The following is a 62,549-nucleotide window of genomic DNA, read 5'->3' as shown; positions in this document are numbered from 1 at the left end:
GGATACCCTACATTATCCGAGATAAAATGTAGCCTTTGTGCTATATATATATATATATATATATATATATATATACATATATATATATATATATATACACAATAGTCCATTTCATCCACATCTGATGTGATTGGGTTACAAATTTTCATTTAAACTTTCACATTTATAATATCATCATCATCATCATATCAACCCATTACCGGCCCACTACGGGTCTTCTCCCAAAATGAGAAGGGTTGAGACCCGTAGTCCTCCACGCTGGCTAATCTGTACCACGCTGGTAATATTATAAAACAAAAATCCGCTATGATTGGTGGTTCATAATATCAGTATAAATTCATATAATTGCTGCTATACACCATATAAGATTAATTTCAAATTCTTAGACATAAAATACGATATAAATGAATATATAACAAATGTTGGCATTCAGACGGTTATCAACTTGACAACAGGCAGGGTTCACTCAGTTAGCTATATTCTTTATTACAGTAACAAAACAGGGTACTATTGCGCCCTTATCTATTGATAAGGGTCGTAAATAGGTCTCGATGGAAGCTGAACAAAGCCGTGTTTGATTTGAATCAGATACGAGGACCAATTGTAACTCTGTTAGCTGATTCGAATTGGAGTTTGGGAATTGGTGTCCTAAATACACTTTTGCATCTAATTTTTAATTAATCGATTCTTATATTTATTTAGGAGATCGCTTAGAGCGATAAGACTTTTTTGCGTTTGCCTTCGCTCATATTTTATGTCAAGTTTTTGTAAACGCCATATTTTATTTATGACGTTAGGAAAGACGTAGGAACGGGCTGGTGCAGCAATTTAAGTTTGAAATATATATATTATATATATAATATTTAAATATATATCTATAGATATAAAAAAGTATTATAATAAACTACTTTTTGCTTAGGTGTTCGCTTAAATTTTTGAAACTCGCGATACCTTCTTAATGAAATGTCTGTTTGAATATATAATACTAGCTGACCCCAGCGCCATCTCTCGGGCTGATTTGTGAATCTAAACCATCCAGGGTGTTGGGTGGCACGCATACCGAAAAATTAATTCAAATCGGTCCAGCCGTTTAGGAGGAGTTCAGTGACATACACACGCACACAAGAAATATATATATATATAAAGATATATTTGAATAAGATAGAATATTGCGATACTAATGTAGCCCACTTTTATTTCTACCGGCTACCTAATAAAATTTAAGAACACAAAAGCTGCTCACTATGAGTTAATATTAAGTCGCATTAGCAGCTTTTATTTTCTAAAATATTCCCTCGCAGACTTTTTTGTAGGTAACAATGAGTACTTTATTCATGTTATGAAATCTTTCCTCTTTATAATACTATTTATAGCTTATGTGCAATAAATACTATCTTTCAATAATGATATAAATAATTCGGTCTCGCCGCGCTAATAACCTGAATTACTTAGTAGTTTTTATGTTATTCGTTTCACTCAAATAACATAAAATAAAAAAAAAATATTATTAAGTATATGGTTGTGCTATTTGTCTGGTTACTGCAGATAAGTTTATTGGGCTTGGATTGGAAAAAAATAGCTCGAACAATGTTAACATCTCAACCAAATATGCAGCAAAAAATAAACTAAACAAACCGAAATCGAACGGCGGTCCCGACATGAAAACTCCCTCATATATTTATCTGCAAATGTAGCAAAATCTCAGAACTAAAGTTATCCTGGAAAACGCTAGGAAGTAAAAGAACGCACTATCTCTCTCAACGGGTGAAATATACAGGTTTATTTTTGTGATACATCGCAAGAAACTTTACGGCGCCGTGTAAATATATAGATGAAGTGTTTATGTGAAGGTTCATGAAATATGTATTACCTTATTCAGCGCGAGGGATCACCAGCGCTTTCCGTCAATTTACCTTGTAGTGGAGATATGGAAGACAATATATTTTTGTGTTATCTATGGAAAAAACCCCTTAAGGTCGCTCTATCATAATAAAGTCGCTCTATAAGCAATTAATAAAAAAGCTTTGATTTAATATAATAAACATAACAAAATCATCAAATCACCTCAAACTTTTTCAGTAGTAGGATAATTATGTGTTTTCTTGTGATTACTTAATTTTTAAAAAAGAGAAAACTGATTATTATTTTCATAGTATAAGTTCCAAGATTTTGCAATTGCAAATGTTTTTTTTGTATGAAATCCTTAAAAGGGCCCTCGGACCCCATCTTCCCCTAACCATGCGAATTCTTTCTTTTTTATTCTCTACTATGCGAGGCACCATTACAGGAAACCGTTGTTTTAGCGTTCAATTAGTCGATCTGGACAATCTGAGATTGCACTGCGACCACAGAAAGGGACAAAAAAGAAATTATATGACTCTATCGCATTTGATGTTCAAACACATATATACACCACATATATATAGACTACACTTCCAGATATATTATCCTGTATCGGAGCTAGGGCATGCAGGATATCAAAATTGATCGAATATCCAGCTTATTTAATATCTGGATATCATTGATATTACTAACTATTTTGATTTTTACAAATAATACGGATTAATCGTTTTATTAATTCACGTTATTTAAGGCAGGCATGAAATAGGTAGTAGGTAATATTTATCCGGGTAGAAATCTGGAAGTATCCGTAGTAATTTTATAGTAATTATCCAAATTTGTTCTTTAACCATCCTAATTAATGCTCTAGTGATAGGCAAAGGCCTACTGTAAAGAGGCGAAGAAACGGTAAAACTCTTACCCACCGGTTTACTCCTTAAATTTATCTGTTTTATTAGTGGTCGAGCTCTTTGTGACAGAGCTCATCCGGTAAAGTACTGCCGCCTAAGAACTCCAGGTTGCGCTGAAGGGCGTGGCCTTTTTTTTTATTCCACGACAAGCTAGCCCTTGACTGCAATCTCACCTGGTGGTACATGATGATGTAGTCTAAAATGGCAGCGGGCTTACCTATTACAGAGTATGATAGTCATACCCCTAATCGGTTTCGACGCAACTTCGCAGCGGAGCACTAAATCGCTTAGCGACACGTCTTTGTCGGTAGAGTTTTAACTAGCCACGGCCAAAGCCTCAGACCAGAGAAAATTCTGAAATTATAAATTCCTAAATCGCCCTGGACCACCTACTTAATTTCCTAGGGAAGTCGTCATAACGATGTTATTCTTAGTTTTAGATTTTTATTATATTCCACTTTTTTACAGTTATAATTGACAAAACAAGCAGATGCCCCACCTGATGGAAAGTTGACAACTATCGCCTATTAACAGAGTAACACTTCGCAGGGTATGCAAAGAACACGTCCTGAGTCAACCTGAGTCGTAAATGTTAAGCCTGTAATTACACCGGCAACCACGCCCTTCAGATCGGAACACAGCAGCGGTACTTGACGGCAAAAAGAATATGTAGATGACTATGTTGATATTATTTATTAAAGTCCATCAAACTTCATGGGTAGTAAATTCTCTAAAACTGCTATGGCTGTGCCGTAGCGTGTAGACGCTAATACTCTGAGGGTGATTTTATGAAACATGAAAATAAAATAAAAAGCACTCTTAGTTTTCTGTGTTCCTCGTCGCCTTTGTTCCACCGATGCATTCGCGCAGGGTGAAACTGTCGACGCGAGTTTTCCGGACGTATTTCCTGTATCGCAACGTAAATTAATAAGAGTGCAGACTGAACTCAATTACAACTCACGGATGGGTGGATGTGGGTTTATTTCCTCCGATCTATTGTCATTCACGAAACTTTTACAGTGTAACTACTAATACTTCTGTAAAACGTTGTTTTATTCCTAATTAAGTAATACAGTGAAATCTATTAGTATGTTTAATATATTCACGCCTGGAGAAATCCTTGAAGGGAAAATTACCGGGAAAAGAGCACCTGGGAGACCGAGGAAGAAGTGGTTCGACGATATAAAAGAGTGGACCGGACATACCTATTCGGTATTGAAGAAGATGGCAGCATCGTTCGATTTTCCACCGGCTGACCTCCGAACTTCAATATGAAGATAGCACCTAAAGATGATGATTCCTAATTAAAATTTATTGATATGGTTAATATATTCACTCGTGGGGAAGCTTAAACGCAGAATAAATAGATCCTGGGAGCTGAAGATAAAAAAGACCGTCCAGGGTGCTGAGGGGTTAATATAGAGCTGCGAGAGCTTGCTTAAGGGAAGGACTGTTAACGTGTATGTGTAGCATTAAAAGGAACTTTGATTATTTCAGATAAACGTATATTCACTCACGGACGAATTTAATTAACCCTCCCTAGAACAAAAGCCATTACAAAGATTTTTTGTAGGTAATTTATGAGCCTACTTTCTGAGTCCAAGGCCGTGGGTTCGATTCCCACAACTGGAAAATGATTGTTTGATGAACATGAATGTTTTCCGGTGTCTGGGTGTTTATCTGTATATTATATATATTTATAAGCTATCTTAGTACCCATAACACAAGTTACGCTTTCTTAAGGGGCTAGATGGCGATGTGTGTATTGTCGTAGAATATTTATATTATAGAAATCATTGGCTTTGGATAACACACAAAACATCTACTATTTTTTCTAATGTCTAAAGTCTTTAAATAAACGCTGTTTATTTTCAAATAAAAACTGGTAGTAAGACGCCATATTAGTTTAACTCTATAAACTTTAACATCATTTCCTATTCTTGGAAAACGAAAAGTTCGAATGTATTATGGAGTGACTGCAAGCAATTTTCAGAAGTTCCACCTTACAAATGAAAAAAGTTTCAAGGAGTAGTCATGTGTAATTTGAAAGATTTCATCTCAAGTTTCGTAGATATCATTTTCTTTATCTTTCCTACATTTAAAGCCAACCGATACGAACATCCCTTAAAGTAGTTTTCTTTAAATATCGTATTGACGCTTTTTTTTTAAGAATATTAATATTTATTTTATGTATGCCATATAAAACTGTTATCTTAAAATAATACTGATTTAAATGGAAACTGAAGTGGGGCTTAAAGTTTAGCTTAAAGCAGTACCTATTATTGTAAGATGGTAGTGGTTTTTTTACAGACTTTGACGTAAATAAGGATTACAATTCAAAAAGAAACGTCAACAATATTATAATAAAAAATAATGGTAAACTGTGGTAGTAAGGAGGCTAAAGAAGGTAACGATGTAACAGCCTCGCAATATTTGTCAATTCATAATCAAGGGTTCGATTCCTATGCTTGTGTCTATAGCTCCGTACTATCGAGTATACATAAAGCCTTCGATCTCGGTTATTATAGCTAACAAGAGGTTATAATCAAATAAATCAACGTAGCGGGTCCAAGCTCTTATAATACTTTTCTCTTAATTCTTAGAGAGGAGGCCAGGCATTGGGATGATGACTAAACTGTAGGTAAGACTACGATATCGTTACGAGTCAAATCAGACGTACGGACGCGTTCGGTGCATTCTTTAGTAATCACAAGCCGATATGAAGATGTCAATATTATGAAAGATAATCTGAAAACCATTATACCAACGAAATGGCGAATGAAATAAGGCAAAGCGAAAATAATTTGTTGTGCAATGAAAATCTAAATTACGAGGGATCTTGTACGTTCGTTGCGGCTGCATTTAGCGGAAAATGAAATGCTGAAAGATAGTTATGCGGAGACGGCCGCGGCGGGGCACAGGGTGTAGACTAGACGGCTTGGCGCAGTTCGGTCTGATGAACGCCGTGGCCTAGGCGCTCGTTGCTACAGGCTTAAGTTGGAATGCAGCTTGTATAAAGCATACTTTATAGATTTTGTATTCGAAAACGAACCTGAAACAGGAGTTTTTAATTTGCTCCGTAATAGCCGGTTACAAAAGTCCTCAAAGCTTTAGATTTACTACTATAAATGTGAATAAATGTGTGTCATGTTTTTGTTTAATAAACAAATGGCATTCATTTATTATATTACTATGTTATCTTAGATCTTGGAATAATGCACAGAAAAACCTTCCATCCTCCATTTTGTTAACTTTCTTTCATGCATCAACTTGCGCATTTACCTAAAGTATTTTAGCGGATGCCCGCGAGTTCTTTTGCGTAGACTTTCTGATTTCCCGTGAGATTAACAAATGTTTTTTTTAAAGAGTAACAATCACACCATACATTATGTAAACTTAATTGCGACGGTTTATGTAGCACGTACACAAACATACCTCTCAGATGGCACAATTATTGTACTTTATACTTTTTGTTATAATATTTTGATTTATTACAATTATTTTTAGCCAATGGGTTATTCGTTCTATAAGCATTGGGTATAAGTGTACGGTTATATCAAATTATATAGGTATCATCATCATTATCATCATAACATCAACCCATTAACGGCGCACTACGGGACACGGGTATCCCCCCATAATAAGAAGGGGTTAAGGCAGTAGTAAAACACGCTGGCCCCCTTGCAGATTGATGCATTCCACCACATCCTTGAGAAAATTATGGAGAACTCTCAGGCATGTAGGTTTCCTCGAGATGTTTTTCTTCACCGTTGAAGCAAGTGATATTAAAATTGCTTAAAGCTCACATAACTTAGAAGGTTATTGCTAAACTTAGAGGTGGGTGCTGAGATTCGAACTCGGCCCTTTGAAAGTAAAGTCCAAGTCCTACCCACTGGGCTATCACCGCTTATAAAAATTATATAGGAATAGAGATAGAAAATAATTATTAGAAAAACTCAGTACAATAAATCTTTGGAATCCTGACTCCTAAACTGGTAAATCCCGTATCTTGGGGGCCAGTGCTTTCCCAAACGTAGATTGAATCATTGAGATAATATTTAGTACACTTTAACAAACGAAACTTTACAAAGGTGTGTTGAGTTCTCTAACGGTTAAGTGATGATGTGTTTATGTGTGTGTGTGTGCGTGTGTTGTGTGGTGTGTGCACAAACTTCTGGTTATAAGGTTATATGATGTTAGAAACTAGATATATATTTATATTTTTCTCTGTTTCCTCGTAGTAATATGTTATGAAGATATATAATATCCATTAATTAGTTTTTTCGTGAACGAGTAACAAACTTCCGTTCATCTTCATAAACTTTCACATTTAGAACATCAGTCAGATAGTAGGAAGTAGGATAGTAGGGATATAGCACACGCAAGTGAAGAATAAAAATAGTCGCAAAATGCACAACAAGTAGGAACTAACCATTAATAAAATGACCCCATCACAAACGAGACAGGTGGTGCATAAAAAATTAAAGCACCGACGCCTCTTGACCCCTGTTCCCTAGGTAAAAGCTTAAAGTGCAAAATATTAAAAATAGAAGTTTAAAGTGCACAAGAAATGTGGGAGCTAAATATCTTGATAGCTCAGCGTTTGCCGGCGATGCATTTATAACTAGAACCGACCCCTCCACTTGACCTCGGCTCAATGTGAGCAGCTCTTCAGTAACACGTCATTATTTCATAAATTTAATAAGCTTTAAACCTTACACAATCAAAAAAACTTTAAAACGAATGTAAATAGAAATATACATACATGTCTATGCGCTTGTAGGAAGCGTCGGTGTTCCGGTTCCTAAGACGATCTCCATCATTCTAGAAATATTCTTTTATTTGCTATCAATTCCACAGTAACGAATACTATTTTACTCTTGAAACTGAAAGCTCCTAGCATATACTTTCTACAATAGTCTTGATATTTCAAGCGTTCTGCAAATATATATCGATCTAAAGCCATAAACTATAACTGTATCTATTTATATTGACAGTAAATTTTAATATCGCAATCATTAAAATCAATATAAACATTTCTGAATGATGAAAACTGAAAAGTGTAACCCCTGAAAATAAGTATCCAATTTTGCATGCATTTGTAACAGGGTTGCCAACAATAATGTCTCAGGGAATAAACATCAACCCTTAGAAAATTCTGGCAGCTAACATGCAAGCCTTTCATATGTGTTCGTTAGTTGTCAAGTAAATAAACGTCGCATCCGCATTAGCGTAAATCTGTCCTTTTATATAGATTCAATGAAAGATTTAACGGCATACTATCATAAGCTTAATGTAGATTTGACAGCTTCAAGATTGACGTATCACCATTGTCACGTTTGTAATCAAATGCAAATTATTAGAAAATGGGTCATTTTCTAATAATTTGTTTTTTTATAAACTTTAGAATAGAGTTTAACTTCATTAAATAGTGAAGTAAATTTACAGGACTTCATTGACTGTAAGCTTGACTATAAACTTGAGTACTACGAGTAGCTATCCTTTTTTTAATAACTTCGCGATTCCAGTCATATTAGACAAATGAAAGATACTGCTTTAATTTTGCCTATTCTACGAGGAAAGACGGCAACCCTATGCCCTAGACTGGAGATGAGAGTAACGCTCCAGACTGCAGAAAGGTCAGACCCAAAGGTAGTCGACCTCTGGCGATCACAGGCGTGAACTCGTGACACTGTCTGGTGTGAACCGGGGTAACCCTTTGTGCAATTTGTATTAATTGTGCTCTTCAATAGGTTGAACTGATATCCGTTTCTAAACGATATAAGTAGGTAAGTGTTATGCTTACTATTTTATACTTAATATAATCAGTTAAAATAAAAGTTTTATATGTTAGTATAATAATTGTTAACATAACATTAAGATGTCAATTACTTTATTTCTTGGCCGTGAATTCGTCCGCGTTTGTCTTGAATCCCGTAAGAACAGTTACTTTCCCAAAATTATGCAATGTCTATCTCCGGGATGCTTGACAACATTTTGAATTGATATAGCTTATCTATTTTGCTGATATGCCGTATAGATGTTTTTTAACTATGCAGAATGGGTATACAAAGTATCATATGTCCGTCTCCAAGAGGTAACACATCTCTGTAACATATTGCATCAAGATCAGTAAATATTCAGCCTAACAAACAATCAGATACACATTCCAAGAACATTGTCTAACGCAAATGACCAACCCGGTTACCTAGTACGGTTTCATCTTGCTTATTATGCAAAATGATGTAAAAGAGATTTTACAACCACCGTGGTAAATTTTTTTTGTAATTTCTGCAATAAATAAAAACTTTGAATTTTGTGAGTTTGATAAAGAAGATAATTTTAATAATTATAATAATAAGAGTAAGTACGAAAGTCAGCTGATTAGTTTGTTTACAATGCATCGATATATCCCTATGTTTGTAGGTGTTGCTACGTACCTATATACCGTTGACACTTGAAGTTAAAAAATAGATTTATACCGAGTTGATTTTGCGCCACCTTTAAATTTTTGTTCGAAAATAGTTTACCTACTACTCTTATTATCAACTGACCTTTTCGTGGAATTATAGCTGATATAACCATTGTAACTAAACGTAAATTACTATATATAGGAAACTCTATTAAAATTTTACGATCCAGCTAACAAAATTAGAATTATCGATTTCCGAATTACAAAGCAAATTAACTAATGCAGTTACTATCGGTTTCGTGTCGGAATTGGGTCAAATACACAGTTTTGTTTGGCATTTATCAAAACCTTTATGTTCCTCGTCTTTTACGTATGTCTTTTCAACTAGAATATCAACAAACTTATCTTAAGCAATGTTGTGTGTTGCCTACAACACCTTAAATGCGAGTATCTAAGACTAAGACATACTTAGTTTAAAAATGAAACCAACTTTCTTATGCGGTATTCCTACAGACTTACGATATTTTATAATTTTTTTTTATACACATCTGCCGACTTGTCTTTAGGGTTATAAAGCTAAAATGCTTTAACGATTTGCCAATGTGAGCATTTGATTATTTATCCAAGTTGCTTAAAAATAGATTATATTCGTTAGAATTCCAATGTTTTAAAGTGTAAAAGTTAATTTCAATAGATCATGGGTTTAAGCCACCGGTCACTTTAAGGTGAATAGTTTATAGCAATAAGAATTTTATTTTCATCACCTATTTAGTTCCCCTGAAGGTGGACTTTTTATAAATCCAAAAACAAATATTTTCCTTTAGTTAGTTTACTTTTTTTAAAACGTCTAGTAGTTTCAGAGACAAGCGTGTTCAAATAAACAAACAAATCGTCGTAATCATTGGTAACCATGACCATGAGACACTAAAAACGCTATAGTTAATTATAACTAAGCCCTACTCCAAAACTTATCATACTGCGGCACCTACGAGTATATACGTTTAAGCCAAGCCATAGATACCCTGTTACCAGAACTAAGTAATTTCAACGGACAAAGTTTACCACAAAGGTAAGCTGGAGAATCTGCTTCCTATCTAGTATTACTATCCTAAGTATTTGGTACAGATGTGGTTATATAAAATTATGTAATAGTACTAAATATTATAACGCGTCTTATTTTTATTTTCATTTTACGGCTCCTTATAAATAATAAAATAAAAGAATCGTTTTTATGGAAGCCAAGCCATAGATACCCTGTTACCAGAACTAAGTAATTTTAACGGACAAAGTTTACCACAAAGGTAAGCTGGAGAATCTGCTTCCTATCTAGTATTACTATCCTAAGTATTTGGTACAGATGTGGTTATACAAAATTATGTAATACTAAATATTATAACGCGTCTTATTTTTATTTTCATTTTACGGCTCCTTATAAATAATAAGATAAAAGAATCGTTTTTATGGAGAGAAATATGTATTCTCTTATTCACTGCGAGGGATCACCGATATATTCTGTCAATTTATCGAGCCTAAAGGGCCTTGTTCATGATCCTGAACGGAGAAAGTTAAATAATATTATTGTTTCATACACATAAGCAAGCAACAAACATAAGAAAATGTTTGTGTAATGAACAGGAATGTCTTCAGTGTCTGGGTTTTTATCTGCATATCATAAGTATTTATGTATTTTATTCATAAAAAATATTCATCAGTCATCTTAGTACCCATTACAGCTACGCTTTGAGGCTAGATGGTGATGAGTATTGTCGTAGTATATATATTATTTATTTATTTATCTAATACTCATTAATTCTGAGTTATGTTGAAAGTTTCAAGACATTCCCATCGAAAATTTATGAAATCAATTGCAAAATTTGAACATAACATTCGAATTGCGATTCGGGGCTATTTCGGAATTTGGCTTATTCTGGTTTAATGGTAATCTTAGGCATCTCTTACAGGATATGGCTTGATGATAGTCGTCAAACCCAGGAGCTAGATGAATCGTTACGCCTCAACTTGTAGATATGGCTCAACAGCGAGATAGGTCTGTAACTCTCTAGCATGGGAGAGTTATATCAACGTTTATGAAAAACAACACGCTTTTGTGCCACGGGAGTGAATGAGATAATTCATAATCGCTAAAGCACTTTAGGTAAGTATCGGTTTTCAGAAGTTCCGCTACAATTACTTCAACACCTAGCGCTGTAATCACTAAGTACACTAAACTTCCTACCAACCAGGATCGATCTTCAGTGGCGTCAACTGACGCTCGACGACATTTTCAAACCTCTATAATTTACGATTGCATGTTGAAATATTAAATACGCTTAAAATCCGTCTATTGTAGTAATTTCATCTTTCCCCCATAAGTTTGAGTATGTGTTAAAAATTCTTGGTTGTTTTTTGTACAGTGGATCTTAAAATCCGCTAAAACCAATTCTGCTATATTAAACATATAGCATAGAGATCGTGAATAAGCCCCTTAATAAAATATGAAGGCAATATCTTTGCGCTATCTATAAAAGCCTCTGAGATTGCAATACCATCTATCTAAATCAGTTAGATTTATGTGTATACTAGTTGATATCCACGATTGCCTTGTAATAACAGCGTAGATGTACCTACTTCCAAGTAGTTTAGAATTCAGGAACGAGGCTAGGTCGAAATCAAACTACATAAATTCGTCGTAGAAACCTACTATACCTAATATGTATTTTAGACTGCATTGACAATCCTATAAAAAACTCATAAAACATTTTAACAAAAAAAAACTACTTATATAAAATATTTAATACCAATAAACAAAAACATTTTTGAATAAATCAAGCTTTAATACTACGTGCCCCAACAGACCCGCAACCAATCGTAAGTCGTTATTAGGCCGATAATAAGGACGAGGCTGGTGACATTGTAAAAAAAAAAAGAAACCTATTGCAGTCATCGCCCTGCATTCAAATCGGTGGAATCCGCGTGTCTCAGACCGTCGCCATCAGCTCAGGTCACAGTTGAGCTCTGCGGTCACGCAGCGTGGGAGCGGAGATCTGACCTGCTGCAGAACTCGAGAACTCTGCGAAAACATATAATACCTTTCAGTCGGAAACAATTACTTCTTAAAATATATTTAGAAATAGTTGCAAAACTGGCTGCGAAACTCTTCATCAGATCCATATGAAATTTAAGTGGAACAGTTTTGGAATAAACTATATATAAAATATAAAAATTATATATAATTCCTCTATAAATGACAGAGTTATGCTTGAGAAAAAAACAAACTCAATTGATAACCTCCTCCTTTTTGAAGGAAATTGGTTAGAAATCAATCGATTATTTATTTATCAGACCTAGCAGTGTTATAAGCATTATCCGCAATTTTTTTCTATAGTATAAATATACAATTAAAAAAGGTTAGACTTGTTCGAGAGCTTTATAACGAATCACGAATGTCATGCATAAAACATTGGAGGGTGTCGGCTGTCGCGGTTTTAACTTTTAGAATCGCGTTAAAACGTTCATTCTTCAGACTCAGTTCGAAGTGCAATAAATCGCAGATACTACGTGTACTTTGAACATCGCTGTGGTACTTGAATTTTTCATAGAGCGTCAAAGGTCTGGGACGCTCCTTTCATTACAGAATATAGAAGCGCCTGCTAGGGAAAATTGTCTTTTGTATTTTTCATGCTAAAAGGGTCACACGCTTCAATATGTTTTACCGTCTACCTACACATATGTTGACGAAGCATTATATGATTACTGGAAATAAAAAGCTACGAGGGCTACAATGCGCCCTGTAGCCTTAGTCAAAGATTAGCTCGCCTGCAGTAGAAGCGGCGATAGCCCAGTGGGTAGGAGTTCGACTTCACTTTCGGAGGCCTTTTCCCTCGAATCATAGCACTAAACTAAAACTTTTCTTTCCTAAAACTCTCCTAAAACTTTAAAATATTGCTTCTAAATGAAGGAAAGCATCGTGAGGAAAACTGCATGCCTTAGAGTCCCCCATAATGTTTTCAAAGCTGTTTGGAGTCCACCAATCCGCACTGGTGCTGGTTTAGGTTCTTAATCCCTTCTTACTGTGTGTGCCCACTACAGGGCGAGGGTCTCCTCACCCGTGTTTGGTAGTGGGCCGGTAATGGGTTGATATGGGAATGATGACGATGAATTGAGGAGTCGTTTTCGAGTAATAAACTCTGTATCGTCAAAGTAAAGTGGACCTAATCTCACCATTTTAGAGACGCAAATCCTGTACTTCTGGTTTTTGTTTTACGAACCTTCTGCCAAAAGCTCGAGCTAAAGAATTGTATTTATTACTATAATATTTATTTATTATTAATTATTAATATCGCGCCATCTTAATAAGGTGTTCTTAACAATACTATTTTTCATATATGATCTAAGCCATTCTGATTGTAACAATTTATATTATGCTTACTAATAACTAAGTGAACAGAGCTTAGTATCTCACCTAATTAAAACAATTTATTTTAAAAGTACCTACATCTTTTTTTATGATATTATACTCATCTATGTTATAATAGTTGGGTTTTCAAAAGAATTTGTGAATTTATTGGGTTGGATCTCTTTAAATACGTACCCAAAATGTAATTTAGTTGTTTTTGTAAAGAAATTAAGTATAAAATTACCTACCGTTTATATATTACGATGTATAAAAAACTATGTAACAATATACTAAATAAAATTAGGAGTGTTATTTGTATTACGAAATTCTATACAAAACGTGTCGCCTGTACGACAATTATATTATGCGTTTCAGTTGAAATGCTTTTAGTCGATTGCTAGCTCATTTCCATCCCATAAGAGATTCCATCGACTCATATTGTGGGATACGGGGTCGTTATACTGGAAGAAGAAATATTATGGAAAACACTAGTTATCTAATATAATTATTCTAAAATCATAACATATTTACCTTTTAATGCTAGTAATATAGTATAGTATAGGAAATTACCACACTTTATCCATCAATAAAATTTTGGGGTACCTTAAATACTTCCTTCCCCCTGCCTAAAGTCCAGATTTTCAAATTTTCATTAATAATTCATAATTCCTTAATATTTTTTACACTTGTACACGGTAATTTTAATGTATGAGAATGAACGAGAATAGACGAAGGCAAAGGCAAAATATCGACATTGAAGTCGTCATTAGACAGGGCGGCCGATATCGTGTTAATATTTAACGGGAATCGGGAAACCCTCGCAACAAGCAAGTAATACTCGAATGGCGTGGGACCCCCACACCTGTTACGAAAAACAAGTTTCTAAAGGAAAACATGAGTTATTTAGTTTTCAATAAAAATTCTATACAAAACCCAAGACGAAGGAAGTTTACCAAATAATAAAAACAAAACCGACATTAGCTTTTTTTCGTTATAATTTACTATAAGTAAGGTAGGTAGAATGGTAAGTAGTAAAGATAAATTCTTTTACTATTACAATACATTGAAAATCTCTGATAGCGTGTTTGCGCAAATCTCAAATTCAAAATTATTTAATAATCTCTTTCATTAAGCATAGTGAGCTGGGCTCCTACTTATCTTACAGGGGGACAGAATTCAGTCCCCGGCACGCACGTCTAATATTTGGAGTTATGTGCGTTTTTTTGTTGTCAAGGTCAAAACATCGTGAGGAAACCCGCATACCTGAGAGTTCTCCATAACGTCCTCAAATGTCGGTGAGGCATACAGCCTAAACCTCTCCCATTATAGTAGAAGATATAATGTTTTATTCTATTGGGTTCTGCATTAAAAGCTAATTTATGGTACATATAATACAACTTTAAATTTTGGATATTTTCAATGTTACCTGTAGCGCAAATTTTCAGTAAGCTTTTCTTACCTATTTACTAACCTAACACTAATGTACCTACTACAAAATATACAACTACCACTTAATTATGTAGGAATTACTAATTATTTTTGTTATGTGAAATTTATATAGGCAATTACAAATATCTGGGAATGTGACGGAGTTAGCAACGTTCTGAAATCGAATCAGGTCATGTCTACACTATCTGGTTTCGGTCTAACGATCAACTTAGCTGTTCAGTGCGGAAATGCAGCCAGCATTATTATTACCATTCAACACGAGAATGACATTTATAATAATTAGTTTAGCTTTTATTTCATCAATGTCACTAAAAATCAACGAGATGCTAAGCGAAATTGGTTATGGGTGGGGCACAAAGCTCGGAAGACCAATTTACTTTCAGTGGCTAACCCGTATCGGAAACCGCCATACCTAGTATCTAAACCCCTTTACTTTGTGGACAAAACGCAGTTGGACACAAGCGGCGCGATTGTAGAGATCAGAAATATCCAAAGATACCTTTTTTTATTCCAGTACAAGTTAACCCTCGATTACAATCTCACCCGGTGGTGATGATGAAGTCTAATACTGTGCGAGTTTACCTGTTAAGTAGGCTGTGGCAGTTCAATTAAATCAATACACCTATTTGATTTCTACTCGACATTGTACGGGATAATGTTCCCGTAATCCACGTGGTAAATAGCCACGGTTAAAGCCTCCCGCCACTGACCATGTTCATCAGTGGACTCCGTTGGTTTAGATGACGATAACGACCAATGCACAATGTACAGTAGTCATGCTGGCAGAGAATAATATAATAGTCACTAAAAATCAACGAGATGCTAAGCGAAATTGGTTAACTTGGTTAACTGCCAATAATTCTTGATGATTCTGTTCGTAAGCCTTTATTTTCTATTAAGTACGTTTTGATTGTTTAAAGTTTAAATAAATTTAAACTTAACTCAGATGTTTCATTCAAAACATTACTTTTCTGTTCACAGTTCATTATTCGTTTATTTACTTAATATTATCGAATGCGCTACTGTATGTAGAGCAGTTAATAGTGACGCATATTCGATGAACACAGTATTGGAGAAATATTCTAAACATAAGGTCGTCGAATCATGTTTGATCTCAAACATTTTGTTATATTTGTTCTCTTTAGCGTTTTTCGTAATGTTTACACTCAATCACAAAATGGTAAATATATTATATGAAGTAATTGGAAATGTTTATTTCAGTTTAATTTGTTTTTAATTTTGTTAATACTTGCATAGAAGTAAGAGAACCAAACGACTTAAGTGAGAACGGAATACCAGAAAAATGTTCAGACTGGGACACATATTGGATAAATAATCAGGTGAGCGAGTATTTATTTGCATATATTTATTTTGTACTTTGATAAATACTCACATACATACGCTTAAAACACATATGTTTTATTTAGTTATCTTCGACGATATAGCTATATTTTCATTTATACCAATAGTACAAATGGTAAACGTAGTGTAGCCAGAAAGTTAATAATGGTGGATATTAGTAACAATAATTCGTTAAAATAACAGTTACTTCTATCAAAACTATTACAGTTTTATCTATTGAAGTACTTACTTAAGTAGTTACTTGAACTTGTTTAGTTAGTACTTCATTAATTTAATTTATTTTAAGGGCATTTAATTCTCTACTTCGAAAATTTAATAAAATCTTTAATCTCGTCACTTTAATGATGGTAAATAAGAAACTTCAATTTCGTACCTCTAAGGAAGGACATGTTTGGCTATCTTTTATTTGCAGCGAATTTATTAAAATTAGTAGCAACTAAGTATGTAACTAATTGGCTTTAGCAAGGATTTGTGAAGCCTATGAAACCATTTATTCTATACCATACCTGGCAGTAATTAAACAGCGACATATATAACTCCGCCTCAAAAATCAACGGGCTAATTTTTGTTATTATGTATTGGTTCACTTGGAATCCACCTCGAAATCCGAATGTTAATATTCAAAATTCATTTATTTCAAGTAGGCACCTACTTTTTACGCACTTTTGCAACGTCAAGTATTTGTGTTTGATGTTACTCTACTCTCTACCTTCAACAGCTAACTAAAGAGATCATTTAAATTTAAGCTAGTCGTTGTCCGCGTCCTTCATCCCCGTTTGCTTATAGCGTAAAAGAATCCCGTAGGAATAGTTTAATTTAACGGTTTTAAAGTTATGCACTTTTTAACACATTCATTATAGAAAAGCTTTGCTCAACTATGTGTTTATTTTCATTTTTGGTGTTCCTTATAAAATATGGCAGGTGATTAAGTATTTTTATTGACATTGCGTGTGGACTTTGCTTGTGGAGTGTTCATTTTGAATAAACTTAAATAAGTTAATCTAATAAACTTAACTTAACTTAAGGGTTTCTTGAGGTAAGAAGAAAAGAAGAAGTGACTATGCTTCAAGAAACTATTCTAGTTTCTTCAAGCATAATCAAGATCATTTGAGTTTATGCTGTAGAAAAATTAATTTAAAAATAACGCACTTATCTTTTTTTTCAGATTAATGCAAACAATGTTGACGAAGTGGACGTGAAACTTTATTACGAGTCTTTATGTCCTGACTGTATACAGTTTGACAAAGAACAATTTAATGATGCTGTCCAGAAATTAAGTCAGTACGTGGATTTCCATACGTATCCTTATGGGAATGCAAAAGTAAGTAAACATTTTTATTTTCGATACGTATGCTATACTAAGGTAAAGTACTTATTAAAACTTAGAAGTAAAGAAGGCAATTACACATTGAGATATAGGTATATCATACTTTACTTGAAAAAAACCGGGAACCGGGAGAATTAATTCTTTCCCTGCTGTTATTTTTCCGTCGGTAAATAGTCGTTAACACTACAATACCACTGCGCCACGGAGAGGCGCAGTGTTTATTTCAAACACTTACCGACTAAAATCCCAACGGGCAACTTTGTACCAATTTATCTGTGTGGAGACAAGGTCGCTGGAGCTCTAGTCCACTCAACCGCAACTCAGCGCCCTCCCGGCAGGTTCTTTTCTTATTCCATAAAATATGGAACCTCACCTCTTAAACAACTAACTCCAACTTTATCTCTTAAAGTACTCAAGGATTCCGTTATTTTATTTTATACAGACTATCAATGAAAACGGAGTAATAGAATTTGAATGTCAACACGGCCCACCAGAATGTTACGGGAATAAATTACACGCTTGTGCTATAGACAACCTGAATAATATCACCGAATCTGTCGCGTACAATTCCTGCATGATGGGTGGGGAAAACCGTGGCTCCGATGATGCAGCTGCTGACAGGGTAAGTAGAAATTATATTTTAGTTATGCCTTTTATGGGTGGTGTTCTATAGTATCTACCTTGTTTCCATATTATCCATACCTGTATATGCTATAGTGTCCGTTTCCTCGCTCGTGGTCAAAAACGTCTATAATCAAATAACAGAGAGCTCTCGATAATATTTTATGATACCTAATCGTTTATTGTTTGTTACTTTTAGTGTGCGGCATCATTAGGTATCGATTCAACACCAATAAAAGCCTGTGCTAAGGGCGACAGAGGGACGGAACTTCTAGAATATTATGGAGAGGAAAGTAAGAAGGCAAATTTCTCATATGTGCCTTATATCCTCATAAACGGCAAAGAGAACGATGGAAGTAATTTCATGAGGGACATTTGCGCAGCGTTCGCCGTTTCACCACCACCTTGCGTAGAATATTCAGTTTTGTTGCTAGACCAGATGCTGTAACAATTTTCTTTACTTCTAAATAAAACAAGAATGTACTCTAAAATTGATTTACTGTGTACTTCACTTGTGTTTCTAGCCTGAGCTGTCTATATCATTAACATACAGACAGCTCAGGCTAGATACACAAGTGAAATCTCAAGCTATCCGGCGAAAACGCGGCCTAGACATCTTATCTCGAAATGGGGACATCGACTTCTTTTACTTTACGTTATCAGTCTTTGTAAACGTTTTAAAAATAAAAGTCATGGCCGTAACACGTCCGTGTTCACTGTTCCGTGATTGCAAAAAACTTATTTTACTTCCTTGCTATTAGCTTCATAGGTAAACGGAAGATTAAATAATTAAATATACTACGACAATACACACATCGCCATCAAGCCCCAAAGCAAGCGTAGCTTGTGTTATGGGAACTGATGATGATGACTGATGAATATTTTTATGAATAATATACATATACACACTCGGACACTGAAAACATTCATGCTCATCACACGAAACATTTTCCAGAAGTGGGAATCGAACCCACGGCCTTGGACCAATCAGCCGACGGATTTATAAGTAGTGAGAAGCTATGGTTGCTTAATGGTTAATATTAACAAATGCAAGTACACCACTTTCAACTACTATGCTAGAGGCAATGGTATCTACGGGCACTGGTTACGAAATATTTACTGGAAGCGAGACTAATTTTTGAATGGGTAGTTAGATCTTCATTTTTCCTCACTTCGGAAAAAATGTACAGCCATGGCAGTTTAGTTCAATAACACCAGATAATAATTGTTACTTAAAATTCTGAGCTTGTTCTCTGAGCTGGAGCTGGACCTTTGCCCTAATGACGATAAATACGAAGTACAAATCACATTTTGTGTGTGGCGATGCATCTAGTTTATACGTGATACATCTTATAGGTAAGTAAGTACGTTTTATATAGACACACATTCTAACTCGGGTTATTGCAAATATGTCTGATTATCCAGGTATTTTATTTTACGTGTCTTTATTATTTGCTTTGCATTGAACACAAATGCATCAATCAGAAGTAAGTACCTATCGACTAATAAGAATGATATTTTAAATTAGGTTGATTATAAAACAATTAATTAATGATATCGGTAGTGAATTTCTAGAGTATCGGGGCTGTAATTTGGCAAGGAGCTAGCGGACGTGTCAATTTTAATGTAAGTGGACTGTATAATATTATTTATATGTCTGCCTCTGCCTCAATGATTCAGTGCTTAACAAGTGCGACTTGCGCGGATCATAGGGTAGTATGTTCCACAGTTCCACAACTGGGTTCTTTTTCTGAACTTTTCCACAACAAGAATGCATTAGAGCAGCTTGGATCTAAGCTCTAAATTCCTCTATCCTAAGAGAGAATAGAGCCCGTGCCCAGCTGTACCACAACAATATGCTGTGGAATTGAGGATGCATGAAGTAGTTTTAAGTGCTGATGCAAAATTTTACTATTTTAAAAAATTCCGAACGCATTGGATCAATCCTTGGAGTAGATGCCTCCACAAATCGCAACACACATCTATTGCATTTGATTAATAAGATTTATCATAAATCTGCGGTCAATCGTCAAATACCTACTACGATTAGCTAGCAAGCGCAGACTTATTTACGAAACAGTTACAAACAGCAGTGGAAGCTGCGCAGCGTCTTCGCCAGAAAGGACTTCTGACGTCATCCGTCACCATCCGGAACCTCGTCACAATAATTGTCGCCGAGGTTCAGCAACACATCATGCACCCTCGGACTGACGATGTCTTCGCTTCTTCGAGCCCTATAGGGTTCAACTCTCGTTGGTATAGCCTCATTCCGAGGCTCACCAACAAGTTACGCTGTTTAAAAAGTGTGGAAGCATTGGTTTCTCGTTTGACTGTTATGATGAATCCTTACGGGAATGCAGATGTAGTGTGCATGTTAGTTCTTATTTTTCAACATCTTAAAGCTAAATAAAATATTAACAAGAGCAGACATTACGGTTTCAAAATTAAAAAATTTTAGCCATTAAAATTTCACATTTTTCCCTGTTAGGTCTTATTAAAAAAAAACATCATTCAAGTTTAAATTATTTCAACTTAATAAGGCTTGCATGCTTAATTACTATGGTCCACATAATTTCAGTCGCCTACGAAATTAAACATCGCATATCTGCTAAGAAACCTTGAATAAATCGGTAGACCCACCTAGATAGGTGCTTACATGAAAAATAGCATCTTATATTTTGCTCCTTGCATGTTGAACTGAAGAAATGAAATTTAAACGATTTAAACGATTATATACAGTTTACATAATTCAAAAAAAGAACTTTCGTGGTTTCTTTAGATTTTCAAGCCATCACGGCCAAAGTATGTTACGACAATAAATTGCACGCCTGCTATAGATATTATGAGGAAAAAAACAAAGGCTGTATACTACAATAACTATTATTTTTAGATGAGAAAAGGCTTTAGGTAGGGCACAATATAGCCTGGGTCCCAAATCTGCTATTAAGGCTAAAAATTCTAGATTCAGTAGGCAAATAAGTTGGTTGGTTTTAGTTGGTTTCTGGTCTAAATAAAGTTTGAAATACTCAGATCTGCGACCCCTTGGTGCAGTAAAAGACTCAATCTTCTAAGTTAAAACCTATATAGCAAAACGACACAGCCGTTAATGCCACTATCTTAAAACTCGCAATCAAAACTTTTCCGTTGACGCACAAAAAATGGAAAAGTTTTTATTTTATTCAAATTAATGATAAAAAATATGAATTTACTTCAAGTCCAGTCCAGTTCCAATCATAATAGCACTTGACTACTTAACCAGTTTTCTTTTAATTGAAAATGGTTTACTGTCAACTCAGTGTACATTGAACTTAAAAGGACAGCTTAACCTTAAAATTGTAAACATTTTACCTTCAACTGTGTTAAAAACCTAGGCCCGTATAGTGATCTTTAGAACCCTATCATTTCTATCAATCTGCGAAATTCCACTTCAGACCCGTGTAACTCGTAACAACTCTACAGAAGATGAAACATCTAATTAATTCCATAACTTCCAACTGACTTGCTCAAGAGTTGAATAGCTCATAAATAATGCAGAATGATATATACGCAGAAAGTTGATATTATTACTGTTAATATCAACTTTCCTCGCCTTTATCGGCGGAACGAAACTATATTTCATAAACTTTTTGCTATTCTCATAAGTTTTGTAGCGGTATTTCCTAGACGGGCAGTATCCGGACAGTTGACATTGACGCAAATTCTGTTGTACACAAAACTTTTAAAAAAGGAAGATGTTTACAATGTTGTTGGTTGAAGACGCTTTGAACATGATCAAGTCAATTTATTTTCGATTCATTGCACATTTATCATTGTAAATATTTTAATTATCAACTATTTTATTGCAGTGTGGTTATAAAAGAGGTCGCAGCTGTTAGTAGTACACGATCATTTAAGACATTTTGGCAAAGAAAATCAAGAGATGTTTATTAAATATGTGCCCTACGTGCTGCTCGACAGTTCATCAGATATGCAGGACCAGGCGAAACTGAGCTTGATTGCCACTATATGTCAGATGTTGGAATATCCACCGCATGTCTGTGCAAATTATACGGACAGTGGCAGACGATCTTATAGAATTATATCTTAGCATAGTGCTGAAGATTTAATTGATAAATAAATTAAAAAATATCTAATTATGTAACTGACTATGCATACTCTAGTTTTGCTCAACTTTATACATAAGAAAACTGAAGGTACTTTTTGGCAAAGTAGGCAGGCCAAATTATTCGCAACGCTTGCTTTGATAACGTTATAAAGATAGGTATGTAACTGTTTACTGTTAAAGTTACACAACACCATCAAACTACAGTAATGCTCTTGGATTCTCCCTCATCGACTTTATATGTATTCATAATTTATACCAATTTAATTGTATCTGAAACTGTGACGACAGACTTTTGGACTTGGTACTAAGTAACATGATTAACATTACTGTAACTCAACCCTTGAACCTCCTTAGCAAGCTGATTTGTACCATCCTAGCTTGTTAATAAGTATCGAATACTCAAATGTCTCGTACCTTCGCCGTAAAAGTCGTGTCGATTATAATTACTTTAAAGCTGATTATACTACCATTGTTAAAAAACTAAAAACATTGATTGGAAACATACATTTTCTGCCTGTAAGGATGTCGATGCAGAAGACATTTCATAAATGCTTGTTTGAGATTATCGAAAATTCTGTACCGAAACGTAAAGTAAAGTCAACTAAGTACCCTACTTTTTTCAAACGCAACTTAATTAAACTCTTTTTCTTTATCAGTTGATAAAGACAAACTCCGAGCAAAATTTCGCAAATATAAAAACCCCAGAGTAAACTTAGAATTTGAAATCATTCGGGGACGCTGTCATAAACTCTACGATATATGCCTTAATGAATATAAACATGATGTTGAATCAAATATCATAATAAATCCTAAATACTTCTTGAAATATTTCAAAAATAAAAAGAAAGGTGAATCATCCCTGCCCGATTCTATGAAATTGGGAAACGTAATTGCAAAATCTGGAACGGATATAGCGAATCTTTTTGCTGACAATTTTTCTTCTATCTACAGTAATACAACTAATACCATTTCGATAGTATTGCAACAAAGTAGCAACTTTACACATTTGGCTACAAGATAAAATTACTAGAAGCAGATGTAAAAATCAAATTAAATCAAATTAAATCATTAGATCCCCAAAAGGGTGCGGGCCCTGATGGTATTCCTCCCATATTTGTTAAGTCTTGTGGCTCAGGAATTGCTCTACCTTTGATACTAATTTGTAATCGATCTCTAGAGCAAAGCATCTTTCCTGAAGAGTGGAAAAAAGCTCGAATTGTACCCGTATTTAAAAAGGGTGATCGAACTGATATCAAAAATTATCGCCCCATCTCTATCCTTTCGTGTTTTTCTAAACTTTTCGAAAGTCTTGTGTACCCCATGCTTGCCAAACACTTAGATAATTTTCTGACAAGCGCGCAACATGGGTTCAGAAGCGGACTGTCCGTACAAACGAACTTATCAGATTTCACATCGGATCTTATCAAAGAACTGGATAAGGGTCAGCAGATCGATGCTATATATATATACAGATTTTAGCAGCGCGTTTGATAAAGTTGACCACCAACTTCTTGTCCACAAACTTTCTCAGTACGGTATTGGGTCTTCTCTTATAAAATGGTTCAAATCATATCTGGCGTAGAGATCCCAAAATGTTGTTGTTAATCTATCATATCTATCTATCTATACGTTATGAATCTATCAGTTACCTAGCCTAATCTGGGGTACCTCAGGGTTCTCCTTTAGGGCCACTATTATTTCTGGTTTTTATTAACGACATAAAAACTGGTGTGAAAAACTGTTCTTGCTCATTATTTGCAGATGACCTGAAAATTTATAAAACCGTAAAATCGGAAGATGACATTAATTTGATACAAGATGACCTGAATAGAATAGTTAAATGGTGTGAGGTCAATAGTATGGCTCTTAATGCTAAAAAATGTTTTCATGTAAAATATACATGAAAGAAAAAACCACTTGTCTCTAGTAACTCAATTGGTAATGTTGTACTGCAAGATGTACCGGAGATCCAAGACTTAGGAGTCACTATTGACAACAAGCTAAGTTTCAGATCACATGTGAATAATGTTGTCACTAAAGCCGCGAAGATTCTGGGGTTCTTAAAACGTAATACGAGGGGGTTTTCCATTAAGACTAAACTTATATTATATAATGCCTTAGTGAGAAGTAGCTTCGAATACGCGAGTACTATCTGGAATCCTGCTTACAGCGTGCACTCGCAGCGCCTTGAAAGTATACAGCGCGCTATTACTCGGCACCTGGCTTTTTAAGTCAGTGGTCTTTCACACAGACAGCCATATAATCAGCGATTGGCAGTGTTTAAAATGACTTCTCTTCGAAACAGGCGGGATATTCTTGATCTGTGTTTTTTACATAAAATATTACAAAACAAAATTAAGTGTACCTTCTCAATCATATATCTCTGACTGTCCCGCGCCGGTACACCAGAAGTTGCAAATCCACAATTTTTTTTCATATACCATTTACTAATCCCATCTCGGAAAACAAGCGCCTATTATACGTATTTATGCGAAATACAACGAGTTATCTAAAAAGATACCTGGCATCGATATCTTCCATGACTCACCCACAGCTTTTAGAAAAAAACTCACCGAACACTTATCGGTGAGTTAAATTTTGTGTTATTTTTTTTGCAAATTAAGTTTATATGACGCTATCTATGTGCACTTGTCATTGACGTGCATATCAGTCCATGTGTTTGTGTGTGTGCTATGTTTAAAAAACGTGTAATATGCATGTTGTTAGTGCTCTTAAATAAATAAATAAATAAAATAAAAGTTATGTTAATAGAAATGTGGTTGTGGGTTTCGGAAGGCAGGGGATACGAAATGGAAAGATCAATCTCTATTACGCATGTATAAACTGGAGCCTTTTTTTATTATTTGATAGAAGGTCCCTTTAAAATGGAAAGAGAAACGCAATATTGCTTTTTCTAAGCAGCAATAACATTTTATGATAATATAATAGGTATCGTGAAGAATGTTGTCTCTTTAATATCACGGGGAAAGATTGAGGTGGCAATATCATCATGTGTAATATCCAAGATTTCCCCGACTCATCGCATGCATAATATTATATTTTATTATAAAAAAACACGAATCTCATTTACATGAATTTTCAAACTCCAAATAGCTGCCATGTCACAAAAAGGGATTTCTTCTTAATGTATAGTTGTTAAAATTTTATGTTAAATAACAGACGATAATAAAATATTTTCAATGCTTGATTAAGATTCCTTTTGTTAGAAAACAAGATAAATATAAACTCTATTTTTGTAAACAGAATTACTTATCCGATAAACCGTTTTCTTATTGTAATAACGTTCCAATCTTATGCTAACACTCCACATCGAAACAAAATGGAATCGATTCCCGACACAAAATAACGACATTTGTATGTGTCCTGAGACGTGAAGTACTGCTGTAGGAACGCTGGTAGAGAAATTGTATTTGCACGATAAAGGAATTTCAGGGGAACGGGTCTATGGAAATCTTACTTTTTATTACCTACTTCGATACTTCTAAAATGGCAATGATTCAATTTGATTTAATCAAACTTTCATTGGTATTAAAAAAGAATTTTAAAATCAGAAAAGGGTAAATAAATTATCAATGTTAATAAAATTATTTATGTAATTCTGACATACGAAACTTAATTTCCTCGATACAACCTATTTTTTGTTACGTTAGCAGGTATACTACTAGTTAGGTACATAAGAACTGACTATCTAAACTGAAAAACCTCTGCTTGTGAAAATTTAGGAACCTATCTTTAAACAGAGTCTATTCCTAAGAGACTATGGGTATGGTAGATTTTTTCGCATAATATGGGGTAAAATAAACAAGCAATAAAAAAAACACCTCAGGGAAATCTAGAAATTGCGTAGAGAATATTCCATTGAAAATACCAATGTCTTTGCCCCTACGAACATACATGTTATGTCGGTAGGTTTATGGTATTTTAAATCTTTTATTCATATTTTATTAAAGCTGGGAGTTATATACTCTTACTCACTCTTCTTAAAGACAGTCAAATTGTAGCTAGTTTATGGTAAAATGGTGCTAAATAAATCTAAGAACATTACTTAGGTACTTACTTTCCATTCTAGGTAGGTGACTTAATACCCGGTTCTTATGAGAGAAATATTGTTAAATATTTAAGCAGGAAAACGGGATACATCAAAATCGCATTTGGTACCCCTAAAATCTAATTCCTTCGCTCACATTACCTCAAATTGACAATTCCCCCTTACGTCACACGTAATAACGGTAGGTGTTAAATTAATTAAACATAACAATTATAATATGCCTACCGATTTCACAGCTCGTGTTTTATTAACATCAAGTACGAGTATTGCAATCATTGCCGACACATATTTTGTAGGCGTTAATTCTAGTGTATACAGTTAAATGTGTTAATTAGTGACTCGGTTTTAGTGGTTTGCCTCTTCTATTATTATGAAATAGTGTTATTAAAATATAAAATAAAAAGATTAAAGACTATTTTGCATTAAATTGTATACATAGGTATATTACAGCTTTAGATCTAACACTACTTACCTAAATTTATTTTGAACAATACCGGATGCAGACTTTTGATCTAGATTGTTAAAATAACTTTGAAAAGGCCCAATGTCCAGCTGGGTACCGATGAATCACGAGTCAAACATTTAAAACATATGAACCTACCTAGAATCTCGGGAATAACTGACCGCATTGTAATGTGTGGTATTTAATAGCCTACCTTGGTCATGCTACGCTTATGATTACAGTCAGAACACCTAGTGGGTAGGTAACTTATTTACTAGATAATTATATCATGTAACGTACTTTATTTCCAAGGTTGGGTAGCTCATCTGTTTAGAAGTGGATTTTATTTTATTTTTGAAATATTATTTATCTGTTATTATTTTTATTTATTTACTTACGTAGCTAATCTTTTCTGTTCAGATAGAGTTTTCTGTACATAATTTTCCTAAGTCTGAAATGTCAAATGTAAGGTGCTCTATATTATTTCGAAAAAATCTATTTTTGAGTTTAAAAACATCCTAGAGCTATCCTAAGATATTCCTATAGTTATCTACTTTATTAATCACCCCAAGGACCAATTATTTTAGCGGGGGCAGACAGACGATTGAATTACATAATGTAGAGTTAGTACGTAGACATACCTACCTTTACCTCAGCGTCCTTGGCACCGGAGATAGTTTGTAAGCTTAATTGTGAATCCTTTATTTCTAGTTTCTGTATTTATTTAAGTGGAGTTCTCAATAACTATATGTTATTTTATTATGTACTAGCTGTTGCCCGCGACTTCGTTTGCGTTTGATTTTTGATGTGGTATTCAATTTAGTTGTAGTTCTAAAAAAATAAAGTATTCAGTATCGCTAAGCCTTAAATGAGGGGTTTGCTGCTGTCCGCTGAGGAGTTCTGTCCTCTATCTCCAACCACATTGATCAGATCTACATAAAGTTTGGGCAAAATTAAACACACATTATAACCTCTATAGTACAAAAATAATTAATTAAATCGGTTATAATTTCAAACACTTTCATCCCCTTTCCCAAAGGAACCGGCTTAATGTCGGGATCCTATATTACTTCTAACACGTATCCTATATTACTTCTAACACTTCCAAGAATATGTGTACAAAGTTTCATGAGGATCGGTTAAGTAGTTTTTGCGTAAAAGTGTTACAAACAAACTTACATATACATTTATAATATTAGTAGGGATATGGATAGGGAGGTAGGGATGTAAACTTTTATATGTATGTATAGGTATAAGTGTGGTGCAATATGTTTATATTATTTTTATGTGTATAGTTTTGGCTTAGGCACATGCACCAGCATGTGCTACACCCATAACCCGTATTGGTCCTTATATCCCCTACATTTTGGTTGCCTGGCAGAGATCGCTTTTTAGCGATAAGGACACCAATTGTACAGTAGTTGCTTGTTTATTTATATTGCAACGTGTTTCTTTGTCTAGCTATTATTATATGTTGTATAGCTATTGTAACGCCAATTTACAAGAGTGGTGCCAGAGACGATGTCAATAACTACCGACCAATATCAGTTCTCCCTTCTATTTCGAAAATTTCGGAAAAATGTCTGAACTTAAGGCTGCTTAAATTTCTAGACAGATTTAATTTAATATCAGAAAACCAGTATGGCTTTAGACGGAACAAATCGTCCGAAGACGCAGTATCTGATCTAAGTTCTTTAATTGTAGACCAAATTGACCAGGGTAAAAAGTGTCTTTGTGTTTTTTTGGACCTAAAAAAGGCATTTGACACCGTCTCTGTCCCCAAACTTGTAGAAAAACTGGACCTTGTAGGAATTAGAGGTACACCTTTGGAACTATTTAAGGATTATTTATGTAACCGAAAGCAAAGGGTCAAAATAGGTGAATACGTTAGTGATATGGCTGACATCACGTATGGAGTCCCACAAGGAAGTGGCCTGGAGCCAACCTTGTTTTTGGTCTACATAAATGAACTGTGCGAAATCAAGCTTAAAAATGGTCAGGTTTTCTGTTACGCTGATGACACCGCCATAGTTTTTTCTGGGCATACTTGGAAGGAAGTCCAAGAGACGACTGAAAATGGACTGACCATGATAGCTCATTGGCTTAGCACGAATTTACTTACACTTAACACAAACAAAACCAATTATATATGTTTTTCAATCAAAAATAGTTCTTAACCAAAAAATGATTTCAATATCAAGATTCACAAGTGTGGTGATCTTTCTTTTCAAAATTGCTCCTGCCCTACCATTGAAAGGGTATCCTTCACGAAATATCTTGGTGATATCCTCGATCAAAAATTATCTTGGTACCCTCAGATAGAATTAGTAGCAAATAGAGTCAGAAAGCTAACATGAATTTTTAAAAAGTTGCGAGATATTGCTCCAATAGACTTACTCAAAAAAATTAATTTAGCTCTTGCTCAATCCATAACAACCTACTGTATACCTGTATGGGGAGGTGCTGCCAAGACCAGATTTATTGACGTTGAAAGGGCTCAGCGATATTTGTTAAAGGTCATGCATTTTAAGTGTTTTCGGCATCCCACTAACTCATTATTTGCCCTAAGCAATGTCCTAACAGTCAGACAATTATATATACTCCTAGTAATCTTAAAAATTCATAAAACACTACACTTTGATCCAATAACTTTAAATAAAAGAACATATAGTCGCATTGTTTCTACAGTTAACACAAAAACAGCCTTTGCCTCTAGGCAACTAAAGAAACAATCTTGTCTGCTGTATAATAGAATAAATAAAGTTTTGAATATTTATCCACTGAAACTGCATGACTGTAAAAAAACAGTAACAAATTGGTTAAAATCAATAACGTACGATGATACAGAATCTCTCTTCCTGATTATAAAGTAAAAGCACACACATAAACACACACACACACACACACACATTTGCATGCTTGCATGATTGATTTTGAAAAATTCTAAACAAAAAAAAATTATAAAATGTAATAAATTGGTTAAGTCATGTTATTAGTATATGTGTAAACTTTATATCTGAAAGAGCGAGACCTCCAAATACAGGTTTTTTCCAAACTTAAATGGAGGTCTTAGCCTATTGTTTTGTAATGAAATTTAGATAACAAATAAATAATTTTTAATTTTTTCATTTTCATTGTCTAAATTAAGATGGACTTTCTTTATTCATTTTTATTTCTCTTGCATTTTGAAACTAGAGCAAATGACCTTTACCCCACCCAACATTTCCCTTTGTTCTGAGCCCCAGGAAGGAAGGAACGAGAAAGTTTGTAACCTTAATAATTGTTACTTTTTCATTAATTACAACGAAACGATCTGTTTGAACGTTTAGTTCCTGCTTTTAACTTGAGTGAAATTTTACTAATCGGAAACTGGTAGCTATTCAGTTAGAAAGCAAGAGTACCGAAGTGGATTTATCTGTCCAGAAATTCTGAGTAGGTATCACCCAGAATTAAATTTGTCATCCTCGGTGCTTTGTCGGACGGTTATTATCATTATACTGATTAAAGATTGTAATTGTTTCAGCCCGATAACTTAATCGACTACTATCCAGTAGTGGAACATTACTGAACTCAGGATGATAAAGAAAGAGGTCTTCCGATCTTTGTGCACATTGACGAGCTATGTCAGTTACTCTGTGGTCCATTCCGTATACGTATCTTCTCATTTCTGATTTCACCTAAAAATGTAACGAGTAGGTATAGCCCAATAAGCTGTGTAGCTCTTGAGTTTTCTGCATTATTATCAACCCATTATCAGCCTAATAAAAGCTTCAGGTCTCCTCTGAGAATGAGAAGAGTTTAGGCCATAATCCACTACCCTCAGGCCTTCGAGAACATTATGAAGAAATCTCTGTCATGCAGGTTACCTCACTATGTTTTTCTTTATCGTTAAAACATGCGACATTCTATTGAATTAATCTATGTGGGTGGTAAGGTATTGCTTAACACCCACATAGATTAAAGCCGAAGTCCTAGTTTAAAAAAAAACATCAATCCGAAAAGGTAAACATTTAAAGAGACCACGATCTAACCCAATCCTCCGGCAAGGGAAGCCAAGTATACACCACTAAGCTATCATCGCTCTGAGTTCTCATACGACGCCCATATTAACCGACTAAGAGCCATAACTGATGACACATTGTAGGACAACCCTGGAATAGCGAGCCTACACTGTTATCTGGATTCTATGTATTATAATAAATTAGTTTGGTGCTAATTACTTTTAATACGTAAACCCGTAGGCCTAAATGTATCGTTATAATGCTTTTATAAAACTTCTATACTAATTTGTAGCTTCCCTCAAAAGTCGTTGTACAGCCGGTGGCAAATATTTTGTTCCGATGTAGCCTTTAAAACCATCCTTGTTACTGTCATTATGTTATTTTTACGAGTGGTGCATTGTACATTTGGATATTTGATACGACCATATGCATTTCCGCAACGTATGTTATGCCATGCGGATGCATTCACAATTTTAGTAGAGGCTTTGACGGCTCTTGCGTATTAATTAAAACGATAACATGGAAAAAAGCTGTTTGTAAATATGGAAGACGAATAAAATTAAAACTTTTTCACGAAAAATGATGGAAAATGTTTTTCATTTGAAGGTTAGGTTTAGCTGGTGTAATTATTACTTATCATCATCATATCATCCCATTACTGACCCACTACAAGGCACGGGTCTCCCACAATGAGAAAGGGCCGTAGTCCACAATGCTGGCGCAGTGCGGTTTGGTGGACTCATGCATGCAGGTTCATCACGAAGGAAAATACTTCCCCGTTGAAGCAAGTTATATATTAATTGGTTAAAAAAAACGCATTTAACTTGGAAAAGTTAGAGATGCGTGGGCTGGGAGTTCAAAATGCAAGCATTTCCGCTGGATTTAAAAAAAATCTCGAATAGGCTTTGCTTAGCAGCTAACCTTAAAAATTAAATTTCGCATTGAACTAGCTTGCGCGAAGCTAAAATCTTATTACGTAATTAAAATTTATGACGTCATTGCAATCTAGACACTTATTTTATTAAGAAGCGTCCCTATTAATGATATAAATGTTTTCCTTAATTAATGCTTGTCTGTATTTACAAGGTGCCATTTGAACTAATGCTAGAATCATCTATTGGTCATAGTCCTAAAGTTACGGAATAATGGTACATAATTTCTCGGTACCTAGTTAATAAACGACAACTAGGTACTATCTAATAAAATCAGTGAGGTATTGTTCTATGAAATGATAGTATCTCAATCAGTAGCTAGCTCAAAACATAATAGCATTACGCGGAAACCTTGGCACGATGGTACTTGCTATAGTCTATAGAAATTCAACACCACTACCACGAAACACTGCTAGTGGCATTTACTGGGCCACATTAACCATATAGTTATACAAATAGAAACATAACTCTTATTTCAGTTACCATAAGATCTAATATACAACATACTTTTAATATATCTAACACGTGACATTACGTTGCAGTAATAATCCAGTAATTATCCAAACAATTGGTTTATATGAGGTGGCATTGAATATACGAACTTGACTACTTCAGGTAATGGCTGACTCATATATTATGCTCATTCATAGACGTCGAAGTTAGTTATCAATTATGAGAATCCATTTCTAATGTGTAGCAAGACGAACTGCCTTCGAATGCCTTGAATTTTCATTCCATGTATTTGTCTGTCGTTTCTTACTCTTGTTTGCCTTAATAAAGTATTCTTAACTATGCGAGTAAATATATCAAAATAAATAACTATTTTGATATACTTAGTTACTCGCAGCTGTGATTGCTCAATAAACAGTACGCTCATAAGTACACACCTTATTGAGCCATTCCAGCTGCGGATCCCGGTTTTGATTGCGCTCCATAAAACACCCATTTCCGTCCTATCCATCAGGTATCTTGCTATCACATTCTACAGAGTTCTACGCAACCAATATCGATCCGGGAAAGTGCACTATTGATTGTGCTGATCAGCACAGCTAGCGTGGGTAGGAGACATTTTCTCCTTTCAACGTTTTATCTACGGGCACACGGGCGCATTGGTAGAAATAATATCAAAATAACATACTTATAATGTTTAAAAACGTTGTAAAGTTCACCTAACCCCTGTTGCCGTGGTTTGGCAAGTGTTGTAAGTAAATTGTATTCTTTGTTAGTGGATATAATCGGGGGATAACATTTTTGTGGCCTGCTTATGCCAGCCGTGCTGTGGGAAGAAAAGTGATTTTTAATAAAAGACCTGAAAAGTATTTATTTTCTTGGAAGCATAATATAAAGACTAGGTACTCTCTGCACTCGACTTGTTAGTAGTTCGTTCCTTAGTATAAACATCTTAAAACATGTTTTTAGGAATGCATCGTTTTTTCCCATTTGTCATGCCAGCTTTTACTTGAAATACAATGAAGTAAAGAACTAATAATAGGTATCCATTAATGGAAATCCAGTTTTATGATAACAGTTTGTAAAATTATACTAGCACATACCCTACATGGTACATTTTGTTTGTTTGTTTTGCAAAATATATTAAGTTTTCTATACTAGTCATTAAATATTGGCAAAATTCATTTGAAACGGCTACTTTGTTAATCGTTAAATCGTTGCCGTCATTCTAAGACCTTCAACCTTTGCGCATACGCGGGGTTATGACATATAACACCACAAGGACACTAACACAAGGGCAAGGCCTCTGCTCTATTAATATAAAACGAAACCGACCAGCTCGGCACGGTCAGTGCTAATGTGTCAACCAAAGTGACAACCAAAATAAAAAAAAATCGTTACATTGTCTCTGCCTTCTACGACGATCAACCCCTGCATTCACACGGAGCTATGATAAAGTATACACAACCAAAAGGTCAAGGTCCCTGCTCTTTTTTGATAATAATAGAGCTAATGTAGCTCAGCACGCTCAGCGCTAATCAGTCCACCTAAGTGGCAACCATCTGAAATACTAGAACTATCAGCCAATCAGAAAGCATTGCAATCCTTAATCCTTACATCGTTTCTGCATTCTACGACACTGACAGTCGACCCCTGCACACTCAGAGCGCTATGACAAAGAACACACTACCACAAGGCCAAGGCCCCTGCTCTATTATGTAAATAACGAAGCCGCCGTTCAGCTCAGCACGGTCAGTGCTAATCGCCCCGCTAATGTGACAGCAATCCGAGGTCACACAAACTGACATACTTAATAGCCTAAAAGCCCGCGCCAAAGATTATTAAGCCATCGGGCTTCAGGCTCTATGCCGCGAGCTCTTTGGCGTTGAAATCTTAAAAGTATCCAAAAATAAGGAAACAACATAACATACTATTATTCAATCTATGAAGTTCTAAATGAAGTTTAAAATATTATCTCTGACAATGTGTTGGGTGTATAACTTAAGTGAAATATTCGCGACGGAAAAATTATAAAATCACCTCGAAAACGAAATTAGATTTCCTCGGGTATTTATTGAAATTTTGGGATAAAATATAAATTATTAGACATGCAGAGTTCAACAGATCTTTTCGGTTACGTTTAATTTTATTTAAGGAACTAAAAATTTCAAAAAAGTGAAATGGAAAATTGCACCTAGATTAAGTCGCGTTTCTGAAATCACGTCCAGTCATGCCACGCTCATAATAGGCTGAGGACGATGGAACTGTATATATAGTAAGTTATTTTAATAATGGGCTCTCAAAGTATAACTTAGAACACGCGACGACTCTGCATGACGCTAATATCTGTCGCATTTCTAGCGCAAATGTTTGTGTCAAGAACGTGGGTGGCACAAATTACCGACCAACTATTACAACACAAATCCGCCATATATGTCATAGGTTCTTGCTATCAACACGGTAACAAGAGCTCGCATTTAAAGCAATTTGGGTGTTCAGTCATATCTGACATCACCGTCATCGGCTCTGGTTTCCTCGTTGCTGGAACGCTAATGTTATTAGTGCCTACTGCCTAGTAATTAATGTATGTTCTATTCCTGGAAAGTTTTGGTTTTCCGCATCACTTCATGTTATGATAGCTGAGGTTTAATTTATTGATAATCAAATGCTAATTTAATAATAGCGCAGTACGAAATTAAATAAAAGCGTCTAAATATTATTTAGCTAACTAATATAATTAAAAATACTAAAAAGAATAATAGCACTGCAACGAACGAACAAAAATATTTTTCTAAGATTGGACTCTAGGCCAGGAAATCCCGAATTTTGCAAGATGTCTTCAAATACCTACGCTTCTTTTTCATCTTATCGACCAAACGATCTTATTGTTTGAATGAAACTGCAACGAAAACCTGCTGCGAATGCATGCAGCACTGAATTACCAAATGTATACCTTTTCTACATTTCAGGGAAATGTTACTTCGAAGTAGGTAAGTAATTACCATTGCATTGAGTACAAATTTCCAGAAAAACATTGAGGTTATAGCTAATAGGGACCTTGTTGATTAAACTAGGTATATATAAGATGAAATTTGTCTTTATTTGCCTTTTTCCAATGAAACTAAGAACGAAGACGGAATACTATTTCATCATATTGCTGATTTTGCTTTACTAACTATACCTATCGAAACGAGTTATCGGTAACAGTAAGATTAAGTAAATACTTACTTACGTTCCATAAAGTAGGTATACAGGTAAGTTTCTAGTTCTTAATTAAATGCATGAAATTTTATAAGTACACAGCAAAGTTAACTAAAGAGTGAAGTAAAACTCTTACTCTCTTTTGTGCGCCACGCGGGGTGGGCTCGATGCGGGGGGGCGAGCGACCCATTCCCGGTCAGTCGATGCGACGCCATTCACCCGAGGGATTACCAACACCCGACCGCGGGGACATAAACATCGCTCCTCCTTATCTATCCCCCTATATACGAGAGGGACAAAGTTGTCGACATTGAACGAAAACAAATCAGCCGCTCGAGGATATGTAGTGGTGTTCTCGTCTCCCGTTGACTTGGCAAGTCGCCCAATGACGCGTGCCAGCCAACAACCACGTGCAGCCAGACAAATAACCAGACCGATAACCACTCGACTGAAAATTAAATTATTCCATGCTTCTGAATTATCGATCATTATCCAAACAAGGCGTTAACCACGCACACGGATGTGCATAAGATTAATTGAATGCGTAAAATGCATGTGACTCAATGACTTCTACGTATAACTGTATAAAGACAATTCGGGTTATTTCATTTATCTTCTTATACATGAGTCAAAAGGATTTCAAATACACTTGGAAATGCCAATGCCAAAATTGTGTTATCTTAACGTAAATAACCCAACTATCAAAATTGATAGGTGAAACCCTTATAACGTCAAAATCGAATTATTGGCAGAGCAAATTAATAATTACGATGTTAATATCTCTCAGTCTATTCTATATAATATAGTCTATAATAGTATATTCTAGATCCAAGTATCTTATAAAAAGCACATGAAAACCGTTTGCTGCTAATAATGGTATTCGAGCCTTATCCCCAAGAAAATTTATAAATTCTTGTTTATTAATACATATGTAGGTTTAGTACAAACCTACGCATTAGTTTCAACTTTCTTAACAGAATCAGCAGACAGGTTACAACTAACCTGTAAATCCTGTCTCGTCAGAATTGCAGGGAGCGAACGAGAATTATAGAGCGAAAATAGTATTAATTATTTTAAAAGCCTTCAAGAAGAACTCGTTCATTTGATAGTTGCATTTGGCTTACATGTTTTCTCAAATTACTGTTATTTGAAAACATACATTACAAACAACAACCTACATCCATTTTCGTGCAGTTATCATGCTGTTTTAGTATTTCTTATTATTAAAAGTACGTTTAAGTACATATTTAATTTTTTTTTCTATCTGAGAAGCCAAGGCGAGGATAATACTAGTTTTTACAAATGTTTAGTTTTCAATCAAATACATTATGTGTCTTTTAAAGTAAAGTACCTACCTTTCAAATCGCGTAACCTCACCATTGCCCGTGGAACCCGTCGTATATCATGTGCAACCTACCAATGACCATCATATAATTATTGGCACAATGTCGTCTAACGTCTGTCATCTTACCAGCATTGCAATGACCAACCTTCGTGTAGTTGCATATGCTGGTCGTTACTGACGAAATTCAATGAGAACACAACGGGTTCTAAAACTTGAAGTGTAAAAAATAGAGTTCAGAGAATAGAGCTAGTACCTACTGCAGACTGTTAGCCCTTTGTTCTCGTACCGTTCCTTCTTTGTTCTTTTTCCTTTCTCCTGAAAGTCTTCCAAAAGATACTTAGAAGGACGAATGATAAACGTTTTATTGTAAAAATATAGTAAACTAAATAATGTACGCGATTCGTAAACGTGTATATGGTTTAATAAACTCATCTGTTATCGAGAGATAAAATGTGTTTATATTAATAATTTCACAAGTTTAGTAGTTTAGCGGTCAAGCCACGCATAGGTAACAAATGATCGCGTGTTTAACTTTTACCAACAGCTTAATAAACATTATCCTATAACCATCTAAAGGGTGTCATTCATCAAGATCGAACATAGGTCAGGAATTTATGAATAAATGAATACACTTTTATTGTACAATTTATAATATTATTATGGATGAATAATTTACTGCAATGCCCTTTAGCCGCAATCTCACCTAGTATTAAACAAATTCTCACAAACACAAAAAAAACATTAAGGAAAACCATGTAATTAATATCTGGGTCGGATGTAGAGAGGTCGATTCTCATTAACGCTTTTATCGTTCCTATGATTTCAATTCAAGGATTTAGGAAATCTCACTGTAGTTCCGACCATTTACTGGTTACTTTATATTTCATCATTCCAATGAAACATAAGTAAACACCTACTTTCATTAGAATTGTGATTTAACTTTTTTACCACTACAACTTGTACATTTTTGTTACTACGGACAGCTATTTACTTGTCATCTATTGAATAAGTACATATACATGCACATTGTTAATAAGGTGTTGGGATACTGTGTAAGGAGAGGCGGACGCGCCTTCGCGATGACGTCATTGTCTGAATCATTCGACCGTCCGCGCCCGGGGACCGATGCGCCTGCGCATATAACACACTCTTCATTGTACCGCCATACGAGTCGTAAACCTCAAAATTATCGCTTTTAATATGCCAAAAGCGTAATATCTGTATCCTCATTCCTATATTGATTCAGCTTTACCAAGTCTTAAGCGTGAGCACAGTCGGCCTTCAGTAGCAATAATATTGGAGTTGGCAAGTCTCGTATCGGCGTACGAACAATAATATGACCAAATTAATGAAGCAATGCACGTCTGTGAAGGCGCGCGGAGCGGTGGCGGTGTGACTATCCGGCGCGCATATTTCACGAATTGTTGTTATTGGCTTCTCGACTAAAAACGTTGACTATGCTTTTACGCATAATATTATAATATTAATTCTTATTTATACGTGACATTGTACGAGTAATAAAGAGGTGCATTTTTCAGCATTACTATACCTACCTAGGTAAGTATTTGTCTACATAGATACTTACTTTTATTACGTCCCATCTACATAATTGCATTAGTTTGTAACAACTTGAAAATGATTTCTTTACTCGCTTTTGTTAAAACGTGAGACCTGTCTCTTTGTAATGACTTTACTATCGATCTGGAAGTCAGTTTATACCAAGTTTTTAGCCCAGTTTTTATGAAATTTCAAAAGTTGATCATGTGTTGCATTTTTTTACTTAATCAAAACTTAATATATTTAAATATCAAATTGTAGTTGTGCAAGGGTTACTCTAAGTTGTGTAATAGAGATAAACCTGTTCACATATTGTTCTTAGTACTCTAAGGTAATACCCAAAACCCTTTGCTATATAAATAACTAGGTTAATAACCAGGAACACTTTTTCGCCCCTACTCATTAGAAAAGGTATACTTCCTAATTCCTTATTTTTGGCTGCAGCTGTTCGAAGCGACGTTGATGAATCACCCAGGATACCTCTCTTTGTATGTTCATGGGCATGTTTTTATCTCGAAGTTATCGACCAGCACAACGCATAAGAGCGCTATATTTTAATATTTAGATGTCTGACGCAAGAGACTGGATGGATTTTATTTATATTTCCTCGGTGGGAATATCTCGAACTACGTAGAACTATTTCATGAAGTATTCACCTATCTACTGTCTCGCAAATCATTGCGTATATAATAACGAAGATTTATATACTCGTAGTTTCCTGTATATGTTAAAAAGTAGCTACATATTTATTTATGCGTTATAATTAAATAAATTGAAAGATCATATGATTCATCGTGAGGAAACTTGGCCAGCGTAGTGGACTACGGCCTACACCTTTCTCATTCTGAGACCTTTGCCCTGTAGAGGGCCGTTAATGAATTAATAATGATGGTGATGATGATGATGATGATGACATATTTAATCAAGAAATTAATAGGTTTTATCAATACAACAGTCTAAATCTTCATAGGTTTATAATAAACTCACCTTATTGTTTTTTTTTTTATTTAATAGAATATTTTATACTGACTTTAGATAAAATATTCTACTTAAAGTATATTGAAGTATAATTTATCATTGTACACTTCTATACTAATAGTATAAGAAGGAAACATTATTTTGTTTGTTTGTTACTAGCCAATGGCTCCTAAAGTACCTGCTGGGGAAATTTTAACAATTTCTTTCAAAGAAAACTAAACTATGTCAAAGTAACATAGGTTATGGCTTGTTTTAAAAAAAATGGAGATTCTCAAGAAAATTGCAAAATTTGGCCAATTAAATTCATTACTATGTATACACTATACGTGCGCTGAGAAAACTATTGATAATGAGTATTAATTCTTATTCAAATAAATAGTTTTACTTTATAGTTTTGTTTTTACTATCAATGGTATTTATATAGCAATAAAATACAGTAGTATAAGTAGTTTCGGGTCCTGCTCCTATGCAAGAACCTTTCAATATCTTATTGTTTTTAATACGAAGCTAGTAGGAGCACGCTGAAAGATACAGAATTAATAAATATTGAAGTGACCGAAGTTAGAGAGTGTCACTAGAGGAGTGCCTATTTTTGTGCAGAATTAAATGACTATTAAACAATTGCCAGATAGTCGCACTGTCAGAGGCTCTACCATCACCAATGAACATCGACTCACGTAGGTCATTAGATTTAAGCTCACATTTAACATATGACCTAAAGTATTCACTTTTTACCCCCATCTTGTACTCTGCATTATCAACAAAATTATTTTAAAGATCATTTAATAACCTCATGCCTGTCGTCCTGTATTTTTATACTTAGGTTAACTATTTTAAGGTGAACGGAAGAAGTTTAATTAATTTGGACAACAAATTTTATAACGTAAATAAACATGGTACGAGTATGATAGATCAGGATTTTTTCAAGAGTGAAAGTGAAACATTCGATTTAAGTTGATACGATTTTACACTTCTGTAACTAAAGTGACTTTAAGGTTTCGGATTAAGTTGTCATAAATGTAATTTGTATTGAACTGGTTCGGATCAACTTCAAGTAGTTAATTCCGAAATTAAAGAATTGTAGTATAATGGGACTATCATATTTTGCTCACTGTCATAAAAGCATTAAACTGATTGCTTTAGGTAATAAGCTGGCTAGACATTTGGCAAAAAGAACTACAATAAAGCGGCGATGTTATCTTGAATATTACCAATGATTCTTTATTAATACTAACTATTTTGTTTTATTTGGATTGATTACAAGGACCTTATCTATTCTTTTTTCTTTTACCATAGTATTCTGTGCCCCCATTTGTCTTTAAATGTTAACCCAGCTTATGTTATTTTTCTACAATCATAAGGATCTGGAAACACAAGTTCAATGCCTCTTACAAATATTATAAATGCGAAAGTGTGTTTGTTTGTCTTTTCTTTACGCCCTAAATAAGCAACCAAAAGACTTGATTTTTATAGTAAGTTAAAAGGATGCAGAGTTACATAGGCTTCTTTTTATCCGGATGCTACGGAATTTGTGGACGAAGAACGCGGGGAACAGCTATAGTACTGTAATATTTCATCGCCATATACCCCCCTTCCAACTAGAGCCTTGCATATGTTAACCCATGTACTTAGAAGGTAAGTAGATACGACAGTATTGTGCAATAAAGTACAAAACCTAGTAATGCAATATGTATTAAAGTAGGTAAGCATACGTACAGAGATAGCTCAGAATATATGCAAAAGCGATACTAAATATCGTGGAAACATTAATCAAAGTATGATAAGCGCGTCAATGGTGCAAATGTTACTTACGTAAATCACTCTTTTGTTGTCATCGCGATTGTGGGCCATATATCAATCAGAAGTTGGGTTTATGTTGCAACAATAAACAAATCATGACAATAATAATTAAAGCACTAAGTCATTTCCGACTTTTAATGCCTGCGTCACCTTTGACCTGACTGCGGTTACACCTACGCTACTAATTTATTCGTCTCGTAAAGAATATTGGTATTCATTCAGGAAATTCATTCATTTATGGTATTGTGTTTAATATTTAAAAAATAGGAATTACATTTTTTATTAAACCTTATCACAAGAGCCGCTCGTAACACATAATCCATCATCATCAAAGGCGCTGCCCCGGGCAGGTTATGGCTTGGTCAAGCAACATTGATGTGTAGCGATGGCAGACAGAGCAGGTCTGTCTTCCTCGGCCTTGACGACCTTGCAGGTCCGTTCGTCATACAACGTCAAATTATTACACCCGTCCGATACAGTTTACTTGCTTTACATAGCATACCTATCACTATAATTATTCGTTCATCATCATCATCACCGTTCAACGGCAACTACAGGGCACGGGTTCCTCCCACAATGAGAAGGGGTTAAGGCCTACTAATCTACCACGCTGGCTCAGTGCGGTTTGGTGAACTCCAAACACCTTTGAGAACATTATGGAGAACTCTCAGACATGCAGATTTCCTCGCGATGTTGTCCTTCACCGTTAAAGCAACTGCTATTTTTAATTGGCTTAAACGCTTGATTTTGAAAGTTAGAGTTGTGTGCTAGGAATCGCACTCGTCCTCCGAAAGTGATGTTGATGTACTACCCAATGGGCTATAACCGCTTCAATCATTCGTTATCAAAACGTAACTATCGTCTTACTTCTTTTGTTTGCGGTGTCAAGACTATAAGGTTCCTAGTGTAACGTTGATCGGTCAAGATTTATCGTGATCTCCCAGCAACTCCGGGATGCCATCAGAAACTGCTGCAACCAAGATCGCCGGAAATTTAGTGGCATACTGCTTGGTTATTCTTTTGTTATAGAAGTTTTATTTGTGTGTCACGTCTTGGCTCTGTACCTTTCTGAAATATTCCATATTTTTGTACCGATTTTACGCCTAAATTTAGGCACCACTTTTTGTTGGCATTTCCAAACACTTATTTAAACTTTAAGATTACATAATCTGTAATTATTTTTATTTCTAAAAATAATATATTATGTAAACCATTCGTCATTCGCGATTAACATAGATACACTATAATAAGGCTACTGAAAAAGAGTCGAGTAATGTTGAATATCGCGTAATGGCGATCAGGAGCGGCATCTCTAATTACGAGATGAGCCGCAAGCTACGCATAAATTTACGAATAGTTACTGGAAATGAGAAATTCTATTATAAGTAGTATCTATCTAAGGGTAGTTTTGTAAATCCTGAAATTAGAAAAAAAAATATTTCATTCGCTATTCAAAGAGTACTTCATTTGTTAGGAACGTTGATATGATATTAGCGATAAAAATGCAATCAAAGGAAAGTGAATAAATAAATACCTTTAACACTAATTTGTGATACAGCCCGTCCGTGCAATAGAAGTAGAGAGTACATATCGAACATATAAAAATCGCTGCATGATGCATCCCAAAGCATCCCAAAACTTTACTCATATTTAGTGAGAATGAGTGACGTCATTGGAATTGCATTTTTCGGAATTGGAAACAATAAAGCGGTTACGGGACACCGGACACGTGTTGGATACCAAAGCAGGGGTGAAGAAACTACGGGTCGGCCGATAAGCCGCCGCCTCGCCGCCATGTTTACTCGATCATTATAAATCATAGACATAAACGGTGTAGCCTTTGACCCTTCGATGGAGTGATGCTCCTGTCTCGCTCGTACTGGCTCCATTAAACAAAAATAGAACGGTTTTACTTGCACGAATTTAGCTGGGAAATTCAATAGCAAAGTTTCACAATTGTATAATCAGGTCAGTAGATCAGCATCACGAATAACTGAAAATGCCACGAATAAATGATAGGTTTGTAAATAATGGTACCCGCAAGTTGTTACCGATCAATGAGGTTAAAGATATAGGCCTTGATCAAGATACTTCTATATTTGGAGTAAATACCTAATAGTTGGAGTTCTAAAAGAGTGGGAATTTATTTATTCAGTATAGTCGTAGAGCTTTTTGTGACAGAGCTCACTCCTACTCCGGAAAGTAGCTACCGCCATGCTTTCTGCCGCCAAGTAGCATTGCTACGTTCCGATTTAAAGGGCGTGGTTGCAGATGTAATTCCAAGCACATGAGGCTAAACACCTAAACTTCAGTTTGTTGGACACAAGACCAAGCTTTGTAGGATGTGTTTTTTGCATGCTATGCGAAGTATTGCTCTGTTCATAGGCGATCGTTTTCCACTTAACATCAGGAGTGCCATCTAATTGGTCCTTCTACTAACTCAACTAATTAAAAAAAATCCTACTATAATACAAAGAATTAGGTACTTGTATATCTGATCAAAATTGACCTTGAAACCTTGGGAATAAATTGTTCTAAAAACGTTAATGCCACAGTTCTTTATAATGTTTCCAAAGGCGGCGTGTGAAGTCCGCACTTTTTAGAAAAAATCGTAGAGTCCATTAGGATATTTTACTGCAAGGAAAAACTAACGATTCTGACCTCTAATGACAGTAGCTAATTTATTAAAACAATCAATTGTGACGAAACGGCCTGAGTTGATAAACAGGAAGGGTGTGGCCAGTAGCAAGAACATGCATAAAAGTGCAGCTTGCCCTGAAGATTGTTTTACAACGTGTATTGGCAATGGATTTTTCAATTTTATTCTATCTGTCTACAGAGTAACCTGATCAAAGAAAAAAATCTCTCTATTTCTCAAGGATCTCTCCATTAAATATTCACAAAATTAAAATCCTCCACCACCACCAGGACCACCTGTGTAGTATAACGTACCAAACAAAAAAAAATCATCAAAATTGTTTTATAACTTGCAGAGTAATAATCAAGTAACAAATATAAAAAAAAGTTGAATTGAGAACCTCTTCCTTTTTCTTAAGTCGATTGTTAAGAAAAATTCTACTCTAATACGAGTCTGAATACCATAATAAATGTCATATTAAAAGATACACGACAAATACGATATCCAGTTTAAGAGTTTCCAATCAACTTTATACTTGCGGAAAGCTGTAACAGTAGTGGTCTGAGTCCAGTGAAGTACACTTTACACCCTCAGTGATTGAATATTGATCATTTCAATACCAGAATGCGATCGACGATGGCCGCTGTAAACTCTTTAAGGATTGATATAGTAAATGCTAGCACTTCATTTTTAACTTTATCTTGTTTCAATAATCTCACTGTAGGTACGCAAGCACAATACAAATACTGAATTGTTGAAATGTAATCTACTGTTCGCTGTACACTGTAGTAGTACTGGTCACTATTCGCAAACACACAAACAATGATTTATGGTTCAATAACAATAACAGAGTTATCACAAACTGGCTGTTAATATGTATAATAGCTGCGGGCAACGGCTTGACCACTATTTCCTGTGATACCCGCGTTCTCGATAACCGAGCAGCCAGACTTCCGTCACACCGACCCATCTCCATGTTACTATCGGGTGTTTGCTCATCCGAGTGAGAGTTATGCTGTTTAAATTCGTAAATAATCCTATCCATATCCTATCCTATCCTAGACAAAATAAATTGGTTCCTTAAATATTAGATTGCAAACTATTGGTCGTTTTGCTTTTTATCTTTACTTTCTAATAGAGCTCCCCATATTTACGTATGATATTTATCCATATAACATGACATCAACATCAACGCATCATAAGTGCATCATCGCATCAAAAGTGCCATCTATGTGCCTATTTGAATAAAGAAATATTTGACTTTGACTTTGACATGAAAATTTACTAATTACGACCTGGTTAGTGTTCACTTAAATTTATTACCTTAAGTTGCGCGCTAAATTTTAGTTTTGGCTTTGACAAGGTCTGCGATTATTTCAAAATTTTATAGAATGTCATGTAAATGTAAATGGTTTAAGGCATTCATGAGAATATTGATAAAAATTCTGTAGCGGGAAGTCAGTTAATCAATCAATTTATCTCTTCCTGTTTGACATTCGAAAGAAGAAGACAAAGCAATGTGAAGCTATACAACCGCTTTACAACTTTAAGAGGAAAATTTTATTGACAGTGTGTAGCTTAGAACACGTGCTTACTGCTTACAATCGTTGAAACCGAGCATTAGTTCAAAAGCTCGAGATATTTATATGGTCTAAATATGGACTCCAAACGTGAATGTAAATTTTCCTGAACAGCTTTGAGACTATACATATGAAGTTTGCGGCGCGACAGTCGATAAGCAATATAATTTCACGCAGGTTATCAGACATTCGGGTCAACTGCCTTGTCCACCCAATCCTCCATGTCGAGTAGGTAAGTCTGTGATAACACCGTTGATACAACAAGCTACTGTCGCCAGAAGTAAACATACCCTAAATCTAATTGATATATCAAAGAGCTATAAATATATTTTATACAATCTTGTTTGTCCAATTTTGCGTACACATGAAATATAAGAAATCTAAAAGAGCAACGCTACCGTATTCATAAATAGATATTAAAACGTAAGCACTCTCTGAAGCCAAAAAAAGAATAAAGAACAGTTCAATTCAAAAACAAGTTCGAAATGACGGCATTTACAAGTTAAAATAAGTCATCGGTGCCATAATTTAACCTACATTTGAAAGGTTCATACGTACTCTAACGGAACCTGCATCTAATGATGTGTAGGCAGTTAACCATAACATCGTGGCCGAGGTAAAATACACCCGTACACACTCGGTTTATTCTTAATCACGGCGTACTTCCTGCTTGAAACTCACAAATCAAGGTGTCGGCTGCACGCAACACTAGAAATTGGGATATGAGCCTCATTTATTGATAAATACTTTCTCTTTTTACATCACCTCTATTTTAATTTTGTGTATAGTAATGTTTAACTGCCTCGTTGTTGTGGTTAACATGTAGAAACGCATTCCAAGGTTTTGGGCCCATTTCCCGGGACGGGCCAAGAATTGTTAGATATTGGATTTTTCTGTCAAACACTTTCAGTATAAGCCTTTTACATTATCTCATTAACCACAAAATTAAGAAAATACAGAAACCGCGTACACGACTAATATTGAAGCATCAAAAACCACTCTAATTTAGTAGTGTTTCTTGAGATGGCGGTTAATCATTCCAATCCATTTAGTTGTAACCCGTAATTATTTTACCTCTTATTTTCTAAACGTTTACCATAAACTGGGCAAAATGAGAAAAGTTTGTGAGCTAGCAACATTCCGCGGGTGTGAAGTCAGACGTGCAATAATCGCACTTCATGCAATAATGGCTGAATGAGAATTCTGTATGTTCTTTGTTCTATGTCATTAACTAATAAACTTGTAATAAGTAATCCAGTAATCCATGTAAGATTTTCTAAATATACAAAATTTAAAATTAAAATTCTAAAGTAAATTTCAAGTATGCTTAGTTTATAAGCACTTTTGAAAAGTCAAGTCAGTCTGTTTGTAGTGATACTACCATAATAATCATTAAAATGATAATAAATAAATTATCTTTGTAAATAATTATGTCTGAATAATTGATGAATTGTTGTTAATACCAATATCCTGGTTTGGCTTTGGTGATTAAAATCTATTTTTCATTTTTATATTATTCTCCACATAAAAAGCGATATTGTGGTTTATTCATGAAATATAGGTATTTATGCTCGCACTAGGTTTCGTCCGCGTTTTTTACGGTTTTTACAAATCCCGTGGGAACCATTTGTTTCTCTCCGTTACTCCCGTCCTGTCAACTAATTATAATTAAGTATTTATGTATATATAATAAATATATATACCTATATATACATAAATACTTAGTAAATGTTTATTTATATGAACCACCTACCTCTCTTCTTGAGCTGTGTTCCGCCTGGAAGAGATCGCTATGTAGCGATAAGGCCACCAAATTGTAAACTTATCGGTAAATTTTTATTTACAAATTTTCTTTATGTTTATGTGGTGAACAATAAAAGTGTATTCATTCATTAATTCAACTGTATGCCAAAAATCTAGTTGGACAAGAAAAACAAACACTATATTGCATTTATAAAATAGTATTGACGATTTAAAATATTAGGTACGGATTTTAGGAATGTATAGAAACCGAAAGGATTTCGGGGCAATTCATCAAAGGTGTCGCAGATATGGCGCCTATCAAGCTGTACAGGCTGATGTCATGGCCAGGCGTTGCGTCACAGCACATCATGGCCACCGTAATAACACAACCGCCGCAGCCGATGGTACCGTGACAGATAGTCACTGGTCCACTAGTAATATAGGTTAATGTCTCATTTACATACATCTTCGTAAATGTTGAAGTGATTTTTATCGATAACTGTGTGATAGACAGATGTGTATTTCTGTTCATAGTGAATCATTAGTACGTTTTTACCAATTCTACTATTAGGATATGAGGTCATATTAGTTAAAAGCACTACAGTAGATACCTTATCTAATTTGTCAAATGATTGTGACAATGTAGTGAATTTCATCATTATTATAGCTAAGAGAGTTTTGAGGCTTTGAAAAGATTATTTAAAAAGATAAATGAAGAACGCACTGGTGCTCCATATCCAACAGAAAAAAAACAATCATTTCGTAGTTCCATCCAGGCTGATAGTGGAAATTTCTTGTCAGAAAAATAATTATTAATTAATACCTGTTTGCCAAGTGTGAAATTTTATACCACGTTTACTTATTCGATCGCAAGAAAGTTAACTACGATTTAGGTATATCGAAATAGGGTAATCTAGTGATAATGTTTCCCAGTAGAAATTCTCACAGCCTTGGAACCTTGGAACTCGAACTTAAAATCGGTCCCAGGGTTTCGTGATCCGCAGTCGAACAAGCTAATCACTGGACCAATGCGGCAGCAATTATTATCACTGGTTGAAAGTACTCAAAAGTTTATTTAAGTTATGGTATGTCAATAACATCAATCCTAATCTAAGATATTCAAGATCGTTGCATCGGTCTGCGTTTGCAAATAATTTATACATAAATAAATAATACATACTTATGAAAAATATTTTTGACCGTACATGGCAGCTTCATTAGAGATATTCTAAAACGGCACATTTTTGTCGTATATTGCGAATAGACTGGCATTCGCAATGTTCGACTAAAATGACTGGCATCCGGTAGTAAGTAAAATATAATGATTGCAATATACCCACACGTGTTTGTTTTTGATTAGATAAATCACAACGAGGCACGTATTGTTAAACTTTTGTGTAGGTGCGTATAAAAACGTTCTCGTCGTAATAAAACTTTTGCCGACCTGTTTTAGTCTTTTTTACCAGTCACGGGTCGTTGACGCATGGTCACTGATCCAACGCTAATATAGGTCGTGTGCAGAGAGAAAGCACTGGAATTCTTTGATACTTGCCGTGCTACATGCTTGAGCGGCATTGTTCCCCTCTTTAGTGCCCACTAGGCAGGAAGATTTGCAAACGATCTCCACGGTACGTCTATAGGATCCTCGTCGGCGTTAATTTGTTTCTTACAGGAGTTGTGTGAACTTCTGTCCAATTTTAAGAATTCTAAGATAAAAAGATACATAAAAAAATCTGTGTTGCACAAATTACAGAGATAATTAATAACTTGACAAGAAATAATAAAAATGGTCTTATCGCTTTGAGTGATCAGGAGATCACTCAAAGCGATATGGAGGATCCATACAACTCCTGATGGAAGAATCAGGTTTGGAAAAACGTGATAGAGCAACAGGTCAATAAATAATTGTTATATAATAATTACGTTAGAATTATACATTAACGTTATCGAAGTTCAGTTACGGCGTAACTTCACCCTGATCCGATTTGTCCATACAATCATGTCCCAGTTGCCCACAAAACTCATTGTGCTCATTTAAATAAATACCCTTTCCAGGAACCTTTTAAGAATACTTACATTCCGGTTACCCGCAAATCGTTCTTGTTGTTTTCAGTTAAATATCTACTTCACTATAACAGATGTTGTGTTCATTCAATATTAAGTTACGTAAGTACAACCTGGTCATCGGCCACCGATTGCACTGGTAAGCACGGCCTCACCTCGCTCGGCGTGTGCCTGAGGAATGGTCGAATGGCCACTGACTCATCACCAAAGTAGATTAATAGAGTATACAGTGTATTTGCTTTCGAGCGAAAGATATTCAAGCAAAACGTTCTTAATCGAAAATTTAAATATCTAGTCCTTACCCACATATGGAGAGATAAATAGGAACGACCTGAGAGACAATTGCGTAAACCCGCAATAATCATGCCAAAGCTTTCATTTCGACGGTTGAAGACGATGCAAATATTGGTAAGCCTACAAATTACACAATTTAAATTGCAATTAATGTAGGTAAATAAATATAAAAAAGGGAGGATTCACCCCAGACTATTTGGTTCATGATAAAATTGGGTTATATTGAGTTATATACTCATAGTTATGAGTATATAACTCAATATCATTTACCACAGAACCTCTACTTTTTCATAAAATCGAAATGCCTATGTGGATGACGTACACAAAGACATAAATATCTACAAAACAATATAATAACCTTTATTAATAAAATTATTACTAGTTTACTATTTTGAACAGATTGTTATCTTTATTGTATAGAGAGATAGGCAGATTGCGATGTGCGCAACGGTGGAACGAATAATATAAGTTTTTACCGTAACAAAAGTTCGACATCGCTGTCCTTTTGGACGGATCGGTCCCGTTAGGGCACTGTCTGTTTCACGCCCGTCAAAAGTTCTTGATGGATGGCCAGTGCCCACTGATCCAGCGTAAAAGTATTTGAATACTTAATTCACAATAATGAAATAAACTCGAAATATGTATGAAGCAACAATACTTATATGTAACATAGTAATTAGAGCTTGTACCTACTTAATTTTGGCTAGTGATTATTCTAGGTGGATATGTTTTCTAATAATAGATTGATATAATGTGATCCATTATTAGATGCTAGAATAAAAAGAAGTTTAATATTCGGGATACACATCCCGAATGACACAGTTTTTTATTTTTATTTTTTATTAATCAATTAATATTCTTGCACAGCTAGCAACCGATTATGTTGCGTAGTGTAGTTATGTTTGATTACAGCTATAATATTTAATTTTCATATACCTAATAACTTTATTAGGACTACGTAATCGATAAAAAAGCTTGGGTGAGAAGGCTCCAACCAGGTTGGTCTTCTAATAATATTAAATGACAATGAGAGATGGTGATAACAAAAAAAACACCCGGCTAAGTTTGGTGTGGGCTTCTCCTTAGACCAGGACGCGTTTGGAACCCTCGTAGCTTTAGTTTGAAGTTTACGAATATGGTTATCGCCATCATCTCACTACCGTGTAATACTCATGAAGTGCCACCTATGGGCCTACTTGAATAAAGATATTTTTGACTTTGCCTTTGACTTTGACTTTATTGACATTCATTAAAAATCTTTTTTAGTTACAAGTGTATTATTATAATATATGCAATCACTTTAATTTACTTATCATAAGCGTTATTAAACAACACTTTTATCTTTTACGTAAAAAGTCATTAATTTGGAAACAAGATTATCTGTTGATAATGGAAGCCAATGGAAGCAGTTTCATGAAAGGTAATTTGTGGCTGATGCACAACACAAAAATAACCTAATTAGTCCTACAACTTTTTAGAGTTTAATATTCAATGTTCTGGAGCATTATTATTGAAACTCTGCTGTCTATCCGCCTATCCATTATCTCTAGCTCGTAAACTGAATAAGTTGTTCTGAAATTTGGATATTTGGTTACCTAACTCAACTCTTAATTAAAAAGTAAATTATGTTATTTTTCAGGGAAGTCTCCGTACCATCCCACAAGGAATGCGAAATAAAGACCTAAGCAATACCGGTAGGCCGTCTATGCCTTGCCTATGTGTAACCAATTTTTTTTAAATGAATAGTTTTGTATTTCACCTAAAGTTATCAAATTCAATTTATTTTTTGTCCACGATCGTCAATTTTTCTTATACTCAGAAAAGCGATCGCGTTTGATTTATTTTACGTTAATTTATATTTAAATTCCTCAGTGCCTGAAGACTAAAGCCTTCAAACCGTGCGTGTTGCCAGTGATGACCTATGCCTTTAAAACGAGGTCGCTAACTATGGGCCCAATAAAAAGGCTCAGGGTCACTCAGCGGGCTATGGAGAGAGCTATGCTTGGAGTATCGCTACTCGATCAAATTAGGATAGAGGAAATCCATAGAACAACCAGAATTACCGATATAGCTCAAAGGGTCGCGAAGCTGAAGTGGCAATGGGCGGGGCACATAGCTCGGAGAACCAGCCAGGTTGCCAGTGATGAACGTTGAGGTCTTTAGTGCTGGAATGACGACCTAACACCGGCAAACGCAGCGTAGGTAGAACCCTGAGGTAAACAGATGACATCAAGCGAGTCGCAGGAAGGTGCTGGACCCAAGCAGCAACGCCGCGCCATGGTATTTGGAACTCCCTACAAAACCATATACCATACCATTGGCTGGATGATTATGATGATAATGAATATTAAAATCAGTTATTTATCCGTCATCCTTAAGTATCTATGATTTGGTATATATCTTTCTTACAAACATTATCTTCATCATTAACAGCATAAAAGCGTCGATCTGGTAAAATTATCCATAATAAGCCTATCCAAGAGCGCTCCACCACAAACGGTCCTCACTTTCCGAAAAACACAAATTTAAGTTAATTTTCATTTTCTATATGAACACAAGTGCAAACCTGTAACAGATAAAATAAATGGTCCGTCACCGAGACTATTTGTTTCAAATACAATTTGACGTCGTCTGATTAATACGCTACCTCTATTACTTTGTCCATTATTCGGCCGGATATACGTCATTTTACATTAGCACGTGAACAGAGACGGGGCTAAGGCGCTACAGTCTCGAGACCTATTATTTAAATCCCGTTGGACGCGAGCTCCATTATCGTGTACTGGGCTACGTAAGTGAACCCAACTCCCCTCAAAATGCTATTAACGTCACACGGGAGACATTCGCATCAATGCAAATTTTAATGGTGTTTCGAATACTCCAATTAATTGCGACAGGTTTCCAGCTACGTTGTCTATGTTGACCAAATTAAACAGTAACTATTGTCTTCTCGTGAGCTACGCTACACTTAAGTAAACCTGACTCAAATTGATTTAATATGTTACTATCGTAAGCTCACTGTCACACCTCAAAATACTATTAACTTTACACAGGAGACATTGGCAAAAATGCAAATTATAATGGTGTTTCGAAAACACCAATTAATTGCAAACTGATTCCAGCTACGTTCTATATGTTGATCGAAAATAATTACTCTAAACAATCAATTTACAATAAAATTTATAAATTTTATAATTAATAAAAAAGTGAAACCCTGAGCGACTACAATTATGAACAGAAATAATAAAAATATATATGTATGTAAAAATAATGAAAGAAAAAAAGAACAAAGATAACCAACCACCTTCGTTGTTAACATAAATATACAAAGCTAGTGCGATAGGGGCTGTAGATACAAGCCCATAAAAAGTATCACTAACGCCTGATCTATCTCACTAACGACGAACCAGGCAATTTCTAATTAAGTAACGCCTAATAGAAGGAGATGATAGGCATCCTAGGGATACAACCGTTCACCAATAGTTATCCCCTAACAGTTGGTGAAACGTTTTTTTTTCTATAATAATCGCCTAAATAATTAGGCATTCGGTTTAGGCGATGCTTTAGGATAAGTGATAACGGAAATAAAACCCGATTGGTTCATCATCATCATCATTCTTCTTAAATATTACGGCCCAACCCCAAATCGGGATGTATTTTGTGGTCGGCTTAATATTATGTTTCTAAAGTAAAATATACGTTTATAACGTGCCCAAGCCACTGTGCTTTATTTACTAAATTAAAACTTTTTTTGTGTCATGACTTTGGAAAATTATAATTACACCGTTTAACTTACAAATGCTCACCACTTAAAATTGAAGTATTAGTTGAAGATAATACCTACGAAAGCAGCAGTTTACAAGTAGGTACCTAATCTAAAATAGAAATCTAAACTGTAGTTCATTAAGATTATCTCGGAGTTTAGGAACAATTTGGTCCAGTTTCTCGCTTATTTCAAGGGTTTTTGTTTGATGGGGCAATAGTAATTAGTCAATTCACGGAGCGCGGAGGACAGAGCACCATTCTCCGATTTACGACTTCCGATCTAGAGTTAAATTTAAAATTTATACCACTTTTTCACTTTGTTCAATTTACTGGGAGTTTTTGTTGAATGATCTAAAGCATATATTATAGGGATATTTAAGGAATGACACTAATTGTCTCGGCACTTGCATTAGGCTTTAGAAATTATTGTGTATATTATTAAGGTTAATTCGCTTATAACATAACATTTAAAAAAAATAGTCTAGGTATAAAATAAATGAGTTTAGCTTCCAATGCTTCCTTTCCCGGCTTATATTATACTAATATAAAGATGAAGAGTTTGTTTTTTTGTTTGTTTGTTTGCATGAACGCGATGATATCGGGAACTAATGGTCAGATTTGAAAAATTCTTTCAGTGTTGGATAGCCCATTTACTGAGAACGCATAGCATCAATGAAGAATGTGTGAAAATTGGGATTTTTTTTCCTTTTGAGAGCTTCCGCTGCGTATGCGGTTGAAGTTTCGCAAAAATCATGTATGACAAAAATGCTTCCCATTAAAAGTTCTAAAAATCCGCGACAACGTATGACTATCTATTAAGATTGGCTCACTTTAACCTTTTTTATGGTAACCAAATTCGTTACCATAAAAAAGGTTAAAGTGAGCCAAGGTATAAAATAGCTGGAAGCGATCTCTTATAGAGATAAGCTTTCTTTTGTACACTTCATGTATCTTATGTTAACAATCAGGATTTATGGTACATAAACAATAAATAATTAAATAAAAACAACATCGCAGCTAAATAATAGTACCTACCTACTTGATCATTATTATGGAACAAAATATTTCTTAAAGGAGACATTGGTTTTTGTATAATTTATTTCTATGTTTTTCCAAATGTATACGTGGAATCTTCAAAGACAGTACAATTTCAAATAAACTGTTCCTACGATACTTTAAAAACAAAAAAAACACGGACGAAGTCGCGGGTAACACACGGGACAGCTAGTCGAACTATATACGAGTACCTTACCTATATACCTTTTAATAACAGGCGTTCAGCTGATACGACACTACCCCACGGGACATTTCGCATATTTTTTAACTGTTAGAGATGAAGCTATACACTATCCGTATTGAATGGCACTGTAACATCATATATTCACCCCACGAAACCTCCGCCACGGTCTTTTATGTATCCACAAACACTACCCACGGGTCACTTCTATAAATATTAGAGTTAGACCGTGAAAAGGATGGAAGGTAAAATTGCCATTTAATACAGCATTTATTTTTGAATAGCTGCACTGGCCAACTTTGTACAAAAATAAATGAAAGTACTTTCACTTTGACACCAAACCGTCAGTGTAAGATATGATGATTCAAAGGGAGGAAGAGAAAAAAATCTCAATTATTGATGTTAAAAAGTAGATAGAATAAGAATGATAATGCCCGCAACTTCATCAAGAAACACACTATCTTTATATGTCTCAACACAAAATTTATAGGTACAAGGTCATTTGGGTACATAGTCATCATAGTCATCTTTAAAAAATTATCACTTTAAATTCTCGATTAGGAGAAATGATAAGCTTTCAAATAACATACATTTCAGTTTTCATATAACCGAAGAAAATATCAACCCTATTTAATAACTTAACATAAATTATACAATAAGGTATGTGTGCGCGTGTTATTTTTTTAATATTATCTAGCACCACCATCTCCTTTTTCTTACGCCATAGTAACTAATGTAATAACCTTATTTGACCTTGAAGGTAAACACAGCTAATGTTATGGTTGTCATCACGTATTCTTCTAAGAAAACTAAAAAAAAATTGTAATCCTACTATCCTACTAATATTATAAATGTGAAAGTGTGGATGTTTGTTTTTCAATCACGCAAAAACGACTGAACGGATTTGAATGAAATTTGGCATGCATGTAGCCTTTGACATAGAAAAGAACATAAGCTATCTTTTATCCCGATTTCTTATGTAGTTCCCCAGCAAAATTGAAAATTGTCACCTATGAAAAGAACACGTACTTTCTATACCGATCTCTCAAATAGTTCCCGTAGTAAGATTAAAAATTGATAACGAACGTAGCTTTAGAAACAATTCTGAAGTCCACACAGACGAAGTCGCGGGTAGAAACTAGTAGACTTATAATGCATCATATTCACCCTAAACCTATTAAGTTAATAGGTGGATGATTAATAGTATTAACAACCAACTGTTGGGCACAGGCCTCCTCGACGGAGAAGGATCTAGACCTTAGTCCTACCATACTGCTCTAGTGAACCAACAATTTAACGTGAAGAATATCAAAGTCAAAGTCAAAGTCAAAAATATCTTTATTCAAGTAGGCCCACAGGTGGCACATTTGATGCGTACATAAGAACCACACGGTAGTGAGATGATGGCGATAACCACATTCGTAAACTTAAAACTAAAGCTACGAGGGTTCCAAACGCGTCCTGGTCTAAGAAGAAGCCCACAACAAACTTAGCCGGGTGTTTTTTTTTTTTTGTTATCACCATCTCACAATGTCATTTTAAATTATTAGAAGAGCAACCTGGTTAGAGCAATAATTTACACCCAAGCTTTTTTATCGTTTACGTAGTCCTTTATACTATAATAGGACTTTTCTATAAGCTTACGTTTAATACAAACTTTGAACTTTTTAAGAGACATCTCCAAGATGACAATTGGTAGTTTATTGTAGAATTGTATGCAATTTCCTTTAAACGAATTATGAATTTTATGTAACCTAGTATATTGCACTGTAAGTTTATTCTTACTTCTATTGTTTAAATCATTGCAGTCACATTTTTTCTTAAATTTAGAAATGTTTTTATGAACGTACATTAAATTTTCAAATATGTACTGACTATACACTGTCATTATTTTAAAATCTTTAAATTTATCTCTCAATGACTCTCTCGGACCCATTTTGTAGATAGAACGAACAGCCCTCTTCTGCAGCACGAAAATAGTGCTAATATCAGCAGCATTACCCCAAAGTAAAATTCCATATGACATAATGCTGTGAAAGTATCTAAAATATACCAGTCTAGCAGTTTCTACGTCGGTCATATGGCGTATCTTCTTTACCGCATAGGCAGCAGAACTAAGCCTGTTCGATAACGAAAATATCTTAATCCGGAGTCACATAATATGAGACCAACAACACAATACACATACAATTACACCAACAAAGATTTTTATCTAGATGTTCGTGTAGTTGCACACTTTGTTAGTCGAACCCACTAACGAAACTTTCATAAAGGACTAAGAGAATATTAAAATTGAAATGATTAGTGTAATAGGTTTACGGGAGGCAGCTGGTTGGACCGCAGGCGTCAGGCGTAGGTAGATGTCGCTGGGACAGTAATTATCGCCTGTGTCGACGACTCCGGGCCGAGCGTTCACCCCGAGGGTCGGGCTCGGGCACAATACGCAACTGTCAGGATCACAACCAAGCTATCACAAATCTGAGACGCATGCAGTGCACTCCCGCTGTGGACGGCTTGCGCATTTACTTACCTAGAGGCTACGTTGAAATCAATCAACAGCAGCTTCTGTTAACAAATCGAAATGGATAACTACATACTTAGTTACATAAACCGGTATAAACATCCTCTCCAGCTAAGTTTATTTTTCTCACATGAATCATTACCCAGCCTGTTGACTTTGTTAAAAACTGTGAGTTAGTAAGTGCATTCACTTTCTACTATTAACTCAGTTTAACTACAAATCTGTGTCTTTTTATCCTTAAAACCTAAGTACTTACAAAAAATCTGCAAAAACGAGTTCTAAAGTCGTATGCATTTAGAACTCTACTCTCTCTAACTAATAAAATAAGAATAAAAATTTCTAACGCTTAGCGGCAAGTTTTGGTCGGGTGGTAGGTCGGTAAATAGCCACGACAGAAGCCTCCCAACAAAGCAGACCAGTTTTTGTAAACCATTCCAAAATCTTTCCATCACAAAAAATTATAAATTTCAAATTTTTTGATCGAGCCAGGGCCTACCACTTAAATCCACAGCGCTCATCACTGCGCCAAGAAGGTCGTTAACAACGTTATTCGTACTTAGAGAAGTACTCAAATATTCTAATTCTTAACCATCATTTTCCCTTTTATTACAATCGAAACAAGATATACAAAGAGTATTAAGTAATTATCATTCTTAAAATCGATAATTTTAATTGTTGTTATCGAAAAACTTTATATAACCATTTAACTTTATATAAAATATAAGACGGCCCCGCAACGTCATCACTCTCTCTGCACCGGCTAGTGATTGACACGGCAAAAAGTGAGCTATTCGCCGATGGCGCAAATATCCTACCATCTGGAACGATATGCTACGATTACTCTTCAAGTGTAATGTGAAAATTATAATGGCTAATTATTTAGTTGGTGTCGCAATGAGTGGGGCGAGGCCTAGCCAATCGTGCAAGTCGACGGCTCACGGTCGTCCGCCACCCACTCGCTGCTTAAGCCCATATAAAGTATATGGGCGCCCAAGAGATCAATAATATCCATATTTTTATATAACTATTCAATGAGGTAATATTTGTTTATTTCTTTGTTGTGATGACATCTTGTCCCAGGAATTTCGAAACCTAAATAAATGAAAGAGAGATAGCAAGCAGCAACATGAAAGAACGTAGGACTGATAGGACAGGTAAGAAAAGAAACATATTGGCAATGTTTAGAAATTGTTTAGCCCGACAAGCTTGGAACTACGACCACATAGGTAAGGCACGATATTTTTTTGTTTTGCCTGTGAACACTTCGTGAACGTGCCTTCGCAAGAGGACAGACCATTATTTGGTTTAGCGTCCTGGGTAGGTAATAAAAAAAAATACTAGGTAGTTATATTGACTTCCAATTTAATTTATAATATTGAAAGTATTGCAGCAAGCATTATTTCTTAGGTAAAAGACGTTTTTAATAATGGAACAATGGAAGCGGCGTCTCTTGTCTTCGAGCTCTATCGAGTATGCTCTTTGAAGCCCTGCAAAACTGCATTTTGAAAGCGCCGCTGTCAAAGGATTATTGACACTTTGTTGCAAGTATCACCTACTTCCTAGCATACCTCACTAATGAGAAAATTCGGGATAGATATATACGCATCTCTTCTTATATAACCGTTCCTTTTGTAAACCAAGTTTATTAGAACCACGTTTTACTTTACATTCAAGTGTTGAAACTGCACCCTGAACCTGGTCAACTGAGTTTAGTTTGCTTGATTACGTTCCGTTTCAACGTAGAAATTGGGTCTTATTGGTTCAATTCAGTGCTTCAACACGCTTGGCTGCGTCTAAACTCCTCTCTGACGACTGCCTTCCTGGCTAACTCATGTAAGAAGCTACCCTTACTTGATCTTATAGACATTTAAAATAAGTGAGCAGTAAAAGAATTACCTTTTCTAGTCACAGTAGCCACCTAACAATTCCTAAGCTTTCAAATCAATAGCAAAAACTTTATTCAAAGCGAAAATAATTTAGGCCTGAAAATAGGCATAAGAGTCATAGAAAATTCAAGACTGTCTAGGCAGACGGCATTTAATTTAAACCCCTCGTATTGATGCAATGCAACCCCTCATCAAGAGTATGTAAGTATCTTGTAAACTGTAAGCAGACGTTCTCAAATGAACATAGCGGATTTAACTATATAGCCATGTACAAGGGTAAGTTACCTAGTTTCTGTCTGTTTATTCTAAGTAGTAACGTGTGAGATTGCGTGATATGTGTTAAAGATATATTATGTTATTGAAATAAAACTTCTCTAGATTGTTGTGATTCGAACTCGGCCCCTCGAAAGTGAAGTCTAAGTCCTACCCACTGGCCTACCACTTTGGAAATTGAATAATAAGTACTTAATATATGTAATATAATATTTTACATTAGCTTATTAAATATTATTTAAGCTTAATAAAACATAATAAACCTTTCATTTATCCTTTTTAACTCCTGTTACTCTTTATCCATCACAATCTCTCGTAGGCTACTTTTCATAACTTCCACTTCTGCCGTGTTTAAATGGCACAGGCTTTTTTTATTGTTTACTTGATAATGTACCTTCTTTGTATTTTGATTTTATTTAAAAAAGTTTTGGCATTCAGTTGACTATTTTTTTTTATGCGGATTTTAAAATGTGCTGCTCAGATATGTAAATTGCTACATGGTTATCTGTTTTAAACCGTCAAAGGACGAGAACCGGCCCTGATCGGCGTTACCCTAGCCTACCTACTTAAAGGATTTAAACCCCCGACACCTCAGGTTAGAGTAGCATATGCAAAATATACACCTATAAGCTACTACTTACGAGATCGTTTCCTCACCTCACATGTATTGATAGCTTTTATTCTGCGAATGTTAACATATTCATTTTTTGCTATTTAGGTAGTTTTAAATAAAATATTTAATTAAGGTACTTACCTTTATTGCGGATAAAGAAAACGCCTCGCTACCTATATTCTAGTAAGTAGTACTTCCTTTTTGTCCTTTATAATAAATACCTTTATATCAAGACTCAAGAGTGAACAAGGATCTTTCAATCTTTGACGGCCGAGTGGCGCAGTGGCCAGCGACCCTGCTTTCTGAGTCCAAGGTCGTGGGTTCGATTCCCACAACTGGAAAATGTTTGTGTTATGAACATTAATGTTTTTCAGTGTCTGGGTTTTTATCTGTATAGTATAAGTATGTATGTGTACCCATAACACAAGCTACGCTTACTTTGGGGCTAGGTGGCGATGTGTGTATTGTCGTAGTATATTTATTTATTTATTATTTATTCCAACCCGATTGCCTTAAACTGCGTTATAATATAACACTTACCATATTGAAACAGTTATTTTGTCTACAAACATTGAAGCAATCATGATATTGACGCAAAGTGAAAAAAAACGAAGAGTTTTGTAAGTCCTAACTGTAAGAAAGGTGATTATGGGCTCTCATGCGATATTAAGATGACGGGGCGGTCAAGTGGGAGCGCGGTGAGGCGAAGGCGGGCTGCAACTCATTAAAACACGGATTGTGTCGAACAACAATGCGCCATTATCATTACCTTCCCGAGTCTAGCGGATTCCCGCGGTCTCTACAACTTCGTACAACTCATTACCTATGCTAGTGAAAGCTGTACTTTGTGACTTAAGTTCTAATATTTTTTATAGAATGTACCAGAACCTGAGACAACATCTTAAAAGAAAAAAATATTCATCTCATTTTATTCAAGCTTTTTAGTGAGACACTATAAGCATGCATATTATGCGTAATTTTATCTTTATTATCAATTAGCGAATATGATTTCTGACAAAAATCAGAACAACCAAATCTAAATGAAATTATATCATATTATTAGTTATGTCTTTAACTAATATTATTATTAGATATCCTTAATAAAGTGACTACCTACAGAATACCGCGCATAAAGTTTGCAAACTAAGATAATCTATATGTATCTACTCTTTTTTCTCTTTTAACGTAATTGGTAATCATATCAACCCATTACCGGCCACTTCAAGGCACGGATCTCCCACAATGGGAAAGGAGTACCGATTGCTGGACTCAGGCATGCAGGTTTTCTCACGATGTTTTCCTTCAACAATAAAACAAGTGATATTTAATTGCTTAAAACGCACATTACATACTTATAAAGATGAATGGAGCGTGCTGGGATTCAAACTCGGCCCCCCGAAAGTGATGTCGAAGTCCTAGCCACTAGGCTATCACCGCTTCGTGATTGGTAATAGTAGAAAAAAATCATTCAATACTTTTTACAACAAGTTGATAAGATTCGAATGTGAAAATCATTATGTGGCCCTATGAACGTGTCGTCTGCCTACCTGTGTTGATCGTTCTTTGTTTTGAAGGTCGATGAACTTGTTATCTATGGGTGCTCTAATAGTACGAGTAGTTAAGAAACGATGTTCTTATTTCGATTTTAGCTGGTAGTTTAAGTTAAACTATATATCTATGAGAAAAAATAATCCTTCTATTTAATTAGATAGGTAGGTAGGTACATTAACCTTTTATACGAAATAGGTAGGTGTACTACAAATTTCTTTACCAGCTTTGGCCTGAGCCGATGGAAGAGTATTACCTCCATCGTTATTTCAAGCTTTATGCTACTTATCCGTATTTTGTAAACATGAGATATGGGCTGTACCTAATCAAAGAAGATTCCTAGGCATACATTTACCTATCACCAATCGATTTTCACAAGGAAACTGGTATAACCTAACTTGTCTATGGATCTTGTCTCAATGTGCGGTAATTTCATTTGTATTATCATATCTTTTATATTCTTTTTTTTTTTCATCTGTCAAGTGTCAGTTTACGAGTCCCCTAAACTATACGATCCGCCGAATCGGTGTCGTAACTTTAGACGGCGCTTAATGTCGTTAAACATCACATATAAGTTCGTGATACCTACGTGAGAAATCACCTAAATCACTAGGCATCCGATTAAGGGGATTCCTAGGTTTACTGCGACGGGCATAAGATGTTAATTTATACGCCACGGCAGACGCAAGCTGGACTCATTATGATCACCTTGGCAAGGTGATCATAATGCGTAACAGCCTCAATAGTCACCCTAAATATCCATTGCAGATCGCTATTGGATTCGTCTAAAAACTAACCTGACTTGCAGACCGCTGCGAGGGCCGGCAAGTTATTCCAAAGCAAACTACCGCGTTGCAGAAGTAGCAGAATGGACGGTAAGCGGAACTGTCGCGAGACCCCTAGAAATAAACCTTCACCATCACCAATGTACCATTGCTGTCACAGGCCTCCTCTCTAATAGAATAAAGCTTTTAGAGCGTAGACCCACAACGCTGCCCCAATACGAGTTAGCGAGCTCCAACGGTTATATTCTTCCTTTGCCCTTCTTAGAAAAGGACGCGTTTGGCACCATGTAGCTTTAGGTTAAAGTTGGCGAACGAAGTTATCACCATCCTCTTACAATTATGTAAGCGTATAAGTATGAGCACTTCATAAGTGCCTGTGACAGGACTACATGAATAAAGAATTTT

At 35.2% G+C, this 62,549-nt stretch overlaps 1 protein-coding gene across 1 annotated transcript; it reads left to right on the top strand.

The window, feature by feature from the left end:
* Positions 1-16,075: 16,075 nt before the first annotated feature.
* LOC120631770 (GILT-like protein 2) lies at positions 16,076-18,803 on the top strand. Its single transcript, XM_039901452.1, has 5 exons — positions 16,076-16,187; positions 16,265-16,347; positions 17,535-17,690; positions 18,139-18,318; positions 18,517-18,803. The coding sequence occupies exons 1-5, from the start codon at positions 16,112-16,114 to the stop codon at positions 18,763-18,765; spliced, it is 744 nt and encodes a 247-aa protein (XP_039757386.1). The 5' UTR covers positions 16,076-16,111; the 3' UTR covers positions 18,766-18,803.
* Positions 18,804-62,549: the final 43,746 nt, after the last annotated feature.

Source organism: Pararge aegeria, chromosome 2, assembly GCF_905163445.1.
Source record: "Pararge aegeria chromosome 2, ilParAegt1.1, whole genome shotgun sequence".
NCBI lineage: Eukaryota > Metazoa > Arthropoda > Insecta > Lepidoptera > Nymphalidae > Pararge > Pararge aegeria.
This window is presented reverse-complemented; position numbering and strand designations above follow the sequence as displayed.

What these genes read in the sequence shown, in the direction of transcription:
- LOC120631770 (XM_039901452.1), top strand. Translation starts at nt 16,112, where the DNA reads ATGTTTGATCTCAAACATTTTGTTATATTTGTTCTCTTTAGCGTTTTT. An exon ending in TTACACTCAATCACAAAATG is followed by an intron (nt 16,188 to 16,264) that starts GTAAATATATTA and finishes ATACTTGCATAG; the next exon opens with AAGTAAGAGAACCAAACGAC. An exon ending in ATGATGCAGCTGCTGACAGG is followed by an intron (nt 18,319 to 18,516) that starts GTAAGTAGAAAT and finishes TGTTACTTTTAG; the next exon opens with TGTGCGGCATCATTAGGTAT.